Raw genomic sequence first — 72,089 nt, forward strand, 5'->3', positions numbered from 1 at the left:
GGCCATTGTGGAGAGGTTGGAGTCTGTTTGATTGAGTGTGTGGACAGGTGTCTTTTATACAGGTAACAAGTTCAAACAGGTGCAGTTAATACAGGTAATGAGTGGAGAACAGGAGGGCGTCTTAAAGAAAAACTAACAGGTCTGTGAGAGCCGGAATTCTTACTGGTTGGTAGGTGATCAAATACTTATGTCATGCAATAAAATGCTAATTAATTACTTAAAAATCATACAATGTGATAATCAGGATTTTTGTTTTAGATTCCGTCTCTCACAGTTTAAGTGTACCTATGATAAAAATTACAGACCTCTACATGCTTTGTAAGTAGGAAAACCTGCAAAATCGGCAGTGTATCAAATACTTGTTCTCCCCACTGTATATATATATATACACACAAAGTACATCCACTGAGTGTACAAAACAGAAAGACATAGCCTGATCAGCTGAAAGCTATGATCACTTATTGATGTCGCCTGTTAAATCCACTTTAATCAGTGTAGATGATTAAAGAAGCATTTTTAAGCCTTGAGACAATTGAGACATGGATTGTGTGTGTGTGCTATTCAGGGTGTGAATGGGCAAGATGAAAGATTTAAGCAAACTTGAGACAACTGTGGGAAGCATTGGAGTTAACATGGGCCAGCATCCCTATGGAATTCTTTCAACACCTTGTAGAGTCCATGCCCTGACGAATTGAGGCTGTTGTGACGACCTTCCCACTCTGTCTGCCGTATTCGCTCTTTGTTCTTGTTTCCTTATTAGGATGCCGGTGGGCGGAGTTGGGAGGGTCGTCAGCTACATGGGAAACACCTGGGCCCGCTGTGTCATAGGATAAATACACCACTTCCCCATTCATGGAAGAGACTCTCTCCATGCAGACACCTTTACAGATTTTGTTGTGTATCTTGGTGATTTTTGGTTGTTTGCTTTAGCACCTTTCAACACCCTGCATTATCACATTTTGCATGCAAAACACTCACTTACACTACTGATTACTGATTACACACACCATTGTATATTGTACTTAGTTAATAAATATATTTTGTTATTCCTTATCTCCACGTTGTCTCCCTTTTGTTACGGGCTTTGAGCCAGTTCGTGACACTGTTCAGTGAGCAAAAGGTGTTCCTAATGTTTTGTACACTCAGTGTATATGTATATAATGGTGTGCATAGACAGTATGTGAATAGGAAAGGTGTGTACAGCAGTAGTTGTATAAGATGAGCGAATGGGTGGGGTGACTGTAAACTAGACCCAGTCTAAAGCTTGGGTTCACTAATTCTACTGTGCTCTGACCCCACCTCAAGCATTTAGATTTTTCTTGCTTTCATGAAACCAGTATTTCAAGACACTGTTCATGGTGATGTGACACAGTTCTTCTGGTATTTCATATTCTGGGATTTTTGGAGTTACAAGCATATTGTTGCACGCAATGGAATGTTGTCACATCTTTGAACAAAAGCTATCTGAGGTAAGGTAGTATTACAACAAACCAAAGTGCATCTGCTGTTGTGTTATTGTCATTAACTGTGAAAGGACCTGTGCTCGTATGCCATTTAGTAAACTCCTGTTGCAAAATACATACTGTTTGAAATATGTATTTAATGTTGATATTTCTGCATGATAGAGCACAGACTATTCCACTTATGTAGCCATCCTGCTTCCCAGAAACCACTGGCCTGTCCTCAGAGACACTACAGAGTGAGTGCCATGGGCTGTCATACACACACACACACACACACAAACACAAACACACACAAGCAAAAACACACCGCTTCTCTTCCAACAAAGTTTCCAGCTTGGCAGAGAGACTAATCCCTTCCCTCAGACCAGGAGCCCAGACACAAATAGAGACTCAGTCTGTAGTATCTCAGTCAGTCAGTCAGGACTTTAATCTGGATAACTCAGAGGAGCTGCTCCAACTCTGAAGACTATTGTTTTGGGACATGTAATGCAGAGAACATTTCATTGCAGTTCAACTACAGTAAGTTGTCCTATCATTGATTGACAGTGCTCTGTCTGGACAGTACTGTAACTCCATCTAGAGGAGGTGTCTGCTGAAGAACTTGGCGAAGTGAAAGGTACGTTCATCCTGTGAGCTCCATTTATGTGAATGTACTTATTCTGTGATTGAAACTTCAGGAAGGTATTTTAAACTCTTTGGGCTTTTTGACACTTTCTGTTGATTCTATCTACAACTCAAGGTGATCTTTGCCTGTCTCTGTTCAGGCATGACGGGTCAGGAGAGGAGTGAGGAGAAGAGTGAGTGTGTGTCCCTGTCTCCGATGATGGAAACTGTCCCTGCCCTACCTGAGAGTGAGAGGGTGTGTGTGTTTGGGACGGGGGACCTGGGGCGCTCTCTGGGCCTGCGTCTGCTGCAGGCGGGGTACGGTGTGGTGTTCGGCAGCCGACGGCCCCACAGCAGCAGCCGCCTACCCCACGGAGCACAGGTACAAAATAAAGTAGATCTGGTTTTATGTGGTGATATGTTAAATGTGGATATGTGTTTTTACCGTGTTGTAAATGTATTTCAATATATTTTTTTATGTTTGAGGGAGTATATGTAAATATACTGTACTTGTGTTTCTGTGTGTATGTTGATGATGTATATGCAGGTCCTGGGCCATGCTGCAGCTGCCCAGTCAGCCCATCTGATCTTCATCGCTGTCCAGAGAGAACACTACGACTTCCTGGTACCACTGGCCAATCAGCTTAAGGGGAAGGTAGCATATATGTATTATTACTTCTGCTATATGTATTAATGTCTGTTTTGTCAGTATGTAACTGTATATTTGGCTAACATAATGTATGTCCCAGCATATTTAGCCAATATATTCTGTGTCCCAGTGTATTTAGCCAATATATTCTCTGTCCCAGTGTATTTAGCCAATATATTCTATGTCCCAGTGTATTTAGCCAATAGAATGTATATTCCAGTGTACTTTGCAAATATATTGTATGAATCAGTGTATTTGATGCCATGTTGAATTGCAGGTGTTGGTGGACCTCAGTAACAACCTGAGGAAGAATCAGTACCCAGAGGCCAACGCAGAGTACCTGCAAAGGTGAGAGCTATACAGTATATGCTGTTATTATGTGTATGTTTTTTTGTTAACTAGGGATGTTTTTATATGTTGATATAATGTAAATGTGGTTACATGTACCTGAACAGTCTGGTCCCTGGAGCTGAGGTGGTTAAAGGCTTCAACACCCTGTCTGCCTGGAGTCTGCAGAATGGACCTTCAGATGCCAACAGACAGGTACACACCGAGGTTCAAGCCATGCCCATGAAACCAATTGGCTACTAGATTCAAGTCTATATACTGTACACTTCATGACCAAAAGTATGTGGACACCTGCTCATCGAACATCTCATTCCAAAATTATGGGCATTAATATGGAGTTGGTCTACCCTTTGCTGCCATAACAGCCTCCACTCTTCTGGGAAGGCTTTCCACAAGATGTTGAAACATTGCTGCAGGGACTTACTTTCATTCAGCCACAATAGCTTTAGTGAGGTTGAGCACTGATGTTGGACGTTTAGGCCTGGCTTGCAGTCGGCGTTACAAATTATCCCAAAGGTGTTCAATGGGGTTGAGGTCAGGGCTCTGTGCAGGCCAGTCAAGTTCTTCCACACCAATCTCGGTAAACCATTTCTGTATGGACCTTGCTTTGTGCACAGGGGCATTATCATGCTGAAACAGCAAAGGGCCTTCCCCAAACTGTTTCCATAATGTTGGAAGCACAGAATCATCTAGAATGTCATTGTATGCTGTAGCGTTAGCACGAACCATGAAAACATCCCCAGACCATTATTCCTCCTCTACCGAACTTGACTGAGGGACTTTACAGATAATTGTATGTGTGTGGTACAGAGATGAGGTAGTCATTCAAAAATCATGTTAAACATTATTATTGCACAGAGAGTGAGTTCATGCAACTTATTATGTGATTTGTTAAGCACATTTTTACTCCTAAACTTGTTAACGTTTGCCATAATTTCTTGACTCAACACATTTTAGCTTATCATTTTGTATATATTTTTTTAAATTTCTAAAAACATAATTCCACTTTGACATTATGGGGTATTGTGTGTAGGCCAGTGACACATAATTTCAATTTAATCCATGACAAATGCAGGTTGTAACATAACAAAATGGGGAGAGAAAGTCAAGGGGTGGAATACTTTTTGAAGGCACTGTACATTTTGACTGTCAGCATGTTGATTTGAGGGGTGGCCAGTCCTCTTCTGGCTGTGCCGGGTGGAGATTATAACAGAACATGGTCAAATAATAATAATCACAGAAGGTTATCGAGGGTGTAGCAAGTCAGCACCTCAGGAGTAAATGTCAGTTGGCTTTTCATAGCCGATCATTAAGAGTATCTCTACCGCTTTTTGGAGCATACAATAAATGTCAGTGTTTGAATGATTTATTTTGTGCAGGCATTTTTGCTCATCTTTATCAAGGGCGTCACTGATTTCGGACCCCACTGTATGTGCATAAATATATGTTAGGTGTATATCTGCGGGGAAAGTGTGGAGGCCAAGCAGGTGGTGATAGCGGTAGCAACCAAGCTGGGTCTCAGTGCCCTGGACCGGGGCTTTCTCTCAGTGGCCCGGGAGCTGGAGGACTTCCCCCTACAGCTGTTCCCCCAGTGGAGGCTCCCCCTGCGCATCGCCATTGGCCTCAGCGCTGCCTTCTTCTTCTACCTGCTGATCAGATATGTCATCTATGCATACGTCACCCAGGGCGACGACATCTCCTTCAGAATCATGGTCTCACTGGCCAACCAGGTACTGGCCACAGGCCCTCTGAATGGTTGTGTTCTGTTTGTTTCTGTGTGTGTTACCAGCTGTTCAAGATGTGTGTGTGTTCTCTCCAGGTGTGTCCCATCGTGTCTCTGATCATGCTGTCTCTCTGTTACCTGCCTGGTGTCCTGGCTTCCATCCTGCAGCTCTACAGAGGCACCAAGTACAGGTCAGATCTTTGTGTGTATGTGTGTGTTTGCATGCATGTATGTTCACACGAGGTTGCATATGTATTTATGTTGATTATAAGTGTTTATGTATGTTTAACATCAGGCGCTTCCCTGATTGGCTGGATCGCTGGATGCTGTGCAGGAAACAGCTGGGTCTACTGTCGCTGGGGTTCGCCTTTCTGCACGTGCTCTATACACTGATCATACCCATACGGTCAGTGGAGCATACACTCAAATGCACACGCATGCACACACACACAGTGGCATGTATCTTCCTTTAGTTTTTAGTAAAGAAAGTATTGATTTTGTTCTCAGGTACTCTGTGATGTTCTGGGTCACTGAACACACTGTCTCTCTGGTAAGAACTGTACGCCAAATTAAACACTTTCAAAACAGTGAACATTGAATAGACAAAATTGTGTACAGATGTAGAATCTTCATTTGACCACTCTGTTGTCGCTGAGAATTACTCTGCGCCGCAGGATTTACATAAATTCACACTAATACATGGTTACATTAAAGACATTCTCCTGAACCTTTGTATACTTTTTAGCTAGTAGTTCTGAAAGTAGCACTCACGAGCCAAAAGTGGTCCCCAAAAACGTCTACTATGTCACATTTGTTTAGATATGTGCACCACGTCATTGGTTTCTCTCTCTCTCTCTGCTGTGGGCACTGAGCCGTTGGGCCCACCCTGCAACCTCATTGGATGATGCTGGGCAGGCCTCTTGCTAGCTGTCACTCAAATGTGAGGGGCTGAAGCTCTTTGGCTAAAACTTGAATTGCTAAGGGGCTGGCCCATATGGGGGAAATGTAGGGAAAATGGCGTTGTACAGACAGCTTCAAGAAAACAGTCGCTTTCAAACTAAGTATTTCGTGACTAATTGTGATAAGAAAGTAATTTTGCTCATTGATTTATGAATGTATGAACTACACATTGAGACATCCAGCCTAAAGCAGGAGGTTTCAAAAACACAGAAGTTCCAGAGCATGTCTTAACAGTGTTGCACTTTTCAGGTAGCCTAATTTTGGCTAGCTAATAGCCTAGCCACCAATCAAGTAACATTACATTGGCGGAAAAGTGTAAATGGACAAAACATTCAAATCCTGTTGCTGCAGGATTATTTTGCTGTGACACAATACTGGTCATATTAAGATCATACATCTGTACATTGGACACACACCTACAGTATATAGCAGGATTCAGGCACTGGTTTTGATTATACTGGATTACGCCACTTCCTTGCTCTCACGCTTCCTCTTTCTCACATTGTTTCTCTTCTCTTTCTTGCTCTCTCTCTCTGTCTCTCTCCCCCAGATCAGAGAGAACAGGACCACAATGTTTGATACCACAACGGCCTGGCATGACGACTCCTACTTGTCCCTGGGAATTCTGGGATTTGGCCTGTACGTCCTATTGGGAATCACATCTCTTCCCTCCGTCAGTAACGTTCTCAGCTGGAGGGAGTTTAGCTTCATACAGGTGGGATCACCAGGACCGGTCACACTGAATGTTTAGGCCAGACACACTTACGAGGCACTTATTTTCTGACCATTTTTAATAGCGGTGGGGTTATCGATACAGTTAAATATCGCAATATTATTTTGGACTATATTATATTGATACTTTGACTCCAAGTATTGATTTGTAACCGCCCCCCCTTTTCTTGTTGCTAGGAAGCGTTAGCTAGCGCTAGTCGGCTGTATCGCTGGTATTTTTCATCCTATAGATTGTTCTCCATCTTCTTTTTAAATAGTGAGACAATGTTTTCAGCCCTTTTATTTCCATGACTGATAACGTTTTCTCATGCTCTCTTGTCTCTCTGCAGCAGACATATAGTGAACAATATGTCAACATCAAATCGCAATAAAATCGATGTATCGAATCATAATACACATAGAATCGTGAGAATTGCAATACCTATTGTATCGCACCTAAGTATCGTGATAATATCGTATCGTGAGGTCCCTGGCAATTACCAGCCCTAATTTGTACACTTATCTCCTTCGGTGTTTCCCCTATTAGCGTATTCATGCGGTGTGCAGAGCCAACATCCAGGCCAGAATGCAATAGAACTCCAGGAAAGTAATCTGATTTTCAGCAGACAAGCCAGAGGTTATGTGCTGGGGATAATAAGGAGAAACTCCGGCTCATTCTCTAATTCATTAATTCCCCTCAAATTGGTGCAGTGATTTAAATGTTAAGTTATTCATCAGATATAATTTAGGAGGAATATATTAGAACAGGCCAGGAGAATTCACCTAGAGATGTATGTGCAGGGGCATCATCTGCCCCCAAAAGTTGAGGGGGCACAAATTACAGTGTCTGAGGATGGCTTGGTGATGGTCCGGACTGGGGGTCTGAAGTTGGAGAACTTGGCATTTTTCAAACATCTGAAACAGATATTTTCTGTAATCTGGAACCATAAATCATTATACTTAATTATATGTAAAATATATCTAAGCATACCTCTTGAGCTGTCTGACTGGTGAGTCTTTTTTTAAAGAAACAAAATGTGAAACCTTGCCAGCAGGTGTGCCAGCTATGATAGTTAGACAAGCTAGCTACACTAACTTGATTGATAGCCTGAAATAACTTATTGGGAACCTAAAATTGCTAGGTGGCTAGTAGTATTACAGAGAAACTATATTATTAAAAATGCTTAAACAGGACAAATCTGTGGTGTGCATATTGGCCCGACGTGTGTGTGTGTGTCAAGGTAGGCCAGAGGTCTGCAGAGGTGTGGACTCGAGTCACATGACTTGGACTCGAGTCAGACTCGAGTCACAAATATGATGACTTGCAACTCGACTTTGACTTTAACACCAATGACTCGTGACTTAACTTGGACTTGAGCCTTTTGACTCGACCTGACTTGATACCCTCCCCAAGACCAAATATTAAAAATGATGCTATTAGAAAAAGTGTGCAGCGCAACAACTCTTCATTTAACAGATAACTATTTGGACATCAGCCAACACAAATTTTGCCAGCTGATAAAAAGTTGCGCGTTTCAAGGCAGAGGAACGTCGGCAGGTGAATTCAGATGGAGCCCTTGGAAAGATGATACCCAACATTATTATTTTTGGATATAAAGACTTCGCTGTATCAACAAAAAACAGATTGCAACTTGCAAAACATGCGGGAAGAAAATTACATACGGGGGCGCAACAACTTCCAACTTTGTTGGGACTTTCTAATGGCAACCCATGTATTTCCATGGAAAGTAATAAATATATATATTTTTAAAAGCATTCATGATTTGCGTAAATGTAATATACTAACTATTACTCTTGTTAAAAATTTGAAATGGTATTACATTTGGTGAAGAGCACATTATGACTTGTTTAGGACTCGAAACTCAAAGTTTAGGATTTGAGACTTGTCGGTCTTGACTTGGGACTTGACTTGGGACTTGACTTGGGACTTGAGTGCTAAGACTTGAGACTTACTTGTGACTTGTTAAACAATGACTTGGTCCGACCTCTGGAGGTCTGTCTCTGTGAAGGTCAGTCCCATATTTGATCATAGTTAAATTATACAACGATTGCCCCTTCGCTAAGCCACGCCCCCTTCATTACTTAGCAAACTTGGGCAACACTTTTCCAGGAAGTCCAACTCTCTGTTCAAACCACCATTGGAGAAAACCACTTAGGATGATCTTAAATTGTGTTTTAAAGTAACTGTCCAGTGAAAATCTCACTTTTAAAAGTTTATGTTCTGTTAACTCTTAACTAGATAAGGTTGTTGACTCATCCTATACCAGTATTTGTGGCCAAAGCATAAATTGGAGAAAAAACACTATCCAACGGAGCACTGCAATTGGTTGCCTAATATTCTGGGGTGAGGCTTAGCTAAGGGTCAATTAAGGGAGATTTATCTGGCCAGCCTGTTTCCGAAGTTTCTCCAGGCTTCTCCTTGCACAGCTCCAATGCCTAGAGTGTTATTAGCCTTATCTGGGATAAACGTGTGCATGTCCAATAGGCTATCCTAAAGCTAAACTATATATTTAAGAAAATTGTCAAAAGTGTGTGAGTTTGGGTGTGCTTGTGCGTGTTTCAGAGCCATGCACAGACCTTTGGGTGGGACGTGCTCAAAGTGAAAAAAGCCCCCCATAGAAAAGCATAGAGTAGACCTTTATTTTATGCAAATCCCACTAACGCCATTGTAAGCAAGCTTGTAGCCTACTGCTCAAAGAGAGGGCAATGAGGGGTGGGCTATCAGCTGATCATAGTGAATGTAGAAGGAGCTAGTTAGCTAGCTAGTTAGTTAGTTATTCTGTTGAAACAATCTAACTAGACTTTACCTGTGATTGGAGAATGTTCTGCTGCTAACATCAGCCTCAGGCCTACTGGGGGGCAGAATGGTGGGGAGGGGACATTTTCCCCCAAAAATGAGAAATTACCTAGTTTGATGGGCAATTAATTTAAATAGCAATAGAGAAAATATACAAATTCAAACAAGCCCTGGCATATGCAAGTTTATTTTGTCATAGGAGGGCAAAAGGGCAGGTGCTCAAACTTCCTTAGACCTCTATCTGTGCACGTGCCTGGCGTGTGTGTGTGGTTCATGTGTTTGTGTTATGTTCTCTCCCACCAGTCCAAGCTGGGTCACCTGACTCTGCTGTTGTGTACGGCGCACACCTACCTGTATGGCTGGAACAGATTCCTGAGTGCCTCCACCTACAAGTGGTACACCCCACCGGGCTACATGCTGTGTCTGGTGCTTCCCTCTGTGGTGCTGCTGCTCAAGCTGCTGCTCATCACCCCCTGTGTGGACCGAACCATCACCCGCATACGCCAGGGCTGGGAGAGGGGGGCAGATCAGAGGAACCCTAAAGACAGCCAACCACTGATACCTTAGAGGACACACACACACAGACACACACAAAATAACACCCTCAGTGTGATGACAGCTTTGTCTTCGAGGCATGAACTCTTGTTTCTTTGCTATTGTACCCTCAGAGGTTGGCTACCATTCAATCATCGTTTGCCATGTTTCTGGGATCAAAAACCAACAATAACATTTAATTGATATGCAGTCGTATTTCTTTTTGTATTACACTGTAAACATTGTTGCATGTAATGCATATATTTTCAACCGTATGTCAACCAGACACTAGTTTTCTCTCTTACGTAAAGAGAATGGTGAAAGCTCTCTCTCATATCCTCTCTTACTGTACATCCTCGCTCTTCTTTGACTGATTGTACAGTTATCCCCAGATGAAACACAGGTTTCAGAGACGTATAAAGGTTTTTCAATATATATTTTGTGTCTGTCTGATACATCTCCAGGGGCAGGTCAGACACATAAAAACACATCTATCAGTGTGATCAGAGTGTTATTATTTCCTCCAGAAAACAGACTCTCTGAAACCCAGCAACAGGCTTCCCTTTCATCACTAGATAGACAGAGTGGCCCACAGTGTCTTCTGTTATGGGGAGCACTTCCATTTGTGGTGGATATAGCTGGCTGTTTGTGTAGATGCCAATTATCTAAATACATAGATGAACTTTTAGGTGCATGCAGAAAGACATAATCCCAGAAACAGCTTGTACCAACATTAAAAACACAGGAACAATGTGGAAACAATGTTGATTCAACCAGTGTCTGACAAGTGGGATCTTTTGGAATAATTATTTTTATTTCATCAAGAAAAGAATTGGGTATATATTTTCCTTCACTCACTTACTTCATAAAATACTACACAAACAAAACATTGTATGAAATTCCATTAGCCTGTGTGCCTATTAGACTTTGGGAGAATTTAGTGATTTATTCATGAAAGAACAGTTCATGTGGCAAAAGTGACACACCATGACTGGTGACAGAGTAATTGTCTTCTTTCCTGTAGTTTTTGCCAGCGGAATTTCACCAAACCAGATCAGTAGCTAGGTTCACATCCAATTGGTGACAGGTTTTCATGCAAATATTCTAAAATACACATAAAAACAAAATTTGCATTTTCCCACCAGAGATGTTTCCATCAAATTAACTTGTGGGTAAAATGTTGTGCGTGATGATCTAGTCCACATAAAACAACTTCTGTGGTTAAATTCCTATGCACCAAATAAAAAATAGAAGGGGCAGTGTTTCCATTCCATTTTCAACTCTGCCGATATAACAGCTCGCAGATAAAGCTAGGGTATAGCCTACATGATGAGATTATTATGGACAGAAGAGTATTTGTTTTTGTCAAACGGCAGCCAAGCGCATCAATCATCATATTACCAGAATAAGATCCTCAACCCTTCTTGGAATGGAGCATCAAGCTCATCACCATGCACCTTCACCACCAGTTAGTTCATCATAACATATTTCATCTGTAGACTAATAAACTGCATGCTTTCCCTTAGTCGTAATGGGAGGACCACACACTATATCATTGTGTGACTCCATGTTTACTTCGATATGATGTTTATTATATCAATATTTGTGCATAAAGGCGTTTGTTTCCACTGTCATTTCTCGCATAATTTATTTTAGACTCAAAAAAAGATCCTACCTTGTCAAGCGTGTTTTGTCACATTTGGAAGGTTTACTGACAAATGTGCTGTTTCCATCAGGCCTGTCATGATATTTTTATCTGACAGTTTACTCGCATAAAAGGTTGGATGGAAATCTGGTTTATGAGGAAACTAAAAATGCACAGGTGAATAATGCAGGCTGTTTAAAATGGACGATACTGTTTAAATGTACCTTTTTATTTGTTTATGCTCAAAAAAGGTTCCACATTTTAAATGTTCTGTCGATTTGTTTGATTCCTTTTCTGTTGTTTTAGCCTCGTCTCCATTTCTTACATTGTATGCACTTGGTATAATGCTCTTTTTATGAATGTGTTTTGTGAGTGCTGGTAAAGTACTTAGGGCTGCAAGTTTATCAATGTTACATAAAAACTTGTGACTGCTATTGTTCACCTGGATCAAATAAATGTTTATATTGTTATGTTCTTCAATACATATATACAGTATTAATGAAAACCCTGATGTGAAATTCCCGGTTTAGGAATAATTTCTTGATGAAATAATAAAAAAATAAGATATATTCAAGTTCTAGTTGTCTATTATGCTGATGTTTCCTCATGTGTGACTGAATCAATATTTCTATGAGTAAGGTGAATAATAATACCTGTTTAGGTCAATAATGCCTGTCATGTTTCCTTTTTGTGTCATACAGTGGCTTGCGAAAGTATTCACCCCCTTGATATTTTTCCTATTTTGTTGCCTTACAACCTGAAATTAAAATATATTTTTTTTGGGGGGGGTTGTATCATTTGATTTACACAACATGCCTACCACTTTGAAGATGCAAAATATTTTTTATTGTGAAACAAACAAGAAATAAGACAAATAAACTGAAAACTTGGGTGTGCATAACTATTCACCCCCCCAATGTCAATACTTTGTAGAGCAACCATTTGCAGCAATTACAGCTGCAAGTCTCTTGGGGTATGTCTCCATCAGCTTGACACATCTAGCCACTGGGATTGTTTCCCATTCGTCAAGGCAAAGCTGCTCCAGCTCCTTCAAGTTGGATGGATTCCACTGGTGTACCGCAATCTTTAATCTTAATTGGATTGAGGTCTGGGCTTTGGCCATTTCAAGACATTTAAATGTTTCCCATTAAACCACTCGAGTGTTGCTTTAGCAGTATGCTTAAGGTCATTGTTCTGCTGGAAGGTGAACCTCCGTCCCAGTCTCAAATCTTTGGAAGACTGAAACAGGTTTCCCTCAATAATTTCCCTGTATTTAGCGCCATCCATCATTCCTTCAATTCTGACCAGTTTCCCATTCCCTGCCAATGGAAAAACATCCCCACAGCATGATGCTGCCACCACCATGCTTCATTGTGGGGATGGTGTTCTCGGGTGAAGAGAGATGTTGGGTTTGTGCCAGACATAGCATTTTCCTTGATGGCCAAAAAGCTACATTTTAGTCTCATCTGACCAGAGTACCTTCTTCCATATGTTTGGGGAGTCTCCCACATGCCTTTTAGTGAACACCAAACGTGTTTGCTTATTCTTTTCTTTAAACAATGGCTTTTTCTGGCCACTCTTCCATAAAGCCCAGCTCTGTGGAGTGTACGGCTTCAAGTGGTCCTATGGACAGATACTCCAATCTCCACTGTGGAGCTTTGCAGCTCCTTCAGGGTTATCTTTGCTCTTTGTTGCCTCTCTGATTAATGCCCTCCTTGCCTGGTCCGTGAGTTTTGGTGGGCGGCCCTCTCTTGGCAGGTTTGCTCCGTGGGATGTTCAAAATTTCGGATATTTTTTTATAATCCAACCCTGAACTGTACTTCTCCACAACTTTGTCCCTGGCCTGTTTGGAGAGCTCCTTGGTCTTCGTGGTGCCACTTGCTTGGTGGTGCCCCTTGCTTAGTGGTGTTTCAGACTCTGGGGCCTTTCAGAACAGGTGTATGTATACTCAGATCATGTGACACTTAGATTGCACACAGGTGGACTTTATTTAACTTCTCTGCGCTACGGATCCCTTTAGCGGGATCATTTTCCTAAACAACCGCTGAATTGCAGGGCGCAAAATATTACAAAAAATATTTATAATCATGCAATCACAACTGAAATATACCAAAACCGCTGTGTTTTGTTTGTTGTTTGTTGTTAATCCACCTATCGTGTCAGATTTTGAAAATATGCTTTGCAGCGAAAGCAATCCAAGCTTTTGTGAGTGTATCAATCAATGCTAGAACAGCTAGCCCCAAATTAGCATGGTCACGAAAGTCAGAAAAGCAATAAAATTAATCGCTTACCTTTGATAATCTTCGGATGTTTGGACTCACGAGACTCCCAGTTACACAATAAATGTTCTTTTTGTTCGATAAATATTACTTTTATAACAAATAAACGCCATTTGGGTTGTGCGTTATGTTGAGAAAACCACAGCCTCGTTCCGGTCCTGAAAGGCAGAAGAAAATTCCCAAGCGTATCAGATTCAAAAATATTACAAAAAATATTAATAATCATGCAATCACAAGTGATATATACCAAAACACAGCTTAGCTTGTTGTTAATCCACCTATCGTGTCAGATTTTGAAAATATGCTTTGCAGCGAAAGCATTCCAAGCTTTTGTGAGTGTATCAATCAATGATAGAACTGCTAGTCCCAAATTAGCATGGTCACGAAAGTCAGAAAAGCAATAAAATGAATCGCTTACCTTTGATAATCTTCGGATGTTTGCACTCACGAGACTCCCAGTTACACAATAAATGTTATTTTTGTTCGATAAATATTACTTTTATAACAAGAAAACGCCATTTGGGTTGCGCGGTATGTTCAGAAAACCAAAGCCTCGTTCCGTTTGACGAAAATTCCAAAAAGTATCCGTAATGTTCGTAGAAACATGTCAAATGTTTTTTATAATCAATCCTCAGGTTGTTTTTAACAAACATAATCGATAATATTTCAACCGTACCGTAACCTATTCAATAACAGAGAGAAAGAAAATGGAGAGCTACCCCTCTCGCGCGCAGGAACTAATCAAAGGACACCTGACTAGTTTTGAAAAATCTCGCAAATTTTTCTAAATAAAAGCCTGAAACTATGTCTAAAGCCTGGTCACAGCCTGAGGAAGCCATTGGAAAAGGAATCTGGTTGATACCCCATTAAATGGAAGAAAGACGGGCAAGGAAACACAGATTAAAAATAAAATAAAATCACTTCCGGGTTAGATTTCCTCAGGTTTTCGCCTGCAGAATCAGTATTGTTATACTCACAGACAATATTTTGACAGTTTTGGAAACTTTGGAGTGTTTTCTATCCTAATCTGTAAATTATATGCATATTCTACGATCTGGACCTGAGAAATAGTCTGTTTACTTTGGGAACGTTATTTAAAAAAAAATCTGACCCCTAGCGTCAAGAGGTTAACTAATTATGTGACTTCTGAAGGTAATTGGTTGCACCATATCTTATTTAGGGGCTTCATAGCAAAGGGGGTGAATACATATGCACAAACCACTTTTCTGTTTTTAATTTTTTATAATTTTTTGAAACAAGTAATTTTTTTCATTTCACTTCACCAATTTGGACTATTTTGTTTATGTCCATTACATGAAATCCAAATTAAAATCCATTTAAATTACAGGTTGTAATGCAACAAAATAGGAAAAACGCCAAGGGGGATGAATACTTTTGCAAGGCGCTGTAACCGCTGATGATATAAATGAATGAGGAAACAAGTAGAAGATAAGTATTCAGCTCCCTCACACACACCAACAAGGCACTCTGACAACCCACCAGGTAAGATCATGTGTTTTACAAATGTATGTTAAACCTGTTGCAATGCTAGTAACAGCACCTTGAATCTAACTAAAATGGTCTGCTCAGTAGCATACAGGGCAGATGTTTTTCATATGCATTAAAAAAGTTAATTTATTAAGACAAAATAACAGTTTTTTAATTCTTTCCAGATGGAGAAATTCCTACTATTACTTGTTGTGATTACAACATGCTGTGCTGTACCTCAAGGTAAGATAGTCACTGTGATAACTGCAATGAAATATGACAGTAAATAGTAGAAAGTAAAACTTATTCTGTTTTGACATGTTTAGCGGTTTTGGGTTTGGGTTTGCTCACTACAATTTAAACTTTTGCTACAGTGCACAATTCGCATCTGTTTATTTTCCCGAATGAAATGTAAGCTGAAAAATGCACATAGTCTTTTCTGCTTGTAAATAAAGCGTCCAACTTTGAAAAGAACAAGAACGCATTCCATTACAGAACACAACATGTTGTTGTTTCCTGTTTCAGGATCAGGATTGGTTCAGCGGGCGTTTCAACTAGCATTAGTCATTTGTAGGCCTGCTGACAGACGTCCACATTTGGGACTACGTGCTGTCTCCCTGTGAGATCCAGAGGAGCACCAACCACATGAACTTGACCACCGGCGACATACTCAACTGGAAGGCTTTGGACATCCAGACTAAAGGCAGAACAGGCAATCAGACTGTAACCATTATCACTCAAACAAATAATAATCAAGTGTCTATTATGCTATCTGGTAACTTTCCATAATTGTGTAAATTAAAAAGGCCATATCACTATATGTCTTTCAGCTGACAGTATACCATAAGAAACTGACAATGTAAATAAACTGTGTTGGTTGCGTGAATTAGCTGTCAGTGGTTGTATCATGCTAGGATAAATATAACCTTGTTACGGATGTCAGAGCTGCTCTAAGGCGTGAAATTAAACATTAGTGCGAAGGCAGGATGTAAGCCAGTGTGTTTCACAATGTTACTGGTGTTGTTACAACTTAATACCATCCTGAAGATATGCATTGATATCTAATTTTGTAGATCAGCATTCATTCATGCACTATACACACACGCACGCACACACGCACGCACGCACGCACGCACGCACGCACGCACGCACGCACACACACACACACACACACACACACACACACACACACACACACACACACACACACACACACACACACACACACACACACACACACACACACACACACACACACACACACATGTTGACGTTGAAATGGGGCTGGAATAGTGGAGGCAGCTCCTGTTTTCTTTGCGACTTGCGGTAACTGTCCGGGATTCTAAATCAATGATTGTTTAGTAGTCTGAAAATGTCAGAAACATTAACTTGCTTGACCATACTGTAGGTCATGTAACTGTTGTTACATGCAATATGCTTTGTGGACTTCACCGAACAGAGCGTGCTCTCCGGTTTTGTGATGAAAAAAATGTGTGGTTGAATTTATTCTGCCACTGTGTCTTCATATTGTCTCGGACTTAGGCCTATTTATCAACGTCCCAAGGCATATGAACTAACAGGTTATAGAGCAAACAACGTAATTATCACAACACATAGGTTGTAATATGGCAATTATTTACTGGCTTAAATCCCCAGTGATTTTACCGCTACTGGTTTACTGTAAACTAAGCCCAGTCTAAAGCTTGGGTTCACTAATTCTACTGTGCTCTGACCCCACCTCAAGCATTTAGATTTTTCTTGCTTTCATGAAAACAGTGTTTCAAGACACTGTTCATGGTGATGTGACACAGTTCTTCTGGTATTTCATATTCTGGGATTTTTGGAGTTACAAGCATATTGTTGCACGCAATGGAATGTCGTCACATTTTTGAACAAAAGCCATCTGAGGTAAGGTAGTATTACAACAAACCAAAGTGCATCTGCTGTTGTGTTATTGTCATGAACTGCGGACCTGTGCTTGTGTGAACCCAGAAAGACCACAGTGATCTGGCGTCTCTCCAGGTCTGGTATTCCAATATTATGTAACCTCCCTGCTTCCCAGAAACCACTGGCCTCTCCTCAAAGACAATACAGAGTGAGTGCCATGGGCTTTCCTGCCCACACACACACACACACACACACATGCAAAAACCCTCCTCTTCTATTGGAATTTCCATCTTGGCAGAGAGACTCCCTTTCCTCCTCCCTCCAGGAGCACGCCCAGACACAAATAGAGACTCAGTCAGTCGTGTCTGGATAACTCAGAGGAGCTGCTCCAACTCTGAAGATTATTGTTTTGGGACATGTAATGCAGAAAACATTTAATTGCAGGATTTCAACTACAGTAAGCTGTCCTAGCATTGATTGACAGTGCTCTGTCTGGACTGTAAGACTCCGTCTAGAGGAGGTGTCTGCTGAAGAACTTAACAAAGTGAAAGGGGCGTTTATCCTGCGAGCTCCATATATGTGAATGTACTTATTCTGTGATTGAAACTTCAGGAAGGTATTTTAAACTCTTTGGGCTTTTTGACACTTTCTGTTGATTCTATCTACAACTCAAGGTGATCTTTGCCTGTCTCTGTTCAGGCATGACGGGTCAGGAGAGGAGTGAGGAGAAGAGTGAGTGTGTGTCCCTGTCTCCGATGATGGAAACTGTCCCTGCCCTACCTGAGAGTGAGAGGGTGTGTGTGTTTGGGACGGGGGACCTGGGGCGCTCTCTGGGCCTGCGTCTGCTGCAGGCGGGGTACGGTGTGGTGTTCGGCAGCCGCCGGCCCCACAGCAGCAGCCGCCTACCCCACGGAGCACAGGTACAAAATAAAGTAGATCTGGTTTTATGTGGTGATATGTTAAATGTGGATATGTGTTTTTACCGTGTTGTAAATGTATTTCAATATATTTTTTTATGTTTGAGGGAGTATATGTAAATATACTGTACTTGTGTTTCTGTGTGTATCAGTATGTTGATGATGTATATGCAGGTCCTGGGCCATGCTGCAGCTGCCCAGTCAGCCCATATGATCTTCATTGCTGTCCAGAGAGAACACTACGACTTCCTGGTACCACTGGCCAATCAGCTTAAGGGGAAGGTAGCATATATGTATTATTACTTCTGCTATATGTATTAATGTCTGTTTTGTCAGTATGTAACTGTATATTTGGCTAACATAATGTATGTCCCAGCATATTTAGCCAATATATTCTGTGTCCCAGTGTATTTAGCCAATATATTCTCTGTCCCAGTGTATTTAGCCAATATATTCTGTGTCCCAGTGTATTTAGACAATATATTCTTTGTCCCAATGTATTTAGCCAATATATTCTATGTCCCAGTGTATTTAGCCAATATAATGTATATTCCAGTGTACTTAGCAAATATATTGTATGAATCAGTGTATTTGATGCCATGTTGAATTGCAGGTGTTGGTGGACCTCAGTAACAACCTGAGGAAGAATCAGTACCCAGAGGCCAACGCAGAGTACCTGCAAAGGTGAGAGCTATAGAGTATATGCTGTTATTATTTGTATGTTTTTTTGTTAATTAGGGATGTTTTTATATGTTGATAAAATATAAATGTGGTTATATGTCCCTGAACAGTCTGGTCCCTGGAGCTGAGGTGGTTAAAGGCTTCAACACCCTGTCTGCCTGGAGTCTGCAGAATGGACCTTCAGATGCCAACAGACAGGTACACACCGAGGTTGAAGCCATGCCCATGAAACCAATTGGCTACTAGATTCAAGTCTATATACACTACATGACCAAAAGTATGTGGTAGTAGGTTGTCATGTCTCTGACTATGTTTAAATTATATGACATGCTATTTTTTCACATTGATTACCTAATGTCTAATTTATTGCGTGATTGAATTAAACCATGCAACAATTAAACCATTAATAACCTGGGGTACAACGGAAGCATTCATTATATAGAGCAGTTATCTCCCAAATCCACTCTCTTAAAAATCTGAAGATCTTTTATATCCATAGCAGTCAATTATTAATTGTCACCTCGATCGGTCTCATTCTGATTGTCGTAAGTACTTGGTTATCTGCACGAACCCTAGCTAATAAGTTCAGCAATACACAAATTGGCTTAATTATTTATTTACTAAATACCGAAATAATCACACAGAATTACATATATATACACAGGATAGATCATACATCGATTACAAATCAAGTCATGAAAGCCCCTAGTGGGCTAACCCGATATGACGGCTGGTTACACAAAGGAAGGGGGTTGGGTTTGAATGAAAGAGCGGAAAGACTAAGGCACAAAGGGATTGGGTCTCTATTGGACCTTGAGAAGCTATGCTACCGTAAATACAGAATCTAATAACCGCCCATTCGGAAAAGGAAATCGCAAGATATATATTTAGTCTGAGCTGCGCTTCGATAGATGGGTCGAAGACAGAAGACTGGTTTACCCAGCAGAGATTGCCATTGTCCTTTTGAAGAATCTTTCTGGTCGTAGTGTTGTAGAGCGGATACGTTAAAGTACCCTGTCATTCTTTGGAGAGTGTCTTTCATTTCCTAGGCCACATACGTTTACAGCTGCAGCTGATAACTCGACGTCTAGGATGTATCACTTCTTTAGTGAATAATCGTTCAAAGTTCATACCAAGATGCCATAATCAGCTCGTGCTGTATTCTGGCTGGTCTAGTCGAAATTCACCATTCCAGCGTAGTGATTTTCACCTCCGCGTTGAAATCCGCCCTTTCAACCACCAATGCAGCTTTAAGAAAAATACATTAGTTTGTTGGTGATCTGGACGCCAAGGAACTTGAAGCTCTCAACCTGCTCCACTGCAGCCTTGTCGATGAGAATGTGGTGGTCGGTCCTCCTTTTCCTGTAGTCCACAATCATCTCCTTTGTCTTGATCACGTTGAGGGAGAGGTTGTTGTACTTGCACGACACGGCCAGGTCTCTGACCTCCTCCCTGTAGGCTGTCTCGTTGTTGTCGGTGATCAGGCCTGCCACTGGTGTGTCATCAGCAAACTTAATGATGGTGTTGGAGTCGTGCTTGGCCATGCAGACGTGGGTGAACAGGGAGTACAGAAGGGGACTAAGCATGCAGCCCTGAGGGGCCTCCGTGTTGAGGATCAGCGTGGAGGATGTGTTGTTATCAATACTTACCACCTGGGGACGGACCGTCAGGAAGTCCGGGATCCAGTTGCAGAGGGAGGTGTTAAGTCCCAGGGTCCCTAGCTTAGTGATGAGCTTTGAGGGCACTATGGTGTTGAACGCAAAGCTGTAGTCAATGAATAGCATTCTCACATAGGTGTTCCTTTTGTCCAGGTGTGAAAGGGCAGTGTGGAGTGCAATAGAGATTGCATCATCTGTGGATCTGTTGGGCGGTATGCAATTTGGAGTGGGTCTTGGGTTTCTGGGATAATGGTGTTGATGTGAGCCATGACCAGCCTTTAAAAGCACTTCATGGCTACAGACGTGAGTGCTACGGGTTGGTAGTCATTTAGGCAGGTTACCTTTGTGTTCTTGGGCACAGGGACTATGGTGGTCTGCTTGAAACATGTTGGTATTACAGACTCAGACAGGGAGAGGTTGAAAATGTCAGTGAAGACACTTGCCAGTTGATCAGCGCATGCACGGAGTATACATCCTGGTATTCCGTCAGGCCCTGCGGCCTTGTGAATGTTGATGTGTTTAAAGGTCTTACTCACATCGTGGTCACAGTCGTCTGGAACAGCTGATGCTCTCATGCATATTTCAATGTTACTTGCCTCGAAGCGAGTATAGAAGTAATTTAGCTCGTCTGGTAGGCTCGTGTCACTGGGCAGCTCTCGGCTGTGATTCCCTTTGTAGTCTGTAATAGTTTGCAAGCCCTGCCACAACCGACGAGTGTCAGAGCTGGTGTAGTAAGATTCAATCTTAATCCTGTATTGACACTTTGCCTGTTTAATGGTTCGTCAGAGAGCATTGCAGAACTTCTTATAAGCCTCCGGGTTAGAGTCCCGCTCCTTGAAAGCGGCAGCTCTACCCGTTAGCTCAGTGTGGATGTTGCCTGTAATCCATGGCTTCTGGTTGGTGTATGTACGTACAGTCACTATGGGATGACGTCATCGATGCACTTATTGCTGAAACCAGTGACTGATGTGGTGTACTCCTCAATGCCATCGGAAGAATCCCGGAACATATTCCAGTCTGTGCTAGCAAAACAGTCCTGTAGCTTAGCATCTGCTTCATCTGACTACTTTTCTATTGACCAAGTCAACTGGTGCGTCCTGCTTTAATATTTGATTGTAAGCAGGAATCAGTAGGATACAATTATGGTCAGATTTGCCAAATGGGGAGGGTGAGGGAGAGCTTTGTACGCTTTGTACAACCTCTGGTTGCACATTTAACATGCTGATAGAAATGAGGTAAAACTGATTTAATTTTCCCTGCATTAAAGTCCCCGGCCACTAGGAGTGCTGCCTCTGGATGAGCGTTTTCCTGTTTTCTTATGGCGGTTTACAGCTCATTGAGTGGGGTCTTAGTGCCAGCATCAGTCTGTGGTGGTAAATAGACAGCTACAAAAAGTACAGATGAAAACTCTCTAGGTGGATAGTGTGGTCTACAGCTTATCATGAGATGCTCTACCTCAGGCAAGCAAAACCTCAAGACTTCCTTAGATATCGTGCATCAGCTGTTGTTTACAAATATACATAGGCCGCCACCCCTTGTCTTACCAGAGGCTACTGTTCTATCCTGCCGATACAGTGTAGACCTTTGACATTATGGGATATTGTGTGTAGGCCAGTTAGAGAAAATCTAAATGTAATCCATTTTAAATTCAGGCTGTAACTCAACAAAATGTGGAAAAAGTAAAGGGGTGTGAATACTTTCTGAAGGCACTGAATATAAACTATTTATACAAAAGTATGTGGACACCCATTCAAATTAGTGGATTCGGCTAATTCAGCCACATCCGTTGCTGACAAGCATATAAAATCAGCACACAGCCATGCAATCTCCATAGACAAACATTGACAGTAGAATGGTCTTACTGAAGAGGTCAGTGACTTTTAAAATGGGACTGTCATAGGATGCCATCTTTCCAACAATTCAGTTCGTCAAATTTCTGCTCAGCTAGAGCTGCCCCGGTCAACTGTAAGTGCTGTTATTGTGAAGTGGAAATGTCTAGGAGTAACAAAGACTCAGTCGCAACGTGGTAGACCACACAAGCTCACAGAACGGGACGGCTGAGTGCTGAAGTGCGTAGCGCGTACAAATCATCTATCCTCAGTTGCAACACTCACAACGGCGTTCCAAACTGCCTCTGGAAGCACTAAACTGCTTCTTGATGCAACATCAGCACAAGAACCGTTCGTCGGAAGCTTTATGAAATGGGCTTCCATGGCAGAGCAGCCGCACACAAGCCTAAGATCACCATGCTCAATGCCAAACATCGGCTGGAGTGGTGTAAAGCTCGTCGCCATTGGACTCTGGAGCAGTGGAAACACGTTCTCTGGAGTGATGAATCCCACTGCACCATCTGGCAGTCCGACTGATGAATCTGGGTTTCGCGGATGCCAGGAGAACGCTGCCTGCCCCAATGCATAGTGCCAACTGTAAAGTTTGGTGGAGGAGGAATAATGGTCTGGGGCTGTTTTTCACGGTTTGGGGTAGGCCCCTTAGTTCCAGTGAAGGGAAATCTTAACGCTACAGCATACAATGACATTCTAGATGATTTTGTTCTTCCAACTTTGTGGCCCTTTGCTGTTTCAGCATGACAATGCCCCTGTGCACAAAGCGAGCTCCATACAGAAATGGTTTGTCGATATTGATGTGGAAGACCTTGACAGGCCTGCACAGAGCTCTGACCTCAACCCCATTGAACACCTTTAGGGTGAATTGGAACACTGACAGCGAGCCAGGCCTAATCGGCTAACATCAGTGCCCGACCTCGCTAATGCTTGTGGCTAAATGGAAGCAGAAAAGGTGGGACCAACTCCATGTTAATGCCCATCATTTTGGAATGAGATGTTCGACTAGCAGGGGTCCACATTGTCATGACGTTGCCCTGTTGGGTGAGGTTTATGACCCCTCATAAATACCTTTGCCCCCTTTTCTCTCCACTCTACACAATGGACTCTTGGAAAGCCCTGTGTTGCCACAAAGAAAGTATGGTCCCATCAGAAGGTTGGGGAATGGAACAATATTTCCCTTTCTCAATCAGTTGGAATTGTCCGTTGGTACTTAACTTCTTCTTCTTACTTCTTATATAATGCAGGGGCAGTATTGAGTAGCTTGGATGAAAGGTGCACAGAGGTGCCCATAGTAAACTGCCTGCTCCTCAGTCCCAGTTGCTAATATATGCATATTATTATTCGTATTGGATAGAAAACACTCTGACGTTTCTAAAACTGTTTGAATTATGTCTGTGAGTATAACAGAACTCATATGGCAGGCAACAACCTGAGAAGTTCCACTTCCTGTTTGAATTGTTTCTGAGGTGGCAGATTTTCAACCAAGCTCTCATTGAAATTACAGCAAGATATTGATGAGTTTTTACTTCCTACGGCTTCCAATAGATGTCAACAGTCAATAGAACTTTGTCTGATGACTCTAATGTGAAGGGGGGTCGAAGGAGACAGGAATTAGTATGAGGTGACCACGCATTGAAGTAGTATGAGGTGACCACGCAGCCATGAGGTGAGCACGCATTGAACACGCGCCTTCACATGAGGAGGACCTCCGGTCCACCGCTCTTCTGAAGTCAATCTAATTCTCCGGTTGGAACGTTATTCAAGATGTATGTTAACAACATTCTAAAGATTGATTCAGTACATCGTTTGACATGTTTCTACTGACTGTTACGGAACTTTTGGACATTTCGTCACGTTATAGTGGATGCGCTTTGTGACTTTGGAATTGTTTACCGCTAACGCGCTAACCAAAGTAGCTAATTGGACATAAATAACGGACATTATCAATCATTTATTGTGGACCTGGGATTCCTAGGACTGCATTCTGATGAAGTTCATCAAAGGTAAGGAAACATTTATCATGTATTTTCTGGTTTCTGTTGATCCCAACATGGCGGCTAATTTGGCTATTGTTCTGAGCTCCGTCTCAGATTATTGCATGATTTGCTTTAAAGTTTTTTTTAAATCTGACACAGCGGTTGCATTAAGAAGAGGTATATCTATAATTCCATGTGTATAACTTGTATTATCATCTACATTTATGATGAGTATTTCTGTTGAAACGATGTGGCTATGCAAAATCACTTGATGTTTTTGGAACTAGTGAATGTAATGCGCTAATGTAAACTCAGATTTTTTGTTATAAATATGAACTTTATCAAACAAAACATGCATGTATTGTGTAACATGAAGTCCTATGAGTGTCATCTGATGAAGATAATCAAAGGTTAGTGATTAATTTTATCTCTATTTCTGCTTTTTGTGAAAGCTATCTTTCGCTGGAAAAGTGTCTGTGCTTATTGTGGTTTGGTGGTGACCTAACATAATCGTTTGTAGTGCTTTCGCTGAAAAGCATATTTGAAATCGGACACTTTGGTGGGATTAACAACAAGATTACCTTTAAAATGATAATAGACACATGTATGTTTGAGGAATTTTAATTATGAGATTTCTGTTGTTTGAATTTGGCGCCCTGCACTTTCACTGGCTGCTGTTATATCGATCCCGGTAGCGGGATGCAGCCATTTTAAACAATAGTACAGTAGTCCTAACATTTCTGGAACTAAATGTTAATTTTGTTAGCTTGTAGTTAAAATTAGCCAATTTTAAACATATAGACACCAGTCCTCACGTCATCGGGAACTGAGGTTGACTTCCTTCAACAGGCTTTTGTACTGGGGGAGAGAAGGGCGTGTTTCATAGTTCTCAACCAATGTTTGTTCACTTGGGCGTGGCCACTGTGTGAGCATAAGTTTACTTATGAAAACAATTCTCTCATTTAGAAGCTAAAATCACATTTCATGTTCTCACAAATAGTTTCATATTTAAACATTTAAATTGCACAACAATTCCATGTGAATCTGATCGCTAGAATGTGTAGACTTTCCGAGATACAATTTATGTCGTCCTATCATCAGACAACAACTGATCTGACATCATATTCTTTAAGGGCTTGTAAGTACGTATTTCACTGTAAGGTCTACACCTGTTGCATTCGGCGCATGTGACAAATACAATTTAATTTGATTTCCAATATCTCGCAAAGAAGGGCACCTATTGGTAGACGGGTAAAAAAAAGCCAACATTGAATATCCCTTTGATCATGGTTAAGTTATTCATTACACTTTGTATGGTGTGTCAATACACACAGTCATTACAAAGATACAGGCGTCTGTACAGCTTTTAATGGCTGTGATATGAGAAAATTGAGGATGGATGAACAACATTGTAGTTGAGTGAAAAGAAGGAAGCCTGTACAGAATAAAAATATTCCAAAACATGCATCCTGTTTGCATCAAGACACTAAAGTAATTATGCAAAAATGTGGCGAAGCCATTCACTTTTTATCATGTATATAGAGTGTTATATCTTTTGGGCAAATCCAATGCAACACATTGCTGAGTACCACTCTCCCTATTTTCAAGCATAGTGGTGGCTTCATCAGGTTATGAGTATGCTTGTAATCGTTAAGGACTGGGATGTTTTTCAGGATAAACAATTAATGGAATAGAGCTAAGCATAAGCAAAATCCTACAGGAAAACCTGGTTCAGTCTGCTTTCCACCAGCCACTGGTAGATGAATTCACATTTCAGCAGGACAATAACCTAAATCATAAGACCTAATCTACACTGGAGCTGCTTACCAAGAAGACAGTGAATGTTCCTGAGTGGCTGAGTTATAGTTTTGACTTAAAGCCTTCTGTGTGTTCTCTTTTCGACTCCCTCAGCATATTTGCAATCAAACGGAATAATTTTTTCAATTTTCTTAGCTATCATAATCTAATTCCACTGGGCATTCCACTGATTTCAAAACTCGGTCATCCAGAAAGTGGTGAACAACACTTTTGCAGTTCTACATGTACTACGTGTTTTATTTTATTTTAAATGCGTTAGAAAGGATTACCTACACAAACTGACCAGCTCATGTTATAGACAGAAGCGGGCTACATGGCAACCAATCCGAATATTGTATGGGCATGTCTAGCCCATCCATTATCTCAGCCAATCATGGCGAGCGGGAAGGTTCCTAACTTTTTCCGTAGATAAATCAACTAGGCAATTCTATTCGTATTTACAGTTGGCATACAAGTTTGTTATTAAGGCAAAATGAAAGTTCACATGAAGGTATTTCCTCTCCTGTAAAGTAGTGACGCGCGACACATGCCTAGTGTCCTGAAACTAGTCAAATATTTAACAGTGGGTTTGAAGTACTTTCTGCATATGTTTGTGTTTTTCAAAGCCAAATCCACAACTGGCATGCTCGGCCTTGATTCGGTGTTATGTAGCGACATTCGAAATTGTGTTTTTTACATTGGATAAAAGCAGAGACACAGAGCTACACAATGGTATATCATATATTGCATTTGAGGAACAATGGGTAAGTAATTCTGCTTTGAAAGTTGATAAACTTGTAACCTAATTTTTGAGAAATTGGCCTTTGAAGGTTTTGGAACATACTGGAGAGCTCTATTTGAGGTTTGACTAGTTAAATAAATAAAATACTGGAGGACTCTTCTTTGTCTACACCCATTCAGCATCTTTCACACCCTCTTAAGCTTTAGCTCCACCAATGTATTTAAGGGTTGATCTGAGGGTTCTGTCCTAACAACAGCAGTCAAGCACCCAAGCTAATTGACTAATAGTTGTCACAGTGACATTCTAATAAAATGGACACTTGCATAGTGGAATCTTTTGTTAAGACATGTAGCTAGCTAGCTAACCAACCAGGTTCAATGTTAGCTAGCTAACATTAGGCTATAACAAGCAAAGCAAATGGCTCTGAGATACGATTAACGTTAGCTAGCGAGCCAGCCACCTAATGTTAGCTAGCTAACTAACAGTATACTTTAACTTGAAATGAAAAGAAATTAGAAACGTGTAATATCTGAAAATGTAGCTAGCTATACTATCTTACCCATGGGTTAAAATCGGAGTAGATATCCAGAGCGAATTTACTGTCTATCAACAGTTGTCGCAGTGACATTCTATTGAAATGGAGACTTGTATAGTGGAGTCTTTTGTTATCTTACCCATATACATCATGGTTGGACAGATGCCTAAAGATGTAATCCGGAGACAAGTATTTTCTCCATCTCCTTAGCTATCATACTTTAATTCCACTGATTTCAAACTCGGTCCTCCAGAAAGTGAACAGCAACACTTAATTTTTATTTGTTTTATTTCACCTTTTCACCAGGTAGGCCAGTTGAGAACAAGTTCTCATTTACAACTGCGACCTGGCCAAGATAAAGCAAAGCAGTACGACAAAAAACAACAACACAGAGTGACACATAAACAAACGTACAGTCAAAAACACAATAGAAAAAATCTATGTACAGTGTGTGCAAATGTAGAAGAGTAGGGACGTAAGGAAATTAACAGGCCATAGAGGTGAAATAATTACAATTTACCATTAACACTGGAGTGATAGATGTGCAGATGATGATGTGCAAGTAGAGATACTGGGGTGCAAAAGAGCAAGAAGATAAATAACAATATGGGGATGAGGTAGTTGGGTGTGCTATTTACAGATTGACTGTGTACAGGTACAGTGATCGGTAAGCTGCTCTGACAGCTGATGATTAAAGTTAGAGAGGAACTTAAGTAGTTCTACTAAGCAATATATATATTTTTAAAGACGGGATTACCTACATGTAGCGTGGTTCGTTCTGCGTTGTGTACTTTTAATTAGGACGCTGCCACAACTGACGGTCTGCTAGTTGAAATCCTTTTTATTTGCCCTGCACACGAAGAGACAACACACATTATGTTACCCTTGGCGCAGTCACAGCTCTCAGGCACCTTGCTAGCCGAAGGTCAGGCAAAAGAGAACCAAAAGGAAATAACAGGTGCTGCGTGCACACATTCAATGCACAACAGCACATCATACAATACAAGTAAAATTATACAGAACATAATTCGGACAAAATAAAAGACATACCTGCACACGAAGAGACAACACACATTATGTTACCCTTGGCGCAGTCACAGCTCTCAGGCACCTGCGCGAGCACATGGACACTCACTCAAACACTGTCCCAAGTACTCACAAGTTACAATAGATACCCTAGTTAGCGAGCTTTGTGAAACTTGTTAACATAAATCTTTATATTATCCACATTATAACAAACTTATGGTTGCAAAACAGTACATTGTGTAACATTATGACGGTTTTATATTAAACAGTTTCGGAGCCAAGGACAACATAACTTGCTAGCCGAAGGTCAGGCAAAAAAGAACGATAAAGGGGTATGGAAATACAGATAACCCGCGATGGGCCAAACCAAAATATACAAAACTTTTACAATCACATGTATGTACAATATTGGTATGAAAAAGTGTTTGTACACCAAATAAAAACATTAACTATGCAGCTGTAATTAAATAAAAAAATACACTGAATTATTATTATTATTATCAAATTATTAACATCCCCTCTTGACCTGGCCTATTTGAATTGGTCCTTGTGTGCAATTTGGTGCGTAATCTAGGGGAACAACATCACACTGCTACATACACATACTAACCATACTAACCAGCTCAAATAGACAGAAGCGTGCAATATGGCAGTCCAATCCGAATTCATCTCTCCATCCCAATCATTATCACAGCCAATCATGGCTAGCGGGAAGGTTGCTGACTTTTTCAGTGGCTAAAACAACTAGACTGGTAATTTAAAAAATGATTAGTATTTACAGATGACATACACGTTTGTTATTAAGGCACATGAAAGTTCACATGTTCCAAAAGGCATTTCTGCCAAAAAACGCATTTTGCTTAAAGAAATATGATGTTGAAATGGTTCTTGTGTGAAGTAGTGACCCGCGACATATGCCTAGTTTCCTGAAACGGGTACATTTTAGAAAAAGGCTCAGTGTCGTTATCCTCACAAAGTGAGGTATTGAAAACTGTGGTGTCAATACCTTTCTAAGATTTTTTTTATTACTTGTTAAACATATCTTTCACTGAGCACTTTATTAGTATAAAATAATATAAAATAATATAATTTCCCGCATTTTTGGAGCATACAATATAGCTGAGTATTTGAATGATTTATTTTATGCAGGCATTTTTGCTCATATTTATCAAGGGTGTCAATAATTTCAGGACCCCACTGTATGTGTATAAATATATGTCAGGTGTATATCTGCGGGGAAAGTGCGGAGGCCAAGCAAGCGGTGATAGCGGTAGCCACCAAGCTGGGTTTCAGTGCCCTGGACCGGGGCTTTCTCTCAGTGGCCCGGGAGCTGGAGGACTTCCCCCTACAGCTGTTCCCCCAGTGGAGGCTCCCCCTGCGCATCGCCATTGGCCTCAGCGCTGCCTTCTTCTTCTACCTGCTGATCAGAGACATCATCTATGCATACGTCACCCAGGGCAAAGACATCTCCTTCAGAATCATGGTCTCACTTGCCAACAAGGTACTGGACACAGGCCCTCTGAGTGGTTGTGTTTGTGTTTCTCTCTGTGTTACCAGCTGTTCAAGGTGTGTGCGTGTGTGTGTTCTCCCCAGGTGTGTCCCATCGTGTCTCTGATCATGCTGTCTCTCTGTTACCTGCCTGGTGTCCTGGCTTCCTTTTTGCAGCTCTACAGAGGCACCAAGTACAGGTCAGACCTTTGTGTGTATGTGAGTGTGTTTGCATACATGTATGTTTATACAATGTTGCGTATGTGCAGTTGAGGTCAGAAGTTTACATACACTTACGTTCAAATTATTAAAACTCGTTTTTCAACCACACCACAAATTCTTTGTTAACAATCTACAGTTTTGGCAAGTCGGTTAGGACGGTTAGGATCTACTTTGTGCATGCCACAAGTAATTTTTCCAACAATTGTTTACACAGATTATTTCACTTATAATTCACTGTATCACAATTCCAGTGGGTCAGAAGTTTACATATGCTAAGTTGACTGTGCCTTTAAACAGGAAATTATGTCATGGCTTTAGAAGCTTCTGATAGGCTAATTGAAAACATTTGAGTGAATTGGAGGTGTACCTGTGGATGTATTTCAAGGCCTACCTTCAAACTCAGTCCCTCTTTGCTTGACATCATGGGAAAAATCAAAAGAAATCAGCCAAGACCTCAGAAATAAATTGTAGACCTCCACAAGTCTGGTTCATCCTTGGGAGCAATTTCCAAATGTCTGAAGGTACCACGTTCATCTGTAAAAACAATAGTACGCAAGTATAAACACCATGGGACCAGGCAGCCATCATACCGCTCAGGAAGAAGACGCGTTCTGTCTCCTAGAGATGAACGTACTTTGGTGTGAAAAGTGCAAACCAATCACAGAACAACAGCAAAGGACCTTATGAAGATGCTGGAGGAAACAGGTACAAAAATATCTATATCCACAGTAAAACGAGTCCTATTTCGATATAGCTTGAAAGGCCGCTCAGCAAGGAAGAAGCCACTGCTCCAAAACCGCCATAAAAAAAGCCAGACTGCGGTTTGCAACTGCACATGGGGACAAAGATCATACTTTTTGGAGAAATTTCCTCTGGTCTGATGAAACAAAAATAAAACTGTTTGGCCGTAATGACCATCGTTATGTTTGGAGGGAAAAGGGGGACGCTTGCAAGCCGAAGAACACCACCCTAACCATGAAGCACGGGGGTGGCAGCATCATGTTGTGGGGGGGCTTTGCTGCAGGAGGGACTGGTGCACTTCACAAAATAGATGGCATCATGAGGATGGAAAATTATGTGGATATATTGAAGCAACAGCTCAAGACATCAGTCAGGAAGTTAAAGCTTGGTCGCAAATGGGTCTTCCAAATGGACAATGACCCCAAGCATAATTCCAAAGTTGTGGCAAATTGGCTTAAGGACAACAAAGTCAAGGTATTGGAGTAGCCATCACAAAGCCCTGACCTGAATCCTATAGAAAATTTGTGGGCAGAACTGAAAAACCGTGTGCGAATAAGGAGGCCCACAAACCTGACTCAGTTACACCAGCTCTGTCAGGAGGAGTGTGCCAAAATTCACCCAACTTATTGTGGGAAGCTTGTGGAAGGCTACCCGAAACATTTGACCCAAGTTAAACAATTTAAAGGCAATGCTACCAAATACTAATTGAGCGTATGTAAACTTCTAATGTCACGACTTCCGTCAAAGTTGGTCCCTCTCCTTGTTCGCGGGGGTTCAGCGGTCGACGTCACCGGCTTTCTAGCTACCGCCGATCCACTTTTCATTTTCCATTTGTTCTGTCTTTGTCTTATCACACCTGGCTTCACTCACCAATCACTTGTTTATTATTTAACCCTCTGTTCCCCATGTTGTATTTGTGAGTGATTGTTATTTGTTACGTGGATGATTGTCAGGCGTTGCACTTTTGTTTTAGACTGTGTTTTTGGCACTTGTATGTGTTATGTGCTGTCATTTGGTAAACAGTATTAAAGTGCGCCTGTTTATTATACTCCGCTCTCCTGCACTTGACTTCGCCTCCCATGTACACGCATTACATCTGACCCACTGGGAATGTGATGAAAGAAATAAAGCTGAAATAAATCCTTCTCTCTACTATTATTCTGACAATTCACATTCTTAAAATAAAGTGGTGATCCTAACTGACCTAAAACAGGGAATGTTTACTAGGATTAAATGTCAGGAATTGTGAAAAACTGAGTTTAAATGTATTTGGCTAAGGTGTATGTAAACTTCCGACTTCAACTACATGACCAAAAGTATGTGGAAACCAGCTTGACGAACATCTCATTCCAAAATCATGGTCATTAATATGGAGTTGGTCCCCCTTATGCTATTATAACAGCCTCCAATCTTCTGGGAAGGCTTTCCATTAGATGTTCGACCCTTGCTGCAGGGGCTTGCTTCCATTCAGCCACAAGAGCATTAGTGAGGTTGGGCTCTGATGTTGGGCGATTAGGTCTGGCTAGCAGTTGGAGTTCCAATTTATCCCAAAGGTGTTCCATGGGGTTAAGATCAGGGCTCTGTGCAGGCCAGTCAAGAACTTCCACACCAATCTCAACAAACCATTTCTGAATGGACCTCGCTTTGTGCACGGGGGCATTGTCATGTTGAAACAGGAAAGGGCCTTCCCCAAACTGTTGCCACAACATTGGAAGCACAGAATCATCTAGAATGTAATTGTATGCTGTAGCGTTAAGATTTCCCTTCACTGGAACTAAGGGGCCTCGCCTGAACCATGAAAAACAGCCCCAGACCATTATTCCTCCTCCACCAAACTTTACAGTTGGCAATATAAGTGTTTATGTATGTTTAACATCAGGCGCTTCCCTGATTGGCTGGACCGCTGGATGCTGTGCAGGAAACAGCTGGGTCTTCTGGCACTGGGATTCGCCTTTCTGCACGTGCTCTATACACTGATCATACCCATACGGTCAGTGGAGCACACACACACACACACACACACACACACACACACACACACACACACACACACACACACACACACACACACACACACACACACACACACACACACACACACACACACACACACACACACACACACACACACAGCAGTGAACTGTGTCTTCCATTGGATTTTAGTAAAGAAAGTATTGATTTTGTTCCCAGGTACTATGTGAGGTTTAAGGCCACTGATCGCACTGTCTCTGTGGTAAGTACACCTACCTAGCTTTAAGGCCAAATTAAACACTTTCTAAACAGTGAACATTGGATAGACAAAATTGTGTATAGATTTAAGACCTTCATTTGAACACTCTGTTGACTCTGAGAATTTTCCTGCGCCGCAGGATTTACATAAATTCACACTAATACATGGTTATGTTAAAGAGATTCTCTGGAACTTTTGTATACTTTTTGGCCAGTAGTTCTGAAAGCAGCACTCACGAGCCAAAAGTGGCGAAAACGAGTACTACGTGACACCACGTCCTTGCTTTCTCTGTATCTGCTGGTGCCACTGAGCCAGTGGGCCAGCCCTGCAACCTCATTGGTTAATGCTGGCCGGGCCTCTTGCTAGCTGTCACTCAAATGTGAGGGGCTGAAGCTCTTTGGCTAGATCTAAAATTGCTAAGGGGCTGGCCCATATGGGGGAAATGTAGGGAAAATGGCGATGCACAGCTTCAAGAAAACAGTCATTTTTCAAGTATTTCGTGGCTAATTGAGATACGAAAGTAATTCTGCTCATAGAATATGAATGTATGAACTACATATTGAGACATCCAGGAGGTTTAAAAAATATTTTCTTAGTCGCCAATGAACCGGAGCATGTCTTAACAGTATAGCACTTTTTATGTAGCCTAATTTTGGCCAGCTAATAGCCTTGCCACCAATCAAGTAACATTACATTGGCAGAAAAGTGGGAACGGAGTTAATGTTTGAATGCTGTTGCTGCAGGATTATTTTGCTGTGACAATACTGGCCATATTAAGATCTGTACATTGGACACACACCTACAGTATATAGCAATATTCAGGCACTAGTTTTGATTATAAACACGCCTCTCTCTCTCTCTCTCTCTCTCAGATCAGAGAGAACAGGACCACTGAGTTTGATATGACGACGGCCTGGCGTGGCGATTCCTACTTATCCCTGGGAATTCTGGGATTTGGCCTGTACGTCCTGTTAGGAATCACATCTCTTCCCTCCGTCAGTAACGCTCTCAGCTGGAGGGAGTTCAGCTTCGTACAGGTGGGACCACCAGGACCGGTCACACTGAATGTTTAGGTCAGACACACTTGGGAGGCACTCATTTTCTGCCCATTTTTACTAGCAGTGGGGGAATAAATCGATACAGTCATATATCACAATATTTTGGACAATATTATATTGATACTTTGACTCCAAGTATCGATTTGCCTAGGTAGCGTTAGCTAGCGCTAGTCGGCTGTACCTCTGGTATTTTTCATCCTATAGTTTGTTCTCCATCTTCTTTTTAAATAGTGAGACAATGTTTTCAGCCCTTTTATTTCCATGACTGATAAAAAACATTTTCTCATGCTCTCTCGTGTCTTTCTGCAGCAGACATATAATTACCAATATGTTTGGAACATCAAATCGCAATAAAATCGAAGTATCGAATCACAATACATATAGAATCGTGAAAATTGTATACATACCGTATCGCACCTAAGTATTGTGATAATGTTGTATCGTGAGGTCCCTGGCAATTCCCAGCCCTAATTTGTACACTTATCTCCTTCAGTATTTCCCCTACAGTTTACAATTGGCTCATTCATCCCCCTCCTCTCCCCTGTAACTATTCCCCAGGTCGTTGCTGCAAATGAGAACGTGTTCTCAGTCAACTTACCTGGTAAAATAACGGTAAAATAAAATTTGCGTATTCATGCGGGGTGCAGAGCCAACATCCAGGCCAGAATGCAATAAAACTCCAGGAAAGTAATCTGATTTTCAGCAGACAAGCCAGAGGTTATGCGCTGGGGATATGAAGCTGTATTCCAATCACTACAGGGAACACACACACTCATTCATAAATGTAACTGGGTCAGGAGAAACTCCGGCTCATTTTCTAATTCATTAATTTCCCTCAAATTGAAGCAGTGATTTAAATGTTAAGTTATTCATCAAATGTAATTTAGGAAGAATATATTAGAACAGGCCAGGAGAATTCACGTGTGTGTGTGTGTGTGTGTGTGTGTATGTGCGCTCGCAGGGGCGGCATTCACTCCAAAACATTTGAGGGGGCACAAGTTACGTGAGGATAGCTGGGTAATGGCTAGGTCCCCCATCTGGACGTTGGAGCATTTTGCGTTTGTCAAACACCTGAAGCAGCGTTTTCCTGTAATCTAGAGCCATAATCATTATGCTTAATTCCAGAGGTCCTCCTGACTGGTAGTTCTTTTTTTAAAGAAACAAAATATTCTTCTCTGCATCTATGCTAAAATCTGGGTAAAAGCTTGAAAGGAATGTGAATCTTATTCAGTACATTTAGTAATGCTTGCTTTTTTCAAGTCTACCAACCTTGCCAGCAGGCATGCCAGCTAAGATAGCTAGCTACTTTAACTTGATTGATAGCTGGAAATGGCTTCTTCGCAGCTAGGGAGGGGAAACTTTCCAAAATGAAAACAATTAGAAATTAGCTAGTTTGATGGGCAATAGACAAAAATTTAAACGAAGTTTAATTTCTCATTGGAGGGCAAAAGGGCAGGTGCTCAAGCTCCCTTAGACCTTTGTCTGTGCACATACCTGGCATGTGTGTGTGTGTGGTTCATGTGTTTATGTGTTCGTTTCTCCCCCACCAGTCCAAGCTGGGTCACCTGACTCTCCTGTTGTGTACGGCGCACACCTACCTGTATGGCTGGAACAGATTCCTGAGTGCCTCCACCTACAAGTGGTACACCCCACCGGGCTACATGCTGTGTCTGGTGCTTCCCTCTGTGGTGCTGCTACTCAAGCTGCTGCTCATCACCCCCTGTGTGGACCGAACCATCACCCGCATACGCCAGGGCTGGGAGAGGGGGGCAGATCAGAGGAACTCTAAAGACAGCCAACCACTGATACCTTAGAGGACACACACACACACACAGACACACACAAAATAACACCCTCAGTGTGATGACAGCTTTGTCTTCGAGGCATGAACTCTTGTTTCTTTGCTATTGTACCCTCAGAGGTTGGCTACCATTCAATCATCGTTTGCCATGTTTCTGGGATCAAAAACCAACAATAACATTTAATTGATATGCAGTCGTATTTCTTTTTGTAAACATTGTTGCATTTTAATAAATACATTTTCAACCGTATGTCAACCAGACACTAGTTTTCTCTGGATGAAACAAGTTTCACTGGTGAAAGCTCTCTCTCTCTCATCCTCTCTTACTGTACATCCTCTCTCTTCTTTGACTGATTGTACAGTTATCCCCAGATGAAACACAGGTTTCAGAGACGTATAAAGGTTTTTCAATATATATTTTGTGTCTGTCTGATACATCTCCAGGGGCAGGTCAGACACATAAAAACACATCTATCAGTGTGATCCTCTCTGGGGCAGAGTGTTATTATTTCTTCCAGAAAACAGACTCTCTGAAACCCAGCAACAGGCTTCCCTTTCATCACTAGATAGACAGAGTGGCCCACAGTGTCTTCTGTTATGGGGAGCACTTCCATTTGTGGTGGATATAGCTGGCTGTTTGTGTAGATGCCTTGCAAAAGTATTCATCCTGTCACGTTCCTGACCTGTTTTCTGTTTATTTTTATGTGTTAGTCGGTCAGGACGTGAGTTTGGGTGGGCAGTCTATGTTATGTGTTTCTATGTTGGTTTATGGGTGACCTGATATGGTTCTCAATTAGAGGCAGGTGGTTTACGTTTCCTCTGATTGAGAGCCATATTAAGGTAGGTGGTTTCACATTGTTTGTGTTGGGTGGTTGTCTCCTGTGTCTGTTTGCACCACACGGGACTGTTTCGTTTGTTCGTTCGGTTTATGTAGTCTGTTCCTGTTTCATGTAAGTTCTTACGTCCAGGTCTGTCTACATCGGTTTTGTTATTTTGTTTATATTCAAGTATAGTTCGTTTTTTGTCTTGTTAAATAAATATCATGTCTAACTACCACGCTGCAAATTGGTTCTCTGATCCATGCTCCTCCTCGTCCGAGGAGGAGGAGGAAGAAGAAGAAGATCGTTACACATCCCCCTTGGCGTTTTTCCTATTTGTTGAATTACTACCTGTAATTTAAATTGATTTTTATTTAGATTTCATGTAATTGACATACACAAAATAGTCCAAATTGGTGATGTTAAATGCAAAAAATTTACTTGTTTAAAAAAATGCAAAATGCAAAAAAACAACCGGAAAGGTGGTGCGTGCATATGTATTCACTCCCTTTGCTATGAAGCCCTTAAATAAGATGTGGTGCAACCAATTACCTTCAGAAGTCACATAATTAGTTAAATAAAGTCCACCTGTGTGCAATCTAAGTGTCACATGATCTCAGTATATAGACACCTGTTCTGAAAAGCCCCAGAGTCTGCAGAGAGTCATCACTAAGCAAGAGTCATCACTAAGCAAGGGGCACCACCAAGCAAGCAGCATTATGAAGACCAAGGAGCTCTCCAAACAGGTCAGGGACAAAGCTGTGGAGAAGTACAGGTCAGGGTTGGGTTATAAAAAAATATCAGAAACTTTGAACATCCCACGGAGCACCATTAAATCCATGATTAAAAAATGGAAAGAATATCGCACCACAACAAATCTGCCAAGAGAGGGACGCCCACCAAAACTCGCAGACCAGGCAAGGAGGGCATTAATCAGAGAGGCAACAAAGAGACCAAAGATAACCCTAAAGGAGCATCAAAGCTCCACAGCGGAGATTGGAGTATCTGTCCATAGGACCACTTTAAGCCGTACACTCACACAGAGCTGGGCTTTATGGAAGAGTGTCCAGAAAAAAGCCATTGCTTAAAGAAAAAATAAAACACATTTGGTGTTCGCCAAAAGGCATGTGGGAGACTCCCCAAACATGTGGAAGAAGGTACTCTGGTCAGATGAGTCTAAAATTAAACTTTTTGGCCATCAAGGAAAATGCTATGTCTGGCACAAACCCAACACCTCATCATCCTGAGAACCTATCCCCACAGTGAAGCATGGTGGTGGCAGCATCATGCTGTGGGTATGTTTTTCCATCGGCAGGGACTGGGAAACTGGTCAGAATTGAAGGAATGATGGATGGCACTAAATACAGGGAAATTCTTGAGGGAAACCTGTTTCAGTCTTGAGACTAGGACGGAGGTTCACCTCTCAGCAGGATAATGACCCTAAGCATACTGCTAAAGCAACACTTGAGTTGTTTAAGGGGAAACATTTGAATGTCTTGGAATGGTCTAGTCAAAGTCCAGACCTCAATCCAATTGAGAATCTGTGGTATGACTTAAAGATTGCTGTACACCAGCGGAACCCATCCAATTTGAAGGAACTGGAGCAGTTTTGCCTTGAAGAATGGGCAAAAATCCCAGTGGCTAGATGTGCCAAGCTTATAGAGACATACCCCAAGATACTTGCAGCTGTAATTGCTGCAAAAGGTGGCTCTACACAGTATTGACTTTGGGGGGAGTGAATAGTTATGCACGCTCAAGTTCCGTTTTTTTGTCTTATTTCTTGTTTGTTTCACAATAAAAAAATATTTTGCATCTTCAACGTGGTAAGCATGTTGTGTAAATCAAATGATACAAACCCCCCAAAAAATCTATTTTAATTCCAGGTTGAAAGGCAACAAAATAGGAAAAATGCCAAGAGGGGTGAATACTTTCACAAGCCATTGAAGATGCCAAAGATCTAAATACACTGCTCAAAAAAATAAAGGGAACACTTAAACAACACAATGTAACTCCAAGTCAATCACACTTCTGTGAAATCAAACTGTCCACTTAGGAAGCAACACTGATTGACAATAAATTTCACATGCTGTTGTGCAAATGGAATAGACAAAAGGTGGAAATTATAGGCAATTAGCAAGACACCCCCAATAAAGGAGTGGTTCTGCAGGTGGTGACCACAGACCACTTCTCAGTTCCTATGCTTCCTGGCTGATGTTTTGGTCACTTTTGAATGCTGGCGGTGCTTTCACTCTAGTGGTAGCATGAGACGGAGTCTACAACCCACACAAGTGGCTCAGGTAGTGCAGCTCATCCAGGATGGCACATCAATGCGAGCTGTGGCAAGAAGGTTTGCTGTGTCTGTCAGCGTAGTGTCCAGAGCATGGAGGCGCTACCAGGAGACAGGCCAGTACATCAGGAGACGTGGAGGAGGCCGTAGGAGGGCAACAACCCAGCAGCAGGGCCGCTACCTCCGCCTTTGTGCAAGGAGGAGCACTGCCAGAGCCCTGCAAAATGACCTCCAGCAGGCAGGCAACTACAGTATTTTCAATGTGCTGGACAAAATTAAGGCTATGATTAAGAAGTTGGAGCTCTTCTCTGTCTGCATTAACAAGGACAACACACAGGTCTTTCCATCATTGTATGATTGTTTTTGTGTGCAAATGAACTCAAGCTTACGGACAATGTCAAATGTGATATAATGAAGCACCTGAGTGAGTTGGGTGCGCAATTACGCAGGTACTTTCCCGAAACAGATGACACAAACAACTGGATTCGTTATCCCTTTCATGCCCTGCCTCCAGTCCACTTACCGATATCTGAACAAGAGAGCCTCATCAAAATTGCAACAAGTGGTTCTGTGAGAATTTAATTTAAACTGAAGCCACTGCCAGATTTCTGGATTGGGCTGCGCTCAGAGTATCCTGCCTTGGCAAATCGCGCTGTTAAGACACTGATGCCCTTTGCAACCACATACCTATGTGAGAGTGGATTCTCGGCCCTCACTAGCTTGAAAACTAAATACAGGGACAGACTGTGTGTGGAAAATGATTTAAGACTGAGACTCTCTCCAATACAACCAAACATTGCAGAGTTATGTGCATCCTGTCAAGCACACCCTTCTCATAAACCTGTGGTGAGTTATTCACAATTTTCGATGAAGAAATAAGGTTTTATATGTAAGATGGTTAAATAAAGAGCAATAGTATTGATTATTATTATATTACTATTTGTGCCCTGGTCCTATAAGTGCTCTTTGTCACTTCCCATGAGCCGGGTTGTGACAAAAACTCACACTCATTCTTATGTTTAATTAATGTATCGTATAGTGTGTGTGTGGCAGGCTGACAATGATGGCAAAAAACAACATTTGAGAGTGCGCTGACCCTGGTGCTGGAGGGGGTACGCAACTGGAGGTTGAATGTTTGAAGGGGTACGAGACTATAAAAAGTTTGGGAACCACTGGTCTACTGTATCAAAAGCTTTGGCCAAGTCAATAAAAATAGGAGCACAACATTGCTTTGAATCAAGGGCAATGGTGACATCTTTTAGGACCTTAAGGTTGCAGTGACACATCCATAAACTGAGCGGAAACCAGATTACATAACAGAGAGAATACTATAGACGTCAAGAAAGCCAGTCAGTTGATTATTGACAAGTTTTTCCAACACTTTTGATAAACAGGGCAAAATAGAAATTGGCGTATAACAGTTAGGATCAGCTTGATCTCCCCCTTTTAATAAAGGACGCACCGTGGCTGCCTTCCAAGCAATGGGAACCTCCCCAGAGAGGAGAGACAGGTTAAAAAGGTCAGAGATAGGCTTGGTGATGATAGGGGCCACAACCCTAAAGAAGAAAGGATCTAAACCATCTGACCAGGATGTTTTTTGGGGGTCAAGTTTAAGGAGCTCCTTTAGCACCTCAGTGACTGCCTGCAGGGAGAAACTTTGTAGCAGGGCAGTGGGAAAAGAGGGAGGAGCATCGGGGCTGGTCGCATTAGAAGGCGTAGGAAATGAGGAAATGTTGGACAGGCAAGGAGACATGGCTGAGGAAAATAGGCATCCTGATTTAATGAAGTGGTGATTAAAGAGCTCAGCCATGTCCTCCTTGTCAGTAACAACCACATCAACATTAAGGGACATAGGCAGCTGTGAGGAGGAGGGTTTATTCTCCAGGTTTTAACCATTTTCTTGGGGTTAGACCCACAGAAAGAGAACTGTTCCTTAAATTAAAGTAGCTAACTTTGGCCTTCTGGATAGCCTGAGTGCACTTATTTCTCATTTGCATGAACGAAAACCAGTCAGCCTGAGTATGCTTGTGCCAAGCCTTTCGCCAAATGTAATTCTTGAGGTGGAGTAACTCTGCCAGATCACAGTTCGAACCAGGGGCTGAACCTGCTTATAATTCTCATTTTCTTTATGGGGGCGTGTTTGACAGGGGGGATCAAGCTGATTCTATACCAATTTACAGAGGCCAGGTCATGAAGCAAGGCTTGCTCATGAAAGTTTTTAGCAAGCGTCTATGACAAATCAGGACAGGTCGTTTCACTGAGCATCTATTACAAACACAGGATGTAAAACAGTGATCACTAAGGTCATTACAGAATACACCAGACTTATACCTATCAGGATTATTTGTGAGGATAACATCAAGGAGAGTAGCCTTTTCTGGGTGTTTGGAGTCATACCTTGTGGGATTGGTAATAATCTGAGAAAGATTTAGGTAGTCCCATTGCTTTAGGACAGGTGGTTTAAGCATGTCCCAGTTTAGGTCACCTAGCAGGACAAATTCAGACTTAGTGTAAGGGGCCAGGAGAGAGCTTAGGGCAGGTAGGGTACAGGCTGGTGCTGATGGTGGACAATAACACCCAGCAACAGTCAAAAAAATTGCTATTTGAACGTTTAATGCTTAAAACCAGCAAATCAAATTGTTTGGGGACAGACATGGTGGAGACAAACGAGCACTGAAGGTGTTCCTTGGTAAAGATTGCCACTCCACCAGCTTTGGAAGATCTGTCTAGCCAAAAAAGATTTTAACCAGAAAGGTTAACATCAGTGTTTTTCTTAACCACGTCTCAGTAATGACCAACACATCTGGATTGGAGCTGTGAACCCACACTTTCAATTGATACATTTTAGGTAATAAGCTTCTAGTGTTAACGTGCTGAAAACCCAGGCTTTTACTAAGGCAGAAATCACCAAAACAGATATCAGAGCACAAGTCAGAATTGGGTCTAGCAACAATAGATGGGCCAGGGTGTACATGTACATTTCCAGATATCCTCAGCAGTAATACAATCAGGGTACGACAGAGGACAGGGAGAGCTCTGCAGTGCTGATTTATGACATCTGAATGTGCATCAGATGGCAACAAGATCCTATTTTACAGCAATTTCATCAGGTAACATGAATACAAAGCTGGCGAGAAGTGATTAGAATGGGATGGGAGGCCAAGAGTCTGTGTTACCAATAGAGAGTCAGAGTCCCGAGTGTGGGAACAAACATATTCTGTTCCACGGTTGGATAAACAAGCAAGTTCATAGTCAACAAAGCACACAGGAGCCATGAGGCAAATAGCATAAAGCACAAAAATATATATGTAACGTCTTGGGGCTAACAGTGCGTTTGTGCTGGAGGCGAGAGAAAGCTCGGGGGAGAGAGTGTGGCGGGGGTACCTGTACCAGACAGGGGAACACAGGCCAGGGCAGACTGTGAACAGATCGCCAGGTGGAATCCAAGCAGCAGTGCAACAGGCAATGGGAGTAGAGGACACACCCACTTGGGAGAAGCTTTATTCAGGAGGCATATTCCTTGTAGAACATCCCAGCTAGGGTATAGCCTACATGATGAGATTATCATGGACAAAAGAGTCTTTGTATTTGTCAAACAGCAGCCAAACACATCGAACATCATATTACCAGAATAAGATCCTCAACCCTTCTTGGAAAGGAGCATCAAGCTCATCACCATGCACTTTCACCACCAGTTAGTTCATCATAACATATTTCATCTGTAGCCTAATAAACTGCATGCTTTTCCTTAGTCGTAATGAGAGGACCACACACCATTGTGATGGTTATTGTATCGATATTTGCGCATAAAGACGTTTCCACCGTCATTTCTCACATTATTTATTTTAGAAGTAAAAAAAGATGCCACTTTGTCTAGCATGTTTTGTCAACATTTGGAAAGTTTACCATCAAATGTGCTGTTTCTATCAGACCTGTCATGACATTTTTTATTTGACAGGTTCCTCGCATAAAAATGTTGGATGGAAACCTGGTTTATGAGGAATCTAAAAATGCACAGGTGAATAATGCAGGCTATTTAAAATGTTTAAAATGAACCATACTGTTTAAATGTACCTTTAAATGTAGAAAGAGGAGGAAGGGAAGCGCTACTAAGGTACACAATAGTACATTTGGTAGACAGAAGGTGCTCTTTGGTAAAAGGGGTAAATTGGTCATCAAAAAGAAAGGAGGACCAAGGCATTCTTCATATAATTAATTAAAATGCCTTTATTAGTATGGCATGTTCAATAGAAACAAAGTTTTAAAAATATTTGACAGGTTTTCGGTGTTTATGTGTCGGTGTTTATGCTCAAAAAAGTTTCCTCATTTTAAATGTTCTGTCGATTTGTTTGATTCCTTTTCTGTTGTTTTAGCCTCGTCTCCATTTCTTTCATTGTATGCACTTGGTATAATGCTCTTTTTATGAATGTGTTTTGTGAGTGCTGGTAAAGTACTTAGGGCTGCAAGTTTATCAATGTTATATAAAAACTTGTGACTGCTATTGTTCACCTGGATCAAATAAATGTTTATATTGTTATGTTCTTCAATACATATATACTGCCACGGCCGTTAAAAGACGAGGACCAAGGTGCAGCGTGGTGAGCGTACATTTTCTCTTTATTTGGAAAAAAGACGCCGAACAAAACAACAAACACTACAAAAACAAACCGTGAAGCTGCAGGCTATGTGCCCTAAACAAAAGTCAACTTCCCACAAAGAGAGGTGGAAAAAAGGGCTACCTAAGTATGGTTCTCAATCAGAGACAACGATAGACAGCTGCCTCTGACTGAGAACCACACCCGGCCAAACACAAAGAAATAGAAAACATAGAAATAAAGAAACTAGAATGCCCACCCTAGTCACACCCTGGCCTAACCAAAATAGAGAATAAAAGCCTCTCTATGGCCAGGGCGTGACATATACAGTATTAATGAAAACCCTGATGTGAAATTCCCAGTTTAGGAATCATTTCTTGACTAAATCAAAAACATGTTATATTCAAGTTCTAGTTGTCTATTATGCTGATGTTTCCTCTTGTGTGACTGAATCAATATTTCTATGAGTAAGGGAACTGGTGAATAATAATACCTGTTTAGGTCAATAATGCCTGTCATGTTTGCATAATATACCTGTTTCCTTTTTGTGTCATAACTGCTGATGATATAAATGAATGAGGAAACAAGTAGAAGATAAGTATTCATCTCTCTCCCTCACACACATCAACAAGGCATTGCTCTGTGTAGCGTGCCGTCTTTTGGATGGAACGTCAAACGGGTGTCCTGACTCTCTGTGGTCACTAAAGATCCCATGGCACTTATTGTAAAAGTAGGGATGTTAACCCCGGTGTCCTGACTATATTCCCAATCTGGCCCTCATACCATCATGGCCACCTAATCATCCCCAGCTTCCAATTGGCTCATTCATCCCCCCTCCTCTCCCCTGTCACTATTCCCCAGGTCAGTGCTGTACATGTGTTCTCAGTCAACTTCAAAAAGCTTATTTTTAGTTGCGCTGACAGTATACCATAAGAAACTGACAATGTAAATAAACAGTGAGCATACAGTACGTACTGTTTCGGTTGCGTGATTTAGCTGTCAGTGGTTCTAACATGCTAGGATAAGTATATCCTTGTTACGGATGTCAGGGCTGCTCTTCGGCGTGAAATTAAACATTAGTTTAAAGGCAGGATGTAAGCCAGTGTGTTTCACAATGTTACTGGTGTTGTTACAACTTAATACCATCCTGAAGATATGAACTGTGATATCTAATTTGTAGATCAGCGTTCACCCATGCCCTACACACACACACAACCTGCTGCACCCTGCAGCAAAAAATAACAATCTAAAATTAACACCAGCAATCTGATTATATGAGAATAACACACACACTCGCGCGATATGGTAATATGAGAGTGAAAACTGTTGCCCAAAGCAGAGCATTTCACAGGAGGCATCCTATTATCCAGCATCTAACAGCATTATTTACACACTATCTGCAATCTCAGATAACGTGTGTGTGTGTGTGTATGTGTGTGTGTGTGTGGATAGGATTGATTTTCAACATCTGAGACCATACTAAGATAATGTTTGTTGCCAAACATTCTTATCTGAGAAGAAGCCATGTAAACCATAGCTATAACTGATCCTCTGTAGACCTCTGGAAGGTTTAACAGTAGAAAAACAACAACCACAGGTCATATATCCCAATGCTCACATTTTATTCCCAGATGTTGATACAGAAACACCACTGAGGATTCTAATACTACACACGAAGTTTAGAGAACATTCATCCCTCGTAATTTTCTTATCGAATCATAAACTGTGTTTTCTGCCTATTTAATTTATTAAACTGCAGTTATTCATGTTCTGTGGCAGTATTTGGCTTGATGTGAATTCATTCCACAGTCATTTTGTGTTTAAAATAATTCCTTGTGGCAGGAAATTCTACATCAGCAGAGGGATGCTTTAATAAGCAGACAGTAGTCTGTCTGGCTGGAGTGAAGATGGTGGGTGTAGGGACTGCGCACTCATACCCTCACCTTAATCCTCTCCCTGCGCAGGGTTTTTGCTCCACCCCATCTGCACAGAAGGCCAGCCCTCATGGCCCATGAACGACCTTAGGAGCACCATCGAGAGCATACTGTCAGGCTGCATCACAGCCTGGCACGGCAACTCCATCGCCGCGGACTGCAAGGCTCTTCAGTGGGTGAAACATGCAGCCGAATACACCATTGGGTGAACACTGCCTGCCCTACAGGACCACTACAACAGCAGGTGTCGCAGGAATGCCAAGATGATCATCAGGGACCACAGCCACCCAAGCCATGACCTGTTCTCCCAGCTTTAAACACTCAGACGTGGGCAGTACAGGAGCATCATGGCAAAAACTGAAAGACTGGCCAATAGTTTCTACCCTCAGACCATCAGGCTGCTGAATAGCCACCACTAGTCAGCTATCTGCTCCCCCCTCCCCCATGCTACTCCTCTTATGGACATCCCCAGCTACTCCCCCCCCCCCACACCCTCAAATCTCTCATACCTTACCTGCTGCTTCTGTCACACCCTGATCTGTTTCACCTGTCCTTGTGATTGTCTCCACCCCCTCCAGGTGTCGCTTATTTACCCTGGTGTATTTATCCATGTGTTTCCTGTCTCTCTGTGCCAGTTTGTCTTGTATGTTCAAGTCAATCAGCGTGTTTTTTCCCGTGCGCCTACTTTTCTATTCTCTTCTACTAGTCCTCCCGGGTTTTGACCTTGCCTGTTTTCTGGACTCCATTCCCGCCTGCCTGACCATTCTGCCTGCCCTGACCTTGAGCCTGCCTGCCATTCTGTACCTCTGGATCTCTGAACTGGTTATGACCTTTTGCCTGTCCATGACCATTCTCTTGCCTACCCCTTTTGGATTGTTAATAAACATATTGGATTCTAACCATCTGCCTCCTGTATCTGTATCTGGGTTTCGCCTTGTGCCCTTATAGTACGAATTGGCCATGACAGACCCAGCAGACTTGGACCAGCTCCGCCACGCTGTCTCCCTGCAGGGAGGCACCATTGGGAGACATGAGGAGCTGTTACAGGACCTTCTGGAAGGGCTCTCTTATTTTGAGCTACAGCCATCTTCGTTTCCTTCAGACTGATCTAAGATAGCGTATATTATTACGCTAATGTCAGGAAGGGCGCTCTCCTGGGCTACGCCATTTGTTGTCATCTGGAGGATTTCATGGCAGAGGTGAGGAAGGTATTCGAGTCTCCGGTATCCGGGAGAAAGGCGACCTTAAATTTCTTGAATTACGTCAAAACTGCCATAGTGTGGCAGACTACGCGGTTGTTTTTCGCGCGTTGGCCGCCGAGAGTGCCTGGAATCTGGAAACTTTTTCAATACCTTTCTTCACGGATCATCTGAGGTGATAAAAGATGAGCTAGCTGCTCGGGAATTGCCGGTGGACCTCGACTCCCTCATTGCCCTAACCATTAGAATTGATGGACGATTAAGGGAACGCAGGAGTGAGAGGAGGTCTGGCCTCGGGCACACTCGTTCATCCGCTATGGCTCACTCACCTTCAAAGGAATCTGGAAGTTCCGAAGGCAGTTTTTCCGAGAGGATCCGAAGCCACCCGAGTTCCCTCGTGAATCATCAACGACGGGTGAGTTGGATACCCCTGAGCCGATGCAATTGGGAAGAGCTAGATTATCGGTCGGGGAACGCTCACGTAGGCTGATTTCTAACTGTTGTCTGTACTGTGGAGGGGCAGGACATTATATAGCTACCTGCCCTGTTAGGAAACCCTTGTCTCTGGTACAAGTACTCTGGTGAGCCAGACTGGGAGTTCCCTAATTCCCATCACCTGCACACCTTTTTTTGTGCTTTTGCTGTGGGGAGACCAATCTAAGTCTCTCAGAGTGCTCATTGACGCTGATGAAAGTTTTATGGATGCTACTATTGCTTCTGAGCTTGGTATTCCCACTCTACCTCTCTCGGTTCCCATGGATGCTAGGGCACTGGATGGCCGCTCAACAGGTGGAGTCACCCATAGTACTGTGCCCGTTCATATACGGGTTTCAGGTAACCACAGTGAGACCATACAATTCCTCCTCATTGCATCTGCCCATGTTCCTGTTGTCTTGTGATTTTCTTGGCTCCAAAAACACAACCCTGTTATTGACTGGACCACGAGCTCCATCCTGGGTTGGAGCTCGTCTTCCAGGCTTTGATAAACCGTTTTGTGCTCGTCTACCTTGACGACATCCTGTTTTTTTCCCGGTCTGCCCAAGAACATGTTCTTCATGTTATGCAGGTCCTTCAGCACCTCCTGGAGAACCAATTGTTCGTGAAAGCCAAGAAGTGTGAGTTCCACCGCTCTACAATCGCCTTTCTGGGATATGTCACTGGAAATGTGAAATTGGTGGATTGGCCTCAACCTACGTCCAGGGTGCAGTTGCAACGTTTCCTAGGTTTTGCAAACTTCTACCGCCATTTCATTCAGGGTTACAAGCACCCTGGCGGCCCCCCTCTCGGGCACTCACCTCCCCCAAAGTACCGTTCACATGGTCTCCAGCTGTCGACAAAGCCTTTGTGGACCTGAAGCATCGGTTCACAACAGCACCCATTCTCATCGATCCGGACCCGTCTCGTCAATTTGTGGTAGAGGTTGATGCTTCTGATGTTGGAGTGGGGGCCATCCGGTCCCAGCATTCTGCTCAGGACCAAAAGCTTAATCTCTGTGCTTTCCTGTCCCATTGTCTCAATCCTGCAGAGAGGAACTACGACGTAAGCAACCGAGAACTCCTGGCGGTCAAGATGGCGTTGGAAGAGTGGAGGCACTGGCTGGAAGGAGCAGAACAGCCATTCTTGGTCTGGACCGACCATAAGAATTTGGAATATCTCCTTACAGCCAAGCGTCTTAACTCCAGGCAGGCCCGGTGGGCTTTATTGTTTACTATATTCAACTTCACCATTTCCTACTGCCCAGGGTCCAAAAATGTGAAGCCTGACGCCCTCTCCTGTCTATACAGTTCCTCTGCCACACCCTCGGTCTTTGAAACCATTCTCCCTACCCCATGCCTTGCAGCGACAGTGGGTTGGGGTACTGAGACCCTGGTTCGCAAGGCATAACGGTCCCAGCCTGGACCTGAAGGGGGGCCGGCTAACCGGTTGTTTGTCCCTAACTCAGTCCGGTCCCGGGTCCTGCAATGGGCTCATTCCTCTAAGCTAACCTGTCATCCAGGTTCCCGCCGTACCCTAGCATTCCTCCGACAACGTTTCTGGTGGCCCACAATGGTTCCTGACGTCTCTGCCTTCATCGCCACATGCACGGTGCATGCCCAGAACAAGACTCCACGGCAAGCTCCTTCTGGCCTTCTTCAGCCACAACCTGTCCCTCGTCGTGCCTGGTCCCATATCTCTCTGGACTTTGTCACTGGGCTTCCCCCGTCTGATGGCAATACTGTCATTCTGACAGTAGTGGGTCGGTTCTCTAAGGCTGCCAAGGAAACGGCCCAACTCATGGTGCAGCACGTCTTCCGGATCCATGGACTCCCGGTGGATTTGGTTTCCGACCAGAGTCCTAAATTCTCATCTCAGTTTTGGAAGGCGTTCTGCACCCTTATTGGGGAGTCGGCCAGCCTATCCTCCGGATTCCATCCCCAATCGAACTGTCAGTCAGAGCAAGCTAACCAGGACATGGAGATCACCCTAAGATGCCTCATCTCTGGTACAAGGCCTTGATGGTCATCAGAAGATGGGGCAAGGGACAAGGAAGTGGGAGTTCTACTCCATCATGAAGGAGTTCCTCTCTGGTGATCCCCGCAGTCATTATATCATCTTTTCCCACACACAACACTCACACTGTTACCCACAACACTCACATCCCACACCAACCCCAACATCACTACACACACAACATACAGCACACAATACTAATTACACTGTCACTCAACCCAGCACCTCTGCAAACACCCCACACACAGTACACTACAGTATCACTTGATGCACTCTCACCCTCTCCCTCTGCTACAGCACCTTATAACTCTCATGCCAACACCACTCCCCACTCTCAACCCAAAAAGGAGACCAAAGGTGATGCTTGAGGCAAAACTGGACAATATCATCACACTTCAGAAACAGACAGTTCAAGCACAGAGTGAGAGGAACGATATTCTTAAACAGTTTACCGCTGCACTCCAGAATTTCAAATAATAGTAGCCTGAATCTATTTATTTATTGTTTAATTGTACCCTAATAATGAATTATCCTGAGATTTTCCTTGATTGTATGTTTAACTGAAATCGTTAATAACAAATTGTTTTGGAACATGTTTTATTCAAATGGAAACTTAAATAACACAAATAACACAAACACATAAATACATGTGTGGTTGGGTATTTGTGTGTGTGTGTGTGTGTGATTGTAGAACAGCTGCCCTTTGGGGGTCTGGGGCAGTGTCAATGGGGGCCTCCACTGCTTTTTCCTCTGTTATCCCTTCATGGATCAGGACCAAGTTGTGGAGAACACATGCACTGGCAATCCCATGGTACTTAGTTTAGAAGGCGCATGTCCAAGTGTAGCAGTCTCCTCCACTTGGGTATCCCAAACGCCCTCTCAATGTGTCCACGTGTTGAACTGTGGACCTGGTTGAAATGCTTTTGTTCGTCTTCAAGGTGGCCGTTGTTTCTGAATGGGACAATTAAGTCCACGCTCAGGGAGCATGCAGAATCCCAAGGCAGATGGAATTGGGTTGGTCTCCAGGTGGGCCTTGAAGTCGCTGGTCCTGTACACTCTGGCATCATGCACAGAACCAGCATTCCCTGTTTGTAAAAATGAGCTGGCTGTCGCACACTGCCTGGAGTTGGAAGCTGGCATGGCTCTTTCTGCTTATGTAGGCCTCCTTGTTGTTGGAGGGTCCCCTGATGGCACCCACATTGCCATCTATACACCCAATCACCCTAGGGAACCCCGTATTTCTCTCAAATGCAGCCACTGGCAGCTGCTCTACAGAAGGCCACTTCACTTCACAGAAGGCCACTTCACACTTCCACTTCACTTCACTCGACAGGCCTGTTACCACTTGAAAGAAGTGGTGATGCAATGTTCCTTTACTGAGGTTGAACTGGTCCACCACGCCCCTGAAAGTTTCCTGGTTGGCCATCATCCACAGGGAGGCCAACACCCTATTGTCAATGGGTCCACCTCTATGAGACATTAGAGGAGCCATGTCCTAACACAGTATCTGGAACAAAGAGAAATACGAATCTGTTAGCTCTGTCTTTCAGCTGAGAACACTAAACAATCTTGAGTATTCTGTTATTCATTGGGGTTGATGGTTTACTACACAATTGCAATGCAACATTTGCCAGTAGATGGCATCAGTAGCCTATTGACAGGCAGCTTACCAAGGTTTACAGTGCAGAGGATCTTTAATATTGGTAAATCATAACTTTACTGAAACATCTTGTATTTGCCTATGTTTTGATATATTGAAATATATATTTTTCTTCTTCTAATTCAGTTGCATAAGAGGCAATTCTACTGACCAAACACAACGCAAATGGAGACTGCAAAGCTGTGGTTGGCTAGCTAGATCATTGAGGCTGGGCTTGTTTGTATTATGATTGATTTTATTCAGGAAATCAGACATCGTTCAGACATTAAAGAGGAGTAGGCACATATCATAATTAATACATCGGATACAAAATATAATATGCAAATGTATTGCAAATTACCTGGAAGGTCTCCTGACCCATCCGAAAGTGATCCCGAAAGGAGTGGTCTGTATGTCAGGATCACCTCCTCCACATAATTCAGTATTCTAACGGACTCATCTTCAATCCCATATATAGCAACTGCTAGTAGGGGAAACAGTGCTTCTACCCAAATGCAGACACAGGAGGCAGATGGCTGAGCTCCAAAATGTGTTATACCAAAAGGGGTAGGCAAAAGGCAGGTCGGGGACAGGCGAGAGTTCATAAACCGTAACCCTCCCAATCAAGCAGGTACTGGAACCCCTGCCCCGTGGTTGAACACCCAGAAGGCTTTTTACCGTGTATGCCAGATGACCGTCAATGACACGGGGGGGGGGTCTGGGAACAGAAGACAAAGCACAGTGAGACACAGGCTAAAATCCTAGACACATGGAAAGTCGGGTTAATACGGAGGGTACGGGGTAACACAAGACTGACAGCAGTGGAACTAAGGACCAATGAAACAGGGGGACAGTTTTCAGGACTCCACCCGGAAGTGCAGGTCCCGAGTGGAAAGCCATACCCTCCACCCAATGCGGTAGCGGGGAGCTGGAGTCTGGCGGTGGTCCGCTTGTCGACAATACCTGGAGTTGGTCTTGAGAAGTGCGGCCCGAACTCTTCTCCAGGTATGTCGACAAGCGGCGGACAAACATCTGGGTCGAGGATACGTTGACCTCCTGCTCTTGTTCTGGGAAGAGTGGAGGTTGATTCCCCTTTTGAGTGCACTATGGGGTGAGTCCCGTGGCTGAACAGGGAAGGGCGTTCTGGGCATACTCCACCCAGACCAGTTGTCGGCTCCAGGTAGTGGGGTTGGTTGAGACCAGGCATCTTAGGGTGGTTTCTAGGTCCTGGTTAGCTCGCACCAACTGGCCGTTGGATTGGGGATGGAATCCGGAGGACAGGCTGGCCGACAACCCAATAAGGGTACAGAACGCCTTTCAGAACTGAGACGAGAACTGAGGACCTCGGTCGGAGACCATGTCCACGGATCTGGAAGACGTTCTGCACCATAAGCTGGGCCGTCTCCTTGGCAGAGGGAAGTTTGGGGAGAGGGATGAAATGGGCGGTCTTGGAGAACCGGTCCACTACCGTCAGAATGACAGTGTTGCCATCAGATGGAGGGAGCCCGGTGACAAAGTCCAGAGAGATATGGGACAGGTTGTGGCTGAAGGACGCCAGAAGGAGCTTGCCATGGAGTCTTGTTCTGAGCACTCACTGTGCATGCGGTGACGAAGGCAGAGACGTCAGGAACCATTGTGGGCTACCAGAAAAGTTGTCGGAGGAAGGCTAGGGTACGGCGGGAACCTGGACGATAGGTCAGCCTGGAGGAATCAGCCCATTCCAGAACCCGGGACCAGACTGAGTTAGGGACAAACAACCGGTTAGCCGGGCCCCCTTCAGGTTCAGGCTGGGAACGTTGTGCCTTGTGGACCAAGGTTTCGATAGCCTAATCCACTGAAGCCGCAAGGCATGAGGTAGGGAGAATCGGTTCGGAGACTGAGGGTGTGGCAGAGGAACTGTATAGAGGGCATCAGGCTTCACATTTTTGGACCCTGGGCGGTAGGAAATGGTGAAGTTGAATCTTGTAAACAATAAAGCCCACCGGGCTTGCCTGAAGTTAAGGCGCTTGGCTGTACGGAGATATTCCACATTTTTATTGTCGGTCCAAACCAAGAATGGCTGTTCTACGCCTTCCAGCCAGTGCCTCCACTCTTCCAATGCCATCTTGACCGCCAGGAGTTCTCGGTTGCCTACGTCGTAGTTCCTCTCCGCAGGATTGAGATGATGGGACAGTAAGGCACAGGGATGGAGCTTCTGGTCCTGGGCAGATCGCTGGGACAGGGCCCCCACTCAAACATCAGAAGGCTCTGTCGACCGCTGGAGACCATGTGAACAGTACTTTGGGAGGGGGGCCGCCAGGGTGCCGTAGCCCTGAATGAAACGGCGGTAGAAGTTAGCGAACCCAGGAAACGTTGTAACTGCACCCTGGATGTAGATTGAGGCCACTACCACTGCTTTCACTTTTTCAGGATCCATTTGGACATTTCCATCAGCGATGACATATTCCAGAAAGGAGATTATAGAGCGGTGGAACTCACACTTCTCGGCTTTCACAAATTAGTTCTCCAGGAGGCACTGAAGGACTTGTCTGACATGAAGAATGTGTTCTTGGGCAGACCGGGAAAAAAACAGGATGTCGTCAAGGTAGACAAACACGAAACAGTTTAGCATGTCCCGGAGCACATCGTTTACCAGAGCCTGGAAGACAGCATGACCTGATACTCATAATGTCCACTGGCTGTGTTAAAGGCTGTCTTCCACTCATCTCCTTCGTGTATCCGGAAAAATATATATATATTAAAAAATAAATAAAAATTAAAAAATATATTAAAAAATATTTTAAATTTTAAATTTTAAAATAAAAATCGATTAGGAGGAACTGTATGGTCTCACTGTGGTTTCCTGATACCCGTATATAGACGGGCACAGTGTTATAGGTGACTCTTCCAACAGAGCGGCCATCCAGTTCCCTTGCATCCATGGGGACAGAGAGAAGTTGAGTGGGAATACCTCATTCCGAAACCATGGTAGCATCCATAAAACTTTCATCAGCCCCAGAGTCAATGAGCACCCGGAGAGACTTAGACTGGTCTCCCCACAGCAGAATCACAAATAAATGTGGATGGGTGATGGAAGTTAGGGGACTCCCAGTCTGGCTCATCAGAGTACTTGTACCCACCAGAGACAAGGGTTCCTAACAGGGCAGGTAGCTATGTAATGTCCCGCCCCTCCACAGTACAGACAACAGTTAGAATTCAGCCTACTTGAGCGTTCCCCAACCGATAACCTAGCTCTTCCCAGTTGCATGGGCTCAGGAGTATCCAACTCACCCGTCGCCGATGATTCTCTGGGAATCTCGGGTGTTTTCGGCTCTCCTCAGAAATACCAACTTCAGGGATTTCCAGATTCCTTCGGATGTGCGCCAGCATCAGCAGACGCCCGAGTGTTCCGGAGACCCGACCTCATCTCACACCGCCGGTCTCGTAGGCGCCCATTAATCCTAAATCGCCAGGGCGATGAGGGAATCGAGGTCCCATGGTATTTCCCGAGCTGCGAGCTCGTCCTTTATCCCCTCCGACAGTCTGTGGAGAAAGGTGTCAAACTGAGCCTCCGGATTCCAGGAATTCTCAGTGGCCAATGTGAGAAAATGTACTGCGTAATCTGCCACACTACGGGAGTTCTGATGAACCTGCAGTAGTTTGAGCCGCCTCCCTCCCGGGAACCGGAGAATCGAAAACCTTCCTCACTTCTCCCATGAATTCCTCCAGGCTATGGCACACAGGGGATTTCTGCTCCCACACAGCCGTTGCCCAGGAGAGCGCCCTTACGGACATTAGCGTGATTAAATACGCGATCGTCGATTGGTCCGACGGGAACGAAGAGGGCTGGATTTCGAAAATGAGGGAGCACTGGGAAAGGAACGCTTGGCAGATACCAGGATCGCCTGCATAACGGTCCGGAGGAGGTAAGCGGGGTTCTTGAGGAGCCGGGGTAGGTTGAACAACTCCACTAGTCGTAGAATGGTTACTGGGTAGTTGGGAGGTCTCAGAGGTGGCGGGCTGCCTATGAGCTAACTCAATGATTTGCTCCATTATAGCCTTGAACCCTTGGTCATGGCGTTCCGTCAAGGAACGAAGCCCTTCCAAAAGGTCCAGCAGTAGCTCCTCATGCCTCCCAATGGTGGCTCCCTGCAAGGAGACAGCGTGACATAGCTGGTCCCAGTCTGCTGGGTCTGTCAGGGCCGGTTCGTACTATAAGGGCACAAGGCAAGACCCAAATGCAGACACAGGAGGCAGATGGTTGAGCTCCGATATTTATTATACCAAAAAGGGGTAGGCAAAAGGCAGATCGGGGACAGGCGAGAGTTCATAAACCAGGTCAGAGTCCAAACAGTACCAGGGGATTGGCAGGCTCGAGGTCAGGACAGGCAGGGGTTCAGTGAACAGGTCCGACTCCAAACAGTACAAGGAGACAGGCACGCTTGAGGTCAGAACAGGCAGAGTGGTCAAGCAGGCGGATTCGGTGTCAGGACAGGCAAGGGTCAAAACCAGAAGGGGAAAAACAGAGACTGGGAAAAATAGGAGCTAGGAGAAACGCTGGTTGACTTGGTAAAACAAGACAAACTGGCGCAGAGAGACAGTGAACACAGGGGAAAATACACCGGGGACTAATGGAGAAAACAGGAGACACCTGGAGGTGGGTGGAGAAAATCACAAAAACAGCTGAAACATAGACAGGGCTCTAACTCCTCTAGCTCCACAATGAAATAGGGTGCAGGCCAGGCAGCAGGCTGTTAGTCAGCTCAGCTATCCCCATTGAGACCGTGCCTGTGCCTCGACCGAGGTTGGGCAAAACTAAACATGGCAGTGTTCGCCTTAGCAATCTCACTAGGATAAAGACCTCCTCCATTCCTGCCATTATTGAAAGAGATTGTGATACCTCACATCTCAAAATAGGGCTACTTAATGTTAGATCCCTCACTTCAAAGGCAGTTATAGTCAATGAACTAATCACTGATCATAATCTTGATGTGATTGGCCTGACTGAAACATGGCTTAAGCCTGATGAATTTACTGTGTTAAATGAGGCCTCACCTCCTGGTTACACTAGTGACCATATCCCCCGTGCATCCCGCAAACGCGGAGGTGTTGCTAACATTTACGATAGCAAATTTCAATTTACCCCCAAAAAATGAAGTTTTCGTCTTTTGAGCTTCTAGTCATGAAATCTATGCAGCCTACTCAATTACTTTTTATAACTACTGTTTACAGGCCTCCTGGGCCATATACAGCGTTTCTAAATGAGTTGCCTGAATTCCTATCGGACCTTGTAGTCATAGCAGATAATATTCACATTTTTGGTGATTTTAATATTCACATGGAAAAGTGATTGACCCTAGAATTTGAAAGCAAACAGCTGGAGGCAGGGCTTTCTCCTATAGAGCTCAATTTTTATGGAATGGTCTGCCTACCCATGTGAGAGACGCAGACTCGGATCGGTCTCAACCTTTAAGTCTTTACTGAAGACTCATCTCTTCAGTGGGTCATATGATTGAGTGTAGTCTGGCCCAGGAGTGTGAAGGTAAACGGAAAGGCTCTGGAGCAATGAACCGCCCTTGCTGTCTCTGCCTGGCCGGTTTCCCTCTCTCCACTGGGATTCTCTGCCTCTAACCCTATTACAGGGGCTGAGTCACTGGCTTACTGGTGCTCTTTCATGCCGTCCCTAGGAGGGGTGCGTCACTGACGTGGTCTTCCTGTCTGGGTTGGCGCCCCCCCTTGGGTTGTGCCTTTGGCGGAGATCTTGTGGGCTATACTCGGCCTTGTCTCAGGATGGTAAGTTGGTGGCTGAAGATATCCCTCTAGTGGTGTGGGGGCTGTGCTTTGGCAAAGTGGATGGGGTTATATCCTTCCTGTTTGGCCCTGTCCAGGGGTATCATCGGATGGGGCCACAGTGTCTCCTGACCCCTCCTGTCTCAGCCTCCAGTATTTATGCTGCATTAGTTTATGTGTCGGGGGGCTAGGGTCAGTCTGTTATATCTGGAGTACTTCTCCTGTCTTATCCGGTGTCCTGTGTGAATTTAAGTATGCTCTCTCTAACTCTCTCTTTCTCTCTTTCTTTCTCTCTCTCGGATGACCTGAGCCCTAGGACCATGCCTCAGGATTACCTGGCATGATGACTCCTTGCTGTCCCCAGTCCACCTGGCCGTGCTGCTGCTCCAGTTTCAACTGTTCTGCCTGCGGCTATGGAACCCTGACCTGTTCACCGGACGTGCTACCTGTCCCAGACCTGCTGTTTTCAACTCTCTAGAGACAGCAGGAGCGGTAGAGATACTCTTAATGATCGGCTATGAAAAGCCGATCATTAAGAAAGGTGACTTGCTGCACCCTCGACTGTGCTGACTTGCTGCACCCTCGACAACTACTGTGATTATTATTATTTGACCATGCTGGTCATCTATGAACATTTGAACATCTTGGCCATGTTCTGTTATAATCTCCACCTGGCACAGTCAGAAGAGGACTGGCCACCCCTCATAGCCTCGTTCCTCTCTAGGTTTCTTCCTACGTTTTGGCATTTCTAGGGAGTTTTTCCTAGCCACCGTGCTTCTACACCTGCATTGCTTGCTGTTTGGGGTTTTAGGCTGGGTTTCTGTACAGCACTTTGAGATATCAGCTGATGTAAGAGGGGCTATATAAATACTTTTGATTTGATTTGAACATTTTGTTATTTGAAACAGATCCGGGCGTGACAGCTTCAATAGGATCGGGAACAAAATCTAAAAAAATCTTCCACAATTGCTCCAGCAAGCACAGCTGCTCCTCTTGCTACATCCACTTCAGTTTTGCCAACAGAAACTAACAGAAATGGAACATTAAAAACGTTCAACAAACTCTGTTGATAACAAACATAGTTCGCAATGAACGTTCACAAACCAAATCCTTGTTGAACACACCTCTGCTCTCCTCCTTCTACCTCTGTCGGCCTCCAAGTCAATACCCAGAAGACAGAAATAATTGCTCAAATCTCATCTACATCCCCCAGTGTTCCCCTCAAAGTGGTACCCCATTTCATCTACCTCGGTGGTGTCCTCTCCCCTACGTGCTCCCACACTATTTAGGTTAAATGACACCTTCACTGGCTCGGACACGTGATGCACATGCCTGGTCACTGCCTCCCCCGCTGAGTTCTCTAGCGCCAACTCGATGCAGCCAAACGCTCTTCTAGAGGTCAGAAAAAATACTTCAAAGACCACAGCAAGGACCTGCTGAAGCACTATGACTTAAATCCCTCCAACCTGGAAACCCTAGCACTGGTCAGGTGCACCTGGCAGTATACCTGTGCCAGAGGGGTTCAGCACCTGGAAGACACTATCTTACAAAGGAGATGCAACAGACCAGAGACCAGCACCCAGAGACGCACCCCAATATGCAGCTGGGATAATGCAATCTGACTCCCAACACAGCTGCACCAGTGTGTTGCTCTCGCATCGGCCTCCACAGCCAGATGAAGTGACACGAGCACCAAAAGGTCTAACCCACCCCTCCCCCCGTCCCCATCCCCAAGGGGAGCACTGTCATCATTGTCTTCGATGGACAACCAAGATGGTGTGCAGGCATGTGATTGTGTGTGTGTGTTTGTTTATGTGCACGTGTGTCATACTAATTCAAAAATCTACGAATAGTGGGAAACTACGCAATCGCGCATGGCGTATTCTCAGTATGCAAAAATATATTTGACAGTGTGTGGATTTTTGGAAATCAAGTATAGTGTAAATGCCAGGATGTTATACTCATTCTCTGCTCTTCATCTAGTAGAATTCAATGCACACTTTTCCACAGTGCATTGGAGGTGGGCTGCGAATGATTGGCCCTAGTTCTCTTCAAGAAGCCAAACAACAAATCTAGGCTACATAATTGGGAAGATGACAAATAGCAAAGCTTCTGCGGTGTTGTTCAAATGTAGGCTAACTAAAAAAAATATCCTTACAATGATAACGAGTATCCTTTTGCATACATCTTTGAAAACTGAAGTCTTTTTTTAACCTAAAGTGGATTTCTGTTTTCTCATTGAAAAGTGTGTTTTGTTCTCTTGGTTTTCGTCGGAGCTTTAAAACTGAACAGTAAACCCATTTCTGAATGTGTCTGCACCAGGGACTCGGGATGTGGCTGCGTTACTGATGTCATGTTAATCAGGCCTTTTGATTTGAACATATGGATTGTTTTAGTTTTGTAGGTTAGGCCAGGGTTTCCCAAACTCGTGGATTTAGCCTCAGCAGTCATTCTGATTTCTTTCCCAGTGTTTTAGTTTATTATGTTGCTGTCCAGTGGTTCTGAATTTACCATGCACCCAACTGTCCACGATTGTCTGTGCACTAGCCTTTTGATTTTAACATTTGAAAAGTTTTGGTGTGTGTACTAGGATATTATTTAATTTATATATACACTTCGGTTTCACTAATGAATATGTTGAAATGGGACATAATTATCTGTTTCTCTCTTCAGTCCTTATTAAATAGGATAAATGGGCTACATGTATATAGGGATGGATGTCTGTTGAATTTGGAAAAATCCACCCGCACTCAACCCCGCCCCACTTACTAAGCCAGTCAAGAGCCGCTACTGCTTTGTTGCGGCTATGGCAAACTGCATGCTTTTTACTAAATGGTGCTTGTTAAATAGTATACGAAGATGAGTACATTGTTAGCAGTTTAAGTATGTAGTATGTAGTATGTAGTATGGCTATTCGGACACGGCAACTCTCAAGAAACAGAAAAGCTCTGTCCATGTTTGTCAAAACTCTCTATCTCACCCGAGGATAGCTGTTAATTTCCTCTGCAGTCAGTGAAACAGGATGAGAGACAGATACAGGCTGTGTAGCAAATGACACCCTATTCCCTATGTAGTGCACTGGTCAAAGGTAGAGCAATAAAAAAGGAATAGGGTCCGATTTGGGACGCAGACACAGTATGCCTTCAGGAAAACCATTCACTTCATCCAGGGAGTACCTGTGTTTGTTATCCATCTACAGAGAAACAATATATCCTCAAGTGCAGGATGAAGTGTATCCTAGGCACTGAAGTCAGTTTAGTATTTTTCGCTGTAGTATTTAAAAAGTTAGGATTTGGGAAGGGTAAACTCATTCTAGATACCGGTTCTACGGCAAGTAGAAGATTAACAGCATACCGGCCAGGCTATGTAACAGAAAAAGGTAATTGATGGAGTTAATAATGAACTTAGAGGACTCATCATGGATATAAACCGTTTTTGTATGGACATGGACATTTGTATTTTTCAAATACAAAAGAAGAAGAAATTGTACTACTTTAAAAATGAGATGGCATCAATGGCACTGCCCTTGTTCTCACAGACGCCATACTGAAACATACAAAGATGGGTCCTCTAACTAACTCTATGGACCAGACTTGAACATAACTCTCAACTATCTGCCTTGAACGCAGACCCTCTATTACCTCAACGTGCACCAGCTGCTACTCATTGCCAATCAGCCTCCACACCTGTCCTCACACTCCTTAATCACCACTGCCACTACTACTTATACCTGACCAAACCAACATTCCTCCTCTCTGTTCTGCAGTGCATGACGCTGTAATAGAAACAGTTCATTAAAATTAATTACAATTATCCTTACCCAATGGAGAATTCCTACTATTGATTGTGGTAATGAAATGTGACAGTAAATAATATAAACTTATTTTGTAATGTTGAGGCGTTTGTTATTTAAACTCTTGCTAGAGTATGCACTTTGTAGCAGTTTTTCTAAGTTTGTGTGTGTATATGTACATATTTAAGACTACATAGACTAAAGGTGAAAATAAAGATGTTTTGATCAGGAAAAACTTGTTCACAATCTTTCTGCAGACCTCTCAGGTAAAATGTTGACCTTTCCACAAGAGACCAACACAGCTCATGTGAGACTAATGACCTCTAGAGAACTCACACTGAAACCAAACTTTTACTTTTTTTTATTGACTAATGTTCAACTTATTAAAACAAATGCATGGTAACTTTTTTTGCCAATTGTATGACGCATGAACCATAACTATTTCTCACGATGTTTCTCCCTGTCCCTCTACATGTGTCTCCAGGTTTTTCATGGATCTCAGAAGGAACCACATCCTGTTCTCCCTCGCCACACCTACTAAAGATGACACTTTTGTCATCTTCAAGAGGATGACGGTAGGCGAGATCAAACAACTTTCCAAGAACAGTGCCGCTGTCTTTGATGGCCAGGACTACACCCTCAACACCTGGCACTCTATATGGGCCTCTGAGACAGGCCTTGGACAGCTGTGGCTGGATGGCAAAACCAGCACCAGGAAATTCCTCCAATCTGAAGCCATTAAAGGAAAAAACGTCATCCTTGAACAGATAGAATTAGTACAAAACCATGGCTGTTTTAAATGAAACACTATTCACCATACAGTGTTACTTTTGGCCACAAGGTAATGCTCTAATGAAATAAAGCATTAAACACTGAAAATAACAGATATTTTAATGTAACCTTTATTTTTCTAGGCAAGTCAGTTAAGAACAAATTCTTATTTACAATGATGGCCAAACCCATGCGCCGCCCAATCACAGTCAGATGTAATACAGCCTGGATTTGAACCAGGGACTGTAGTGACACCTCTTGTGCTGGGATGCAGTGGCTTAGACCGCTGTGCCACTTGGGAGCCCAAAAACAAGAAGGCATTAGATTACTGAACACACGTTTCAGGAGCAGGCTGAGTTTGTTAGGCTTTTCGCCCGGCAGCAGATGTTCGTTGGCCTGCTGACGGATGACAACATGCTGTCTCCCCGTGAGATCCAAAGGTAGACTAACCAGACAAACTTCACCCCTGGAAACGTGATCAACTGGGGGGCCCTGGACTTCCCGACTACAGACGAGTACTGCTGGAGAACAAGCAGTCAGACTGTAACCTTTCAAACATGTAATCAACCAAATAAATGTAAGTCAAATCGAGTTATGCTGTTGGGTAATGTTCCGTAATTGGCAATGCCATACCAGTCTTTCAGTTGTGTGGACAATATACCATACACTGTCATACACCCTATAGCAGATAAAATTAACACCAGGAAATCTGAGAATAACACATCCACCAGTAATGTCAATGAGTAATATACAAACTCTTGCCCAAAGGAGAACATTAAACCGGAGGCATCCTATTATCCAGCATCTACGGCAATATTTATCTGCAATTTTAGGCGGGTAGGACTGGTATTCAACATCTGAGACCATACTAAGAAAATGGCCGTGTTCGAGTAGCTACATTTTGTCCCCATAACGCAACATGCTTTGAAAGGTGGTGACCAAAGATGAATGACGAGTTCACGCAGGATGTTTACCATTAGGGGGAAAAATTGTCAGTTCCTGTCTACTGAAAGGGATGGCTCTCCCATAAACCCTAATGTGATAGCAGCTGGGTCTGGTTTACTTAATTTACTTCAATTGAATCAGCAAGTTGGGTGTTTCGCTTCCCCTTCAGTCTCTGGTGGTGACCAATAACACTTTAAAAGTGTTACATTATCGAGAAAAAAATTGTCTTACTTGCGCCTACATTTCGAAAAAATCCATGTGATGAAAGTTCATGCCGTTTTTGATATTCTCCTTCAAGTCACTGCAGTTGCTTCTCACCAACAGCAACATGCAGCCATCACCTGCATTGTGGGAAGCACTATTTGTCAACCAATCAATTAGGGGGGGTTTTGATTGAACAATGCGAATGTGACAAACAGGAAACAACTTTGCTGCCATCCTAAAGCTGCAGGGAATACACGAGTGATATTTGAGACTTCTTTAACCAATTTAATTGTACACGTTTCAGTAGAAAATGGCTACCGCCATCACCGCCTGCTTGGCCTCCACACTCTCTGCAGATATACACCTGACATGTTTACGCAGATACAGTACCAGTCAAAAGGTTGGACACACCTACTCATTCCAGGGTTTGTCTTTATTTTTACTATTTTCTACATTGTAGAATAATAGCGAAGACATCAACACTATGAAATAGCACATGGAATTATGTAGTAACCAAAAAAGTGTTAAACAAATCTAAATATATTTTATATTTGAGATTCTTCAAAGTAGCCACCCTTTTCCTTGCTGACAGCTTTGCAGACTTTTGGCATTCTCTCAACCAGCTTCATGGGGTAGTCACCTGGAATGTGTTTCAGTTAACAGTGGTGCCTTGTTAAAAGTTAATTTGTGGAATTTCTTTCCTTGTGTTGTGACAAGGTAGGGGTGGTATACAGTAGATAGCCCTATTTGGTAAAAGACCAAGTCCATATTATGGCAAGAACAGCTCTAATAAGCAAAGACAAAACACAGTCCATCATTACTTTAAGACATGAAGGTCAGTCAATCCAGAAAATATCAAGAACTTTGAAAGTTTCTACAAGTGCAGTCGCAAAAACCATCAAGCGCTATGATGAAACTTGCTCTCATGAGGACAGCCACAGGAATGGAAGACACAGAGTTACCTCTGCTGCAGAGGATAAGTTCATTAGAGTTAACTGCACATCAGAAATTGCAGGCCAAATAAATTCTTCACAAAGTTCAAGTAACATCAACTGTTCAGAGGAGACTGTGTGAATCAAGCCTATATTTATTTTATTCTATTTTATTTAATCTTTATTTAACTAGGCAAGTCAGTTAAGTACAAATTCTTATTTACAATGACGGCCTGCCAATTGGCAAAAGGCCTCCTGCGGGGACGGGGGCTGGGATTAAAAATACAAAAATAAATAAAATATAAATATAGGACAAAACACACATCACAACTAGAGAGACAACACAACACTACATAAACATAGACCTAAGACAACAACATAGCAAGGCAGCAAACATGACAACACAGCATGGTAGCCACATAACATGACAATAACATGGTAGCAACACAACATTGTAGCAGCACAAAACATGGTACAAACATTATTGGGCACAGACAACAGCACAAAGGGCAAGAAGGTAGAGACAACAATACATCACGCAAAGCAGCCACAACTGTCAGTAAGAGTGTCCATGATTGAGTCTTTGAATGAAGAGATTGAGATAAAACTGTCCAGTTTGAGTGTTTTGTTGCAGTTCGTTCCAGTCGCTAGCTGCAGCAAACTGAAAAGAGGAGTGGCCTAGGAATGTGTGTTCTTTGGGGACTTTTAACAGAATGTGACTATCAGAACGGGTGTTGCATGTGTAGGATGAGGGCTACAGTAGATATCTCAGATAGGGGGGAGTGAGGCCAAAGAGGGTTTTATAAATAAGCATCAACCAGTGGGTCTTGCGACGGGTATACAGATATGACCAGTTTACAGAGGAGTATAGAGTGCAGTGATGTGTCCTATAAAGAGCATTGGTGGCAAATCTTATGGCCGAATGGTAAAGAACATCTAGCCACTCGAGAGCACCCTTACCCCCCGATCTATAAATTATGTCTCCGTAATCTAGCATGGGTTGGATGGCCATCTGAATCAGGGTTAGTTTTGCAGCTGGGGTGAAAGAGGAGCGATAACGATAGAGGAAACCAAGTCTTGATTTAACTTAAGCCTGCAGCTTTGATATGTGCTGAGAGAAGGAGAGTGTACTGTCTAGCCAAGTACTTGTATGAGGTGACTACCTCAAGCTCTAAACCCTCAGAGGTAGTAATCACACCAGTGGGGAGCGGGGCATTCTTCTTACCAAACTACATGACCTTTGTTTTGGAGGTGTTCAGAAGCAGGTTAAGGGTAGAGAAAGCTTGTTGGACACAAAGAAAGCTTTGTTGTAGAATATTTAACACAAAATCTGAGGGAGGGGCCAGCTGAGTATAAGACTGTATCATCTGCATATAAATGGATGAGAGAGCTTCCTACTGCCTGAGCTATGTTGATGATGTAAATTGAGAAGAGCGTGGGGCCTAGGATTGAGCCTTGGGGTACTCGCTTGGTGACAGGCAGTGGCTGAGACAGCAGATTTTCTGACTTTATACACTGCACTCTTTGAGAGAGGTAGTTATCAAACCAGGCCAAAAACTCTCAGCGGCACCAATACTCCTTAGCCGGCTCACAAGAATTTAATGGTCTACCATATCAAAAGCTTTGGACAAGTCAATAAAAATAGTAGCACAACATTGCTTAGAATCAAGGGCAATGGTGACATCATTGAGGACCTTTAACTTCTTGACGCTAGGGGTCAATTTTTTTATTTAAAAAAAAAACAACGTTCCCAAGGTAAACGGACTATTTCTCAGGTCCAGATCGTAGAATATGCATATAATTTACAGATTAGGATAGAAAACACTCCAAAGTTTCCAAAACTGTCAAAATATTGTCTGTGAGTATAACAAAACTGATTTTGCAGGCGAAAACCTGAGGAAATCTAACCCGGAAGTGATTTAAATTTTTTAAATCTGTGTTTCATTGCCCGTCTTTCTTCCATTTAAAGGGGTATCAACCAGATTCCTTTTCCAATGGCTTCCTCAGGCTGTGACCAGGCTTAAGACATAGTTTCAGGCTTTTATTTTGAAAAATGAGTGTGAGTTTTCAAAACTAGTCAGGTGTCCTTTGATTAGTTCCTGCGTGCGAGAGGGGTAGCTCTCCATTTTCTTTCTCTCTTTTATTGAATAGGTTACGGTCTGGTTGAAATATTATCGATTATGTACGTTAAAAACAACCTGAGGATTGATTATAAAAAACATTTGACATGTTTCTACGAACATTACGGATACTTTTGGGAATTTTCGTCAAACGGAACGAGGCTGTGGTTTTCTGAACAGAACGCGCAACCCAAATGGCGTTTTTTGTTATAAAAGTAATATTTATCGAACAAAAATAACATTTATTGTGTAACTGGGAGTCTCGTGAGTGCAAACATCCGAAGATTATCAAAGGTAAGCGATTAATTTTATTGCTTTTCTGACTTTCGTGACCATGCTAATTTGGGGCTAGCTGTTCTAGCATTGATTGATACACTCACAAAAGCTTGGATTGCTTTCACTGTAAAGCATATTTTCAAAATCTGACACGATAGGTGGATTAACAACAAGCTAAGCTGTGTTTTGGTATATTTCACTTGTGATTGCATGATTATAAATATTTTTAGTAACATTTTTGAATCTGATACGTTTGGGAATTTTCTTCTGCCTTTCAGGACCGGAACGAGGCTGTGGTTTTCTGAACATAACGCGCAACCCAAATGGCGTTTTTTTGTTGTAAAAGTGATATTTATCGAACAAAAATAACATTTATTGTGTAACTGGGAGTCTCGTGAGTGCAAACATCCGAAGATTATCAAAGGTAAGCGATTAATTTTATTGCTTTTCTGACTTTCGTGACCATGCTAATTTGGGGCTAGCTGTTCTAGCATTGATTGATACACTCACAAAAGCTTGGATTGCTTTCACTGTAAAGCATATTTTCAAAATCTGACACGATAGGTGGATTAACAACAAACTAAGCTGTGTTTTGGTATATTTCACTTGTGATTGCATGATTATAAATATTTTTTGTAACATTTTTGAATCTGATACGTTTGGGAATTTTCTTCTGCCTTTCAGGACCGGAACGAGGCTGTGGTTTTCTGAACATAACGCGCAACCCAAATGGCGTTTTTTTGTTATAAAAGTGATATTTATCGAACAAAAATAACATTTATTGTGTAACTGGGAGTCTCGTGAGTGCAAACATCCGAAGATTATCAAAGGTAAGCGATTAATTTTATTGCTTTTCTGACTTTCGTGACCATGCTAATTTGGGGCTAGCAGTTCTAGCATTGATTGATACACTCACAAAAGCTTGGATTGCTTTCACTGTAAAGCATATTTTCAAAATCTGACACGATAGGTGAATTAACAACAAGCTAAGCTGTGTTTTGGTATATTTCACTTGTGATTGCATGATTATAAATATTTTTAGTAATATTTGGCGCCCTGCAATTCAGCGTTTGTTTAGGAAAATGATCCCGCTAAAGGGATCCGTAGCGCAGAGAGGTTAAGGTTGCGGTGACACATCCATAACCTGAGCGGAAACCAGATTGCATACCAGAGAGAATACTATAGACATCAAAAAAGGCAATCAGTTTTTCCAACACTTTTGATAAACAGGGCAAAATGGTCAAATTGCTGCAAAGAAACCACTACTAAAGGACACCAATAAGAAGAAGAGACTAGCTTGGGCCAAGAAACACAAGCAATGGACATTAGACCAGTGGAAATCTGTCCTTTGGTCTGATGAGTCCAAATTTGCGTTGGACTGCAGAGTGAAGGAAAAGCAGCCAACAAGTGCTCAGCATATGTGGGAACTCCTTCAAGACTGTTGGAAAAGCATTCCAGGTGAAGTTGGTTGAAGGAATGCCAAGAGTGTGCAAAGCTGTCATCAAGGGTGGCTACTTTGAAGAATCTAAAATCTAAAATATATTTTGATTTGTTTTACACTTTTTTGGTTACTACATGATTCCATATGTGTTATTCCAAGGTTTTGATGTCTTCACTATTATTCTACAATGTAGAAAATAGTCAAAATGAAGAAAAATCCTTGAATCACTAGGTGTGTCCAAACGTTTGACTGGTACTGTATATCAGCAATATATACACAAATGCAGATACACCTGACATATTTATACACATACTGTTAATCAACAATATGGAAACACATGGAGCGGAGGGTACAAGACTGAAAGGGATGGAGGAGATTCATTGATGGCCTATGTTCCGCAAGGAATACAAAGGCCTAAGTAAGTAGGTAATATATGAACTATATTTATTTACCTGCAGATATACATTGAGTGTACAAAACATTAGGAATACCTTCCTAAAAACGAGTTGTACCCTCTTTTGCCCTCATAACACCCTCAATTTGTCAAGGCATGGGCTCTACAAGGTGTCAAAAGCTTTCCACAGAGATGCTGGCCCATGTTGACTCCAATGCTTCCCACAGTTGTGTCAAGTTGGCTGCATGTCCTTTGGGTGGTGGACCATTCTTGATACACACTTTGCAGTTCTTGACACACTCAAACCGGTGCGCCTAGCACCTACTACCATACCCCATTCAAAGGTACTTACTGTATCAGCAAATGTACACCTGACATATACATGTATACGGTACACAGATAGTATATGCTTCCAGAAGGAGTTTGGAAGTCGGTAGTGAGTGTTGCAACTGAGGACTTTTTACATGCTACACGCTTCAACACTCGGCGATCCCGTTCTGTGTGCTTTTGTGGCCTACCACCTCACGGCTGAGCCGTTGCTGATCCTAGAGGTTTCTACTTCACAATAGCAGCACTTACAGTTGACTGGGGCAGCTCTAGCAGGGCAGAAATTTTACAAACTGACTTGTTGGAAAGGTGGCATCCTATGAAGGTGCCAGGTTGGCCAATCTACTGCCAATGTTTGTCTATGGAGATGGCATGGCTGTGTGCTTGACTTTATACATGTCAGCAACGCGTGTGGCTGAAATTGCCGAATCCACTTATTTGAAGGGGTGTCCAAATACTTTTGTATATATAGTGTATTAGGGGGGAGGATTAAGAGTAGTTTCACTCAATATTGTGTGTAAGTGGATCGGGCAGCGAGCCGTGTCTCTGCACATTACTAGTAAAGTAATAGTATGGGGACAAGGGACCAAGGATCTCTATCTGAATGTAATTGTGACACAAGCAGAGCACCCCTGCGGATTTAATCAAACTGCAAGGCAGGGAATGCACATACGTATGCACGCACACACGCACGCACGCACACACACACACCTCTTTCTCTCACACACACACACACACACACACACACACACACACACACACACACACACACACACACACACACACACACACACACACACACACACACACACACACACACACACACACACACACACACACACACACACACACACACACACACACACACACACACACACACACACACACACACACACACACACACACTCTCTCTCTCTCTCTCTCTCTCTCTGTTTCCTTTCTCTGTCGCACACATACACACATTAACACACAAACACTACTGCAGTGCTCTATTTTGTTGAAACACAGGTAGTTATGAGGGAAGAGCAGTGTGTGTGTTCAAAGAGCATGTGAGGCAGATTCAGGTTTGCTCTCCAGAGGGTTGAGGTGTTTGTTTTTCTCTCTGAAGCTGAGGCATGAATGATAGTGCCTCATCTCCACAACATAACTAAGTGTGTGTGTGTGTTTGTATACTATAACAATGATGTCCTTGTTTCACCAGGCAATGGAAATTCAATAAAAAATGTAAGTAAAACAAACAAAATGGCTCCACATTGGCCTCACAACCCACAGAATACTCCCTGATATTTTCTCAATTATTTGTTTTCTTTATTGTCAGGTGTTTATGTGTGTGTACCTGTTTCCCAGCCAGTGGTCCATTCTGCAGAGCCCAGGCTGTTTAATCCTTTAACCACCCCAGCTCCAGGGACCAGACTGCTCAGGTACATAACATTATAACCACATTTACAGTACATCAACATACACATACTGTAGATACAGATCAATATATAAAAACATTCCTCATCTAAGGTACCTTAGTGTTGCGGCGTCACTACAGTCTGGGGTTTGATCCCAGACTGTGTCACAACAGTCCTTGACCGGGAGTCCCATAGGGTGGTGCACAATTGTGACACGATTCAGGAAAGTAGGCGTTCTGGATAACATGAAAAAAGCCTAACCAGCTCTGCGAGAGCAAGTAGAATGGTCAGACATGGGTGTCCTCTCATTTTATGTCTGTAAGTAGCTAGCCAATGTTAGCCAGTTAGCTTGGGTGCTTGACTGTAGTTGTGAGGTCAGAGCTTTCGGAACAACCCTACTTATTGTACAGAGCATCCAGTGTGCGCTGTGAACACGAAACGCTCTGAATTTACTAACGGACAATCTGACAAGGGCGAGTAATGTTCAGTGAGCTGTTCTCTCTCTCTTAGATGTCTGGAAGTAGCTGGCAAGTTAGTACAGAACGGTTGGATCAACCCTTAAAGAGATGGGTGGGGCTAAGGCTTAAGAGGGTGTGAACAATGCTGAATGGGTGTAGACAAAGAAGGGCTCTCCAATAGTAGTATCAAAACATTGACAGTTTTCTCAAAAGTGAGTTTACAATTTGATCAACTTTCATATTAGAATTACTTTCCCATTGTTTCCTCAAATGCAATGTATGATATACCATTTTGTAGGTCAGAGTCTCTACTTTTATCCAATGTAAAAAACAGACATTCAAATGTTGCTACATAAGACCGAATCCAGGTGGTTAGTCACAATTGGCCCAGCGTCGTCAGGTATAGGCGAGGGTTTGGCCGGAGGGCTTTACTTGGCTCATCGCGCTTTAGTGACTCCTTGTAGTGGGCCGGGCGCCTGCAGGCTGACTTCGGTCGTCAGATGAACGGTGTTCCCTCCTACACAAAAAAACATACACATAATAACAACCTATACTGTATAGCTCTCACCTTTGCAGGTACTCTGCGTTGGCCTCTGGGTACTGATTCTTCCTCAGGTTGTTACTGAGGTCCACCAACACCTGCAATTCAACACGGCATCAAACACACTGGTTCATACAATGTATTGGCCAAATACACTAGAATATACATTCTATTGGCTAAATACACTGGGACATAGAATATATTGGCTAAATACACTGGGACATAGAATATATTGGCTAAATATACTGGGACATACATTACATTGGCTAAATACGGTAGTGTATATTGTATTGGCCAAATATACTAACAAAACAGACATTCATACATATCGCAGAAGTAATAAAACATATATGCTACCTTCCCCTTTAGCTGATTGGCCAGTGGTACCAGGAAGTCATAGTGTTCTCTCTGGACAGCGATGAAGATCAGATGGGCTGACTGGGCAGCTGCAGCATGACCCAGGACCTGCATATACATCATCAACATACTGATACACACATAAACACACATACATTATATTCACATGTACTTCTTCAAACATAAACAAATATTTGTACATACACATTATGCACCATATTCACCACATGTACCATATCATCACATTACACCAGATCTATTAGAAAGGTTGTTCTACCTGTGCTCCATGGGGCAGGAGACTGCAGCTTTTGGGCTCCGGCTGCCGAACACCACCCAGTACCCTGCCTGCAGCAGACGCAAGCCCAGAAAGCACCCCAGGTCACCCGTCCCAGACACACACACCCTCTCACACTCTGGGAGGGACACACGCTCACTTTTCTCCTCTTTCTTCATGTTAATATTCTGATCACCTGTTATGTCCGTAGATAGGTACGCTATGCAGTCAACCCTTGCTTGATTGTCAATTTAACACAGGTCTCCTGAAGTCCCGATAGAGTTGATTGTTAAAAAATAGAGACCTTAGAGGCAAACACTTTCTTCTCTTCAGCAAGGTGTTGTTTCCAAAGTCTGTTCCGGAGGTGAAGCTGCTATCTCTGGTGAGTTCTTTTCTGTTTCAGACCTGAGCTGCTGTAGCTGCTGTGAACTTACTGACTTTCATGACTTTATTGCCCTGTCCTTTAATGCATGAAACAGCAATGTGTTTTGTTGCTATCCTTATTGTCATGAAGGGCATCAGATTAGTTATATAAAGCGACTTACTGTATCATGTTCCAATTATTATCACCAGAACCATACGCACACCTTTCAAATAAAACACGTAATGTATAAGACTGGCTGCCAATTGGAGAACTACCGTCAATGAATGTCTCATCTGTGTATCTGGTCATTATTGCTCACTATCACAGTATCATTATCTGTTATCATGTGTGTTTATTTTAATTAAGAACTCTGGAATCTATTCAAATATCGTTCTAGCTATCAGCAAAGACATGAATACAGTATGTTTGGTAAGAAAGTGTATCATGTGAAGAGAGCACTTGAGGGACTTTTATTTTTAAACCCTTATTTTACCTGGTAAATTGATTGAGAACACATTCTCATTTACAGCAACAACCTGGGGAATAGTTACAACGGAGAGGAATTGCGGCCCGTCAGAAATTCCAGGATCCAAAGCATTTCATGGTTACAGATGCAAGTGCTACGGGACGATAGTCATTTAGGCAGGTTACTTTTGAGTTCTGAGAACAGGTACAATGTTGGTCTGCTTGAAACATGTTGGAATTACAGACTGGGACAAGGAGATGTTGAACATGTCTGTGAAGACACTTGCCAGGTTTAGTATTGGGTTCAGATTAAGGTCTAGGTTTTGGAGAAGAAGCTGGGGATTCTAAGGAAGAATAAAGATGTGAGATAAGTATACGTCCCATAAGTATACTCTATAAATATTCCATCACCGACTTCGCAGACAGACACACGCGGGACGTTCATTATGAAACTGTTAGAAGATGGCTTTATGAG

The 72,089-nt window shown here is 42.9% G+C and overlaps 2 protein-coding genes and 1 long non-coding RNA gene across 8 annotated transcripts; all 3 read left to right on the plus strand.

Annotated features, from left to right (window-relative positions):
• Positions 1–1,839: 1,839 nt before the first annotated feature.
• Positions 1,840–10,093, plus strand: LOC139573580 (metalloreductase STEAP4-like). Of its 4 annotated transcripts, none has more exons than XM_071397205.1 (11): positions 1,840–2,079; positions 2,203–2,448; positions 2,614–2,721; positions 2,993–3,063; positions 3,171–3,258; positions 4,515–4,793; positions 4,883–4,977; positions 5,082–5,192; positions 5,294–5,336; positions 6,297–6,461; positions 9,579–10,093. In XM_071397205.1, the coding sequence occupies exons 2-11, from the start codon at positions 2,230–2,232 to the stop codon at positions 9,840–9,842; spliced, it is 1,443 nt and encodes a 480-aa protein (XP_071253306.1). In that variant the 5' UTR covers positions 1,840–2,079; positions 2,203–2,229; the 3' UTR covers positions 9,843–10,093. The 4 variants fall into 4 exon arrangements, with proteins under 4 accessions (XP_071253306.1, XP_071253305.1, XP_071253304.1 ...); XM_071397204.1 differs by having other exon boundaries at positions 1,841–2,079; positions 2,228–2,448; XM_071397203.1 differs by having other exon boundaries at positions 2,071–2,144; positions 2,228–2,448.
• A 5,091-nt stretch (positions 10,094–15,184) lies between these two features.
• LOC139572482 (uncharacterized) lies at positions 15,185–16,233 on the plus strand. The gene is made up of 3 exons (XR_011674427.1): positions 15,185–15,236; positions 15,407–15,464; positions 15,747–16,233. It is a non-coding gene; the product is annotated as an uncharacterized lncRNA (long non-coding RNA).
• Positions 16,234–17,352: 1,119 nt separating this feature from the next.
• Positions 17,353–36,074, plus strand: LOC139573579 (metalloreductase STEAP4-like). 3 transcript variants are annotated; one of them, XM_071397199.1, is made up of 11 exons: positions 17,353–17,724; positions 17,808–18,028; positions 18,200–18,307; positions 18,639–18,709; positions 18,817–18,904; positions 29,507–29,785; positions 29,878–29,972; positions 32,615–32,725; positions 32,926–32,968; positions 33,838–34,002; positions 35,574–36,074. In XM_071397199.1, the coding sequence occupies exons 2-11, from the start codon at positions 17,810–17,812 to the stop codon at positions 35,835–35,837; spliced, it is 1,443 nt and encodes a 480-aa protein (XP_071253300.1). In that variant the 5' UTR covers positions 17,353–17,724; positions 17,808–17,809; the 3' UTR covers positions 35,838–36,074. The 3 variants fall into 3 exon arrangements, with proteins under 3 accessions (XP_071253300.1, XP_071253302.1, XP_071253303.1); XM_071397201.1 differs by having other exon boundaries at positions 17,438–17,724; positions 33,838–34,038; XM_071397202.1 differs by lacking the exon at positions 29,507–29,785 and having other exon boundaries at positions 17,445–17,724.
• Positions 36,075–72,089: the final 36,015 nt, after the last annotated feature.

This window comes from Salvelinus alpinus, chromosome 4 (genome assembly GCF_045679555.1).
Source record: "Salvelinus alpinus chromosome 4, SLU_Salpinus.1, whole genome shotgun sequence".
Taxonomy (NCBI): Eukaryota; Metazoa; Chordata; class Actinopteri; order Salmoniformes; family Salmonidae; genus Salvelinus; species Salvelinus alpinus.

Coding starts and splice junctions, on each gene's coding strand:
- LOC139573580 (XM_071397205.1), top strand. CDS start 2,230: ATGACGGGTCAGGAGAGGAGTGAGGAGAAGAGTGAGTGTGTGTCCCTG. Junction 2,722..2,992: donor CCAATCAGCTTAAGGGGAAG/GTAGCATATATG, acceptor GTTGAATTGCAG/GTGTTGGTGGACCTCAGTAA. Junction 4,978..5,081: donor TACAGAGGCACCAAGTACAG/GTCAGATCTTTG, acceptor GTTTAACATCAG/GCGCTTCCCTGATTGGCTGG.
- LOC139573579 (XM_071397199.1), top strand. CDS start 17,810: ATGACGGGTCAGGAGAGGAGTGAGGAGAAGAGTGAGTGTGTGTCCCTG. Junction 18,905..29,506: donor CTTCAGATGCCAACAGACAG/GTACACACCGAG, acceptor AATATATGTCAG/GTGTATATCTGCGGGGAAAG. Junction 32,726..32,925: donor ACACTGATCATACCCATACG/GTCAGTGGAGCA, acceptor TTTTGTTCCCAG/GTACTATGTGAGGTTTAAGG.